This window comes from Rhopalosiphum maidis, chromosome 2 (genome assembly GCF_003676215.2).
Source record: "Rhopalosiphum maidis isolate BTI-1 chromosome 2, ASM367621v3, whole genome shotgun sequence".
Classification (NCBI taxonomy): domain Eukaryota; kingdom Metazoa; phylum Arthropoda; class Insecta; order Hemiptera; family Aphididae; genus Rhopalosiphum; species Rhopalosiphum maidis.
In genome coordinates, this window is record NC_040878.1 from 88,226,765 (window position 1) to 88,290,484 (window position 63,720).

The 63,720-nt window shown below is 27.6% G+C and overlaps 4 protein-coding genes and 1 long non-coding RNA gene across 5 annotated transcripts; 3 read left to right on the forward strand and 2 right to left on the reverse strand.

Annotated features, from left to right (window-relative positions):
* Positions 1 to 10,630: 10,630 nt before the first annotated feature.
* LOC113551474 (DNA (cytosine-5)-methyltransferase PliMCI-like) lies at positions 10,631 to 16,997 on the reverse strand. Its single transcript, XM_026953730.1, has 2 exons — positions 16,667 to 16,997; positions 10,631 to 14,437 (listed from the first exon to the last, which is right to left on the reverse strand). Exons 1-2 carry the CDS (start codon positions 16,695 to 16,697, stop codon positions 10,755 to 10,757), a joined length of 3,714 nt encoding a protein of 1,237 aa, XP_026809531.1. The 5' UTR covers positions 16,698 to 16,997; the 3' UTR covers positions 10,631 to 10,754.
* Positions 16,998 to 17,550: 553 nt separating this feature from the next.
* On the forward strand, positions 17,551 to 20,917 carry LOC113554417. Its single transcript, XR_003405260.2, has 5 exons — positions 17,551 to 17,883; positions 18,392 to 18,507; positions 20,064 to 20,151; positions 20,485 to 20,653; positions 20,729 to 20,917. It is a non-coding gene; the product is annotated as an uncharacterized LOC113554417 (long non-coding RNA).
* Positions 20,918 to 24,947: 4,030 nt separating this feature from the next.
* Positions 24,948 to 29,198, forward strand: LOC113553426 (DNA (cytosine-5)-methyltransferase 1-like). The gene is made up of 2 exons (XM_026956753.1): positions 24,948 to 25,109; positions 25,206 to 29,198. The coding sequence occupies exon 2, from the start codon at positions 25,234 to 25,236 to the stop codon at positions 28,933 to 28,935; it is 3,702 nt and encodes a 1,233-aa protein (XP_026812554.1). The 5' UTR covers positions 24,948 to 25,109; positions 25,206 to 25,233; the 3' UTR covers positions 28,936 to 29,198.
* Positions 29,199 to 31,199: 2,001 nt separating this feature from the next.
* LOC113554318 (ras GTPase-activating protein 1) lies at positions 31,200 to 35,762 on the reverse strand. Its single transcript, XM_026958105.1, has 2 exons — positions 34,870 to 35,762; positions 31,200 to 33,804 (listed from the first exon to the last, which is right to left on the reverse strand). The coding sequence occupies exons 1-2, from the start codon at positions 35,512 to 35,514 to the stop codon at positions 31,666 to 31,668; spliced, it is 2,784 nt and encodes a 927-aa protein (XP_026813906.1). The 5' UTR covers positions 35,515 to 35,762; the 3' UTR covers positions 31,200 to 31,665.
* A 225-nt stretch (positions 35,763 to 35,987) lies between these two features.
* LOC113551886 (protein suppressor of forked) lies at positions 35,988 to 42,903 on the forward strand. Its single transcript, XM_026954437.1, has 14 exons — positions 35,988 to 36,145; positions 36,204 to 36,395; positions 36,507 to 36,539; positions 36,616 to 36,713; positions 37,776 to 37,929; positions 38,000 to 38,233; positions 38,289 to 38,480; positions 38,552 to 38,746; positions 38,812 to 39,058; positions 39,122 to 39,191; positions 39,273 to 39,369; positions 39,431 to 39,716; positions 39,773 to 39,907; positions 42,589 to 42,903. Exons 1-14 carry the CDS (start codon positions 36,113 to 36,115, stop codon positions 42,810 to 42,812), a joined length of 2,190 nt encoding a protein of 729 aa, XP_026810238.1. The 5' UTR covers positions 35,988 to 36,112; the 3' UTR covers positions 42,813 to 42,903.
* The last annotated feature ends 20,817 nt before the right edge of the window (positions 42,904 to 63,720 follow it).

Consider the following 63,720-nt stretch of genomic DNA (forward strand, 5'->3'; position numbering starts at 1 on the left):
ACAAATAAAATATAATAATCACATAATATAAATATAGCCGATTCGATGTGTTGCAGCGATATATGCAGTCGGGATGTCACATCACGATGTATTTGATGTGATTTAAATACGTACAACGTAAATCCGTTATAACTTATTATGACTTACCTACGTGTTATGGAAATAAGGACGAAAACGTCGGTTTTTTCTTTACAAGTCAATTATTACTGTTCTGTTTTTTGTCATTATCGTTTCGTTGTTTCTCGCGCGAAATTTACAATATTATTACATAGTTTTGTCGTGGAAATTGCGAACAAAACTGCATACTGTTAATTACGTATATATATATATATTACTTATTTAATAAATACGCGTATTTGTTGGCTGTTGTACTCACCTAAAAGGTTTGGCGCGACAACGGACGAAGATGAGACTTCAACAACGGTTATCGACTACTACGCTATAAATATAATTATATTTTTGTAGGTATACGCCGTGTACGATCTTCCGCGGTCGTGTAGACTGGAGACAACGACGCGTTCGTCCTCGCGAACTTTATTAGTTTTCGCGGTGGCGGCGAAAGTTTACCGCAAAAGTGCGTTAGTTTTAATTAATATACCCACGAGTGAAGCGCGACAACAATATTCTATCGTACCGACGTTTTTCCCGTACAATATTGTATATTATATCGCACACACCGTCGATTTTTACGCGTATCGTGTATGTACAATAAAATTATGTCGTTAGGACGCGGGTGTTCGCCGCGGTGATGTTGAACCTGTACGAGTGTCGATGACTCGTGAACCTACACACACGCAATATGTATACATGTATGCATATAAACAAGTACACGCGATAACAGCTACTGATGTGCGCGGTATTTAAACGTCCGACGGTAACTCGGGCGGGCGTATATCGGTAGGTATTATTATTGTACGTGTGTTACGGCAGCGCACGTGATCCGTCGCCGTTGGTATCGCGGTCCCGCGGGATCGTAAAAAAAAAACCTCCGGATCCCGGTGGTGTCGTCTGCACTGACGACGGTGGCGGCGATCGTCCGGCGGTGGTGCTCAGCCCGCGGATGACGCTGTAGTTGGTGGCCGGTGGCCGGGCGGGGCGGCGACCGCGGCGGCCAATCGCAATCGCCCGACCGTAATCGCATCAGCCGGCACCGTTATAGTTGACGGTTGCCGGCGGATGCTGCGGCGGCGGCAGCGGCGGCGGCGGCTGCTGCTGCTGCTGCTGCTGCTGCGCGCGTCTCGCACCCGCCAGCCTGCCAGACACCGCGCCGCCGCCGCCACCGCTTTTTTCGCGACGCCCTCAAATGTCGATGTCACACACACAGTCGAATATTATGCTATAATATATATATATATATATATCGATACATAGTATTATACAATATATTATATGGGGGGGAAAAACTCCACATAATGATTATACTTAGCCGCGATGATTACATTTTATGAGGATTACGTTAATATCGGTTATAATTAAATAATAAACTGCAATAATCAAATGGTTGAATTTGGCATCACGCATACAAATATAATATAATGATTTAAAACGTATGAAAATAAAAATATAAACATAAGTAATTGCGGATAATATTATTATTAAATTTGTGTTTTATGTTTTGACTAATTTTACTAACTACATTTTTGCCTATAGACAAATTTTATTTGTCATGAAATCGGCTATAAAAAAACATCATTTCAAACCTAATAAGCGTTAAAAAATTTAAATTAATAAACATTTAACAAATCATATAATGCATTTTTAACTATAATACATGTAAAAAAAAAATATAATAATACTTTTACAAACTTTAATTATCTAGTTATTTTATCCAACGCTGATATATATACGTTTTGGACATGTGCAGAAGAATACCAAAAAAGAAAATTATCGATAACTTTATAATTATTAGACAACTATGTATTACATACCTTTATACTATTATGTATCGAGTATAAACAGGTGCAAATGTATCATAGAGGTTGTAATTTGATTATATTCTTGGACGCAATCATGCTCTATTGCAATAGAACCGTAAGTACATTTATTTATAAATACCCTATAAGCCATAAGGGAGTCGTTAACCCTTTAAATAATTTAATTATCTTAACGATTGTTTATTTATCTAAATATGACATTTTTTCAACGATTAGTTTACAAATACAGTTTAGAGCATTATACAAATGAAAAACAATTTAAATTTAAATTAAATTCATGTTAATTTTATTGAAGATAGCACCTAATTACAAATGATTATGCTTCCGTTGTTACCTGTGTAACATGTATTATAACTACCAATTAGTAATTACCATAGTTACAAGACGATGTGTGCTAATACATGCTTGTGATCCATTTAACATTTTGCTTAGAACCTACTATTAGCATGGTTATTATGATAATAATGACCAATAATAAGTCGTCACCAAAGTACGATAAAAATTTGATTAAGAATGTCGAAAAGACACGATTCACAATTGTAATATCCCACTAATCACGCTATCAAAATTATGATAAATATTAAATTTAATAATAATCTGTAGTTTATTTTTAGAAATATTCATTACAAAATTATAAATAAATATTAAATACCTATTACCTATGACTTTGGCTATATATCCATTTAATATTTATAATTATATTTTGATTTACATAATAATGTAAAAGTCTATACTCATAATATGGATTATTAAGATAGTATACGTCCGTCAGTTGATTGCAACTAGTAGATGGTATACTGAGAGTGTAGATACAAATATAAATTACTCTAAAATGTAAACCAATGAAATATAATCATCTTGCAAACGAGAGATATTTTGAAAAAATTATAAAAACATTAGTTTTTAACTTTTTAAAGTAACCAATAAACTATAACTGCAAATTCTACTGATTATAGACACATATTGATATATTATAAATACACAACTGACATTTGTATCATTAAAAACTATTTTATCGATGAGTACTAAGGTACAACAATATAAGTTGTTGACATTAAACTAAATAAACTAATAATTTCCAATTGGTTATTTAACTTTTCTAATTATTCATAAAATATATAGTGTAAAAAGTGTACGGTTTTAGTAAAAATTTTATAATAAAACATCCACTGTTGTCTGTTCCGTGTCCGTGTGCATGCTGCCTAGGATGGTTGTCAACATCCTTGACTCAATATGTCTTATGAGTTATATAATATACATATGATTCAGACACGTACACAGGGGGTGCTTTGGGTGTTCAAACATCATAGTGATTTGAAAATAAATAATTTACGTAAGGATGTAAGATAGTCAAAATAGTTTATACATATTATAATAACTAATAGTATATATAATTGTAATGATTTTCATTTGGGCAAATTTATAGAAAAAATACAACATTAAACTGTTAAAGTAAAGTATTAATCTGACTTATGTCTGTTTTGTCTCGAGGTGTCTTTTATTGCATAGTAGTTGTATTCCATTACGTCAGAACACTTGTAACTCTGACACTATATATTTATATATCTAATGTCTGTATGCTTTGGCAGTTCTGCGTCACCACAAATTCATACCTGTATACCTGGGTATTTAAGTATATATATTTTTCTGTATACACTAGACACCTATATCTATATTCTATTTATATATATCATTACCTATTATATATTTATTTATATATTATAATATATACACCAATAATATTCAGGTTAGCGTTCGAATATAATTAATAAGTTAGTGTGTAAATGGGCGTGTGTCATGTTTTCTTATTTAAATTGAAATTAAAAATTAAGATAAAACGCATGAATATAAATAAATATTTTCATGTGACATTTGTCATACAACACTCAGTATATAAGTACGAATATTATATCAATGCAGCTCCCGTATAATATTGTAAGTATATGTATGTCGTATACCTATTACTTACATTTAATATTAAAATTTTAGGTGATGGTTCAAATATTTAAAATAACAAAAATCGTTAGGTTAGGTAATATTTCATACAACCCTTATTATTATATATTTATATTTATACTCTATTGTCTATAGTATATTAGTATAAAAATAAAAACATATGTACATTAAACACATTAATACATGCATATAAATAATAGATACTTATTGTATAGGACATAGGTAAAAGAAAACTTGCGTATAATCCATTTCAATCTATTCACTTTTTTAATAATGGTATTTTTATAACATTATAAATTATCAATAATTAAATACAAAAATTGAACATTTTTATGCTATAAATTTATCAATAAGTATATAATATATAAATTAATTTCACTGTTATACAGCTTTATAACTTTAAATCTTATCAATGAAATTTCGATATTAAAATGTAATTTTTTATATACAGATTTATACTTTAAGTTCAAATTGTTCAAAACAACATTTTTAAGAAAATAATACGTTATTATATTTGTTTTTAAATACACACAATAAATTATTGATGTAAGTATATCTAAGTAATAATAAAAGACTAAAGGAAAAATTGGTTTGAACATAACATATTTGGTTTTGTAATATCAACATACCTTTCTCATTTTAAATGAATTCGATAACACAAAATACATTTTGAAAAAGATTTGTTTGTATCTAAAATAGTATTGTTTTTTAGCCATATAATATAATGGTTTTTTTCATACATAATTGTATAGTTCTTGAACACGAACCCTGCAGTTATAGAATATTCATATATTATTTATTTTCACAATACATATATGTATATTACTCGCAAATAATAAATGATTTGTGCAGCAGAGATCGTGCCATGTAAACGATTATGATATGCACTAACCAACATAAACATATTATACAGTCATATATATAATAGGTAGAACTTATAATATAATACGTAAAAGTATAATGGCAATATAATGGCTTGTGCAGTACGGTTATAAATATATATAGTTTCTAAAAATATATCATTTCCGAAATCAATTACCGCGCGTCAGCAGTTTTTGTTAAATCCGGGTGCAAATGTCAACATTGCCCGAATGGGGAGGTATATCCCGGTATCCATGACAACGGCACAAACTGTTTCCCTCTCACCACCCCGTTCCAAACCACGACCCTTATCCTGTCGCCAGAGTCCTTATGCCCGTGTATACGTATGTTAGGTATATAATATATGTATATATAGCGTGTCTGTTTGTTCGGCTATTTTCCAGCAATTAGACTTGTCGGGCAAAAAAATAAAAAACCTTTTTTTGAAAAAAATAAAAGCAGAAGTGCACTCGACTGTCAGTTCTCATTGTTCTAATGAACGGTTGATATTTACGCATAGGGTAAAAATAAAATAAAAATAAAAACGAATAACGACACGGCCAAAAACAAAACGACCAATTATATATTTTTTTTAAACGAATGTCAGGGTTGTATAATGGACTGCAAAAGTCAACATTTATATTATACAAATGATATCTCTAGAAGCTGATATATATATCAGCTTCTGCCATCATTTCACAGATCTATAATATAAATTAATACTACTATTTTTCAAGTTTGTATTTTTAATACGGTAATTTAATATGTTACAACTATCATATTACCTGAAAAACAAGCCATCGAGGCACGTCGACAAAACACGATACACTTACACAACACGATAATAAAAAAGCTAGATTACAAAATACTAAACGATAAGGTAGATAAAAGTGTTATAAATGACAATTTATATTTCAGAACAACCCATCATAGCATTATTCTATTGTGTGGTCACCACTCTACGGTCAAATGATCTAAATAAATTATATCAATACATTAAAACAATAACCATGCAGGTCCATATACCTATTCATTCTAGAACATTAATGGTATCATTATTGATCAAACAGCATACTAATAATTTTATGTATGTATCGGTTTAGTGGTTTAGTAAATGGTTTCAAATATTTAACATGACTTACTGTTTTATGTTAATTATCAGTAGCGTACGCAGGATTTTAGTTTGGTTAGGGTTTTCACTATAAATTGCAGAGACCCGTGGGGGGCTCCGCCCCACACATCCCGTTACCTTATACATAAACTAATAAATATCGCCAACATTTTATAACACAAAATAATTCTTTTAAATTCCTATTTTTGAATTATCTTCTCTTATTCTATTAAAATATAAAATATTTTTTAATAACATATTATATAATATTTAATCCTATTGTACCTATACTTTAAACAAAATAATAAAATAACTAAATAATATTCGTTTTTTTGAAAAAAATAAATAATATTGAGACATATTTTCTGTCAGCACTCATATTATTTGTAAATGGTAGCTGAATGCCAAACTTTAACTATAACTTGGTAGTTAAACTTTAGTCATAAGTTGTAAATTGTAAGTGTTAAGTCAATATTCAAGTGCTTGGTAAAAATTGAATTCATTCAAAGTTACTATAATTTATTATCAATAAAAATGTTATATCTAATCAAATATTTGAATAATGATTTGTCTTGTGATATGAATATGGCGCGGTATTGCTGTGATAGCAATCTATAAAAAAATTGTCGTCTATCGTGTAAGCTCTGGTTGTCTAATGCGGTCGCGCCAAATAAAAATTATTATACCAAATGCGCGAAATACGGAATCATGTACTATGAGTATCTACACCCTGCACGATTCTAAGTATATCTACAGCTACAAGCTTTTGGCGAAGGTGCAACATCGTTTGAAATTGATGTTCAATACCGAATCACGTGTTGCATGCCGTTTCGCGTTTTAATTATATACGAAGATACGTTTCATAACCGGCTTTGGACCAATTATTACTAAGTTTTTGTTTTGAGTCAGTATATCAATTACGCTCGTATTCAAATTTACCTATTTTCAGGCATGAAAATATTGTTGTTCGAATAATTTCATCAACATCAACAATTTACACACAAAAATAATTGAAAATTAAAATTATAATATATTTTTTAACAGTATCAAAAATCTTATTAAACGTTATTATTGTTACGCACATTTGATCACCTCAGTAAAGTATTAAGTAACTTGTTAAATGTGAAGAAAAAAATTATTTATTTATATTTTATTATGTATTAATATTTAATACTCACAAAAAAATCAGTTAGTGTATTCATTTATCATTTAATTATAAATTTATAACTAAGTCACTAACTAATAAGTTTTTTTTAGAAATTCTAATATTGTAAAATGTTTTGAGTTGATTTTCAAGTAAAAAAACAATAAAACTATAGGATTACAAAAACCATTTACAATACACAAATAGTACAACGTTCTTAATAATATTTGAGAGAATATATGCAAATGTTCCATCAGCGAATATGTGAGAAGATCGACTTTACATTTCAAGATTGTTATTAATACAAATAAACATTGCTGGTGTCGAAATCGTTTCTGTATGACAAAATAACTCTCCAGTATTACTAAAAATATTTTCACGCCTATCTAATATTTTAAAGTTTGCCTTTTTAAAAAATCATTTCCACATTTCCTTTAGATATGGTACCTATGTCAATAATTATTAATTTGACTACCAATAAAATTAACGCGTTCAAATTCATTTTATTACTAACAAGTCTTAAAATATAAGTTCACTAACCACTATATTCTAAACGTCTATGCGCTATATCATACATTTAGTGTATAGTGTATACTAAAAACTAATCATTAATATTCAACGTCGATATCGTTTATTAAGATAATATCATCATCTTTAATCTTTATTATTTACTATAAATTATCACCTTACAATCAGGTAAGATTATAAAAATAATTAAAATATTTAACTATTTTAAACAATTTAAAACCTATGCTTAGTGCTTATTCATTTACTTCTGAGTTGATAAACATCAAGTATATACATAATTATTCATTATATACATTATACATGATTATTATTATTTGTATTATAGTATATAATACAGAGCAGTGGCGTATTTGAGATAATTTTTCAGGGGGGAGGAGGGGACAAATACAAAAATCTCTCAGCTGTTAAAATATAAGGAAATTTGAATATAATAGTTTTTTTTTTTTATATTTGGTTAGAGTTTTAGACACTGATTCAAACTTTTTCAATTATAATCCAATGCAAAATAAATTCAACACAATAAAAAGCACCTTTTTAATTGCTCAGAAGTTTAAATTTTAATATAATACAGTCATAGTCATAGGTATCATAAAATAATTATATTATAACTTATAAGGTCTATATTTCTTTTTTTTTGTGGTAGCAAACATATCAATGACATCATCTATTTGAATGCCCCTGCGTGAATATTTAATAAAGCCACGCCCTAATCATAATACTCATAATAATGAGTACTTAAAACTTATAACGAAAAATCATTTTCAAGTAAACATCAAGACAAATTTAAATTCTATTTCAGAAATTTTATCGGATAACCACATGCAGTCAATACAATTTTCTTAACAATAAAATAAAACAACACGTCAACATTTTTTTTAAATTTACACTATGAAAGAAGTATTATAGCAATACAGTATAATAATTAATAGTACCAGTAATGCTATTATACCAGACAGTAGCACACACCAAGCCCGTATACAGAAGGGGGGGGGGAAGTAAGGGTTCAAACCCCCAGAAATTTTTAAGTAGAATCATTTTTTATCATTAAAATAATATTTTTATTAATTCATGTATAATAAATATTTTAACCCCCCCCCTTTCCCCCGAAAATTGATCCTTGATGCTCGATAACACTGAACGAATTTACTAGTTAGTAAAAGTTTTTCTCGAATTTACTCTTTGCAACTAAACTTGCTTCATGTAATAAGTATGCCTACTCTATTCGCCGTTTGTAGTACACTCGCTGCTCGCCTGCGAATTAACTGACAAAATCGTTTTGTGTTTTAGCTATAGCAGTATACTATAGAACACTAGTATTCTATGGCAGTCCTACAATACTCAATAGGTACTGGTAAACAAATTTAATGCATTAAACGTAATCGGACTTCTGATATCAAAGGTTAGATAAATACGTACTTATTACAGAATCATCGGTATAAATTATGAATGGGAAGGGTTCAAAATTTAAATTATTAGATACCTATTTTTCATATTCAAATACCCGGAGCGTAACACCGTCTCAGTGTCTATTGTTATATAGAAATTACTTTAGAGGTGTATAGTAGTTTAGGTTAAGGTAGGTCATCCGAAAACGTTAAAAAAATTTTTAGACAATTTTCTACGACTGGTGTTTACTTGTCTAGTATACCCATAATCAAACGACTAACAAGCAAGTTATTATTAATTTGTGTAATTATAGGAACGATCTCAGAAAAAAATCGTAGGGACTAGGGGGTATAGTTTCAAAATTAAAACTATAGAACTCATTATAATTAGTAGTTCATTTAAGGACTTCAAAATAATAAGCAATACCTACTCAATACTTGACATCTGTCTCATAATTATAAATATAGATAAAGTAAAAAAATTAAATTATCTACCTGTTTGAGTAAACAATATTCATATAGGCCACTTCTGATTCATTTTTATTAATATAAATTATAATCATATGATTAAATTAGGTTACCTATACTTATCTTCTAGCTATGTATTGTCTTAAAAATATTGCAAATGTTATCTAGCATAGAATACATTTTTTTTTAATTGAGCTCATCAACGAAGGAGTCAAACCCTCTAACCCTTCTCTTAGCAATTCCTCGAAGTTCATGTATCTACCTAAAAGTTTATGACACACATTTAGGAAATTGTTTAAATTAAATATCTTAAAAGAAGTTATTATCAAGTATCTGTCAATTCATTAGTTCTGTAGAAAAATTCTATTAAGTAAGCGATAGTACCTGAACAGATGTATAATTTCATTGCTTAATTTTCTGTTGACAAAATATAATTCTATGGATCAATGCCTAAACTGCAAAACAAAAACTACTTCAGTTCATTAATGCTTTTTACTGTGTGTGTGATGTGTCCTTAATATTTTTAAGTACCTATGATTTATGAGAAGGATGTAGCGGTTGCTATGTAAGAATATGTATAGTCTAAGAATAAAAATGCATTGGCTCATTGAAACATTACTCATGCATACTATCAAAGTATACTTAATGATTTTAAGTTGGAAATATTTCACTCAAATTATCCTAAATAAATTTTATAATTTCAACAATATTAAAACTTGAAACTGTTCTAATCTTTATATTTGTGACAAAGAAAGTTTAAGATAACAAGTCAAAAACTATATACAAAATTACCCCAAAAATTGTAAAACAGAGTTTAACCGTTTTAAGAGCACAATTATATCTAGGTTTTAAAAAACTAATATACAGTACTTTCATGATGATTAGATTATATAATTTATGAAAAATAAAATCAACTAAACACAATATTGAATAATACAAACAATAGTATAAAAAATTATATATAAAATTCTTTCAATTTAACAAAAAAAAAATATTTCCTTATTTTCATAATAATTCAAAAATAATTAAAAAGTCGTACATTTCAAAAAATAATAGTTCTGTTACTAAAATTAGTTATATAACTGGGCATATATACATTTAATATTGGTTAGGTTAGTTAAAAAAATGTAAAACAAATCATAACTTAAATAAATATGCTACTAATAACAAAAACTTTATGCAAATACTTTCAACAAACAACATAATTAAATAATTTAAAAAATGTATTACTCTAACTCATAAATAAAAATTACTCCTTGGACCTTTATTGAACTTAAATTTGGTTAACTAATTGTAAATTAAATTTAAAAAAAAAAATATGTAAATAATATTGTCATCTAAAACTGTAAATAAAACAATTTTAATAATCACAAACCATGGTTTTGATAAATAGCTTTGATTATTTCATGACCAATAGCTGTACCCATTGGCGGAGGAACTGCATTACCAATCTGCCTATGTTTGTTGATGATTGGTCCATTAAATATGAAAGAATCTTTAAAACCTTGTGAACGGGCGCACTCTCGTACACTGACCACACGGTGTTGCTCAGGATGAAGTACTCTACCTTGTTTTCCCATTGGCTCAGGATTAGTAATAGTTGTTGAACAAAAACCTGACCATGCTAGACGACCATATAAGCCAGCCCAGTTATTGTGTCTATTACCAGTATGTGGTAAACACCAAGGAATAATTGTATTGATTTGACGATCTTGCGGATCACATTTTCTACCACTAGCGCATTGGCAAACACCACGTAACTCACCATTTGGACCATAACCATTTTTTATATCATTGTGAGTATACAAAAGTTTATTAGTATAACTTCCATCAGGTAATTTCACTTTTGAATTGGGTAAATCTCTCCAGTCACTTCCTTCACCTACTGGTATCAATTCTATTCTAGCTTGAACCAAAGGTGACATGTCCTTGCATATATGATCACTTAATATAGATTCTTCATATCGGTTATTTGGATATCTTAGTAACTTTTGTAAATGAGTAATAGGTTTTGATTTGTATAGGATTTTTTCCTCATAAGCACCATTCAATATTTCGGGTAAATCAGACCAGGCATCATATACTGTGACAGTTCTCATAGGAGCTGATTCTTCATACTTGCAATTAGTTTTGAATTTTTTATCTCCAACCTGGACACTTAAACTTGAACTTTTTTTATTAAAGACGTGTATAGGCTCTGGGTAGAATGGTAATGTTTCGCCAGGAGCTGCTGCCATAATAATTAACCTCCTTCTAGTTTGAGGTACACCAAAATTACCAGCTTGTAAAACACCAAATGTACACTGGTAGCCCATACGTGTTATACATCGAAGTGTTAATTTAAGGATCATGCTGTTTTTAAACGACACAAAATTTCTAACATTTTCAACAACAAAATATTTTGGACGATAGAAATCAATATATGATAAAAATGAAACAATCAAAGAGTTCTTGAACAATGAATATTGACCAGAATTGAACCTATTCATTCCACTAAATCCTTGACAAGGGGGACCTCCACAAATGAAGTCAACTTCACCCTTTTGTGGTATGTTCTGATTTTTGCTATTTGTTTTTTCTCCAGACATTGCTAATTTCAATAAATTATTACAATCTTCAACAAACACAGTTGATCCTGGATTATTTAATTTAAATGCGTCAGCAGCTATTTCATCACACTCAATAGCCCAATTACTTATAACCAGACCACTATCTTCTAAACCTTTTGACAAACCACCGCAACCAGCAAATATATCAAGTCCTCTAAGTGGTTTGATTTTCTTATATGATGGTATATATTGTAATTTATCTTCATCTACATAATTATAGTTATAATTAACATATACTTCTTTTCCTATCAGTTTAGCTTCACATGGGAGTTTATACTCAGGAACAATGGAATCAGTTAAGGAATCGTATTGTTTTGTGAAATAAAATCGATCTGGACCAAGCGAAGACCATACAAGTGGATCTCGGATGTTGGTTCCGTAAGAAACATAACATTTACCACATATATATTCACATGTGATCCTAAACTCTTCTTCTGACCAAAATAACATGTTCATATCTGCATTTCTAGCAGAATCTTCTAGAAGAATCTGTTCAGCTCTATACATACGACGTACTATTAGCTTGACCTTTTTATTGTCATGAGCAATAAAATAAATAGCTAATATTTCTGCAATATCGAATGGATCCGGAGTGGTTTCATTTGAACCACGCATTGTATTTTCTAATGTTTTACGATAATACTCAGGATATACAGTTTCATCAATAATTTTTTGTTCTTGATTACATATATTTTTAATAGTCTCTGTATACTCAAATTGTTCTTCTTCAATCATATTTGATCTATCAGCCATTGAGAATATACCAGGTTGTAAGTAAATAAAATTACCAATTTTATACTCTTCATTTAATAATTTAAATTTATAAAAATATGAAATACCATTTTCTTCTTCAATGAACTCAAGTACTTCAGGTTCTTTTGATTTGTTTTCCAAATCAAAAACTTCACAGTTACTACAGTATTCATCTCTAATGTCAGTAATTAATTCTTCAGGCTTTGGATACTCAAATCGTCCAAATTCATCATCATATTGAAGTTGATAAAAAAATGAGTTTTTATTATTGCGGTTAACAGGTTCTAAGAGATCTTGTAATTTTGAATTACCAAGTTGAAACCAATTATTTCTAGGTATTTTTTGTACAACATCTATTATTTTGACTATATTTTTAATATCAATGTTTGTACATTTTTTGAGAGCAAATATTTCCTGAGGATCTGCTGTTTCACCTAATACAGTTTCATAACTATGCATAAAGAGCTGAATATGAGCCTTATTTTTAAACGTAGTCTGAAAAAAATATTCTATACGTCCTATTAATGGTATTTTTGAGACATTTTTTTTGATAACAACAAACATTTTTTCACAGAGTTTTTGATCATTCCATATCACTTGATCCTCAACATAATTTATGTCAGATAGATTACTAACATTTTCATCGCATACATTGTCAAATACAGTCTTTACAAGTTTATTCATTGTTTCTTCACTTTGGTTATCATCTATATCTAATTGAGCAGCAAACACATTTTCAAACACATCTTTCACCAGCTCTGTAGTCGTAGCTTTGCTGAACTTTCGTTGGCTAAAATCAGTTTTTATACATGTAATTCCTTGTCCCAATCTACCTAACCTTCTGGTTGGTGCATTAACAGATTTTGCAGCCCCTGACAGTTCAGTCAAAGTTTCAACAAACTGAGTCTCAGATAACGGAAAATCATACATGCCAGTTGAATCATAGTCTGTTACTTGATCGAGTACAAACTGTGCATGAGCGATAAGTTCTTCTTCTGAAAATTTATTGCCTGTTGCTGGATTTATAGATGTTACAACATAATTTAAAATATCCTCATAAGTCGAATCATCAGATTCATGATTGTCTAACATTTTTTCAATTACTATTTTGCTCAAATTTATCTTTTCAATCACTGATGTCATATATTTTTTATAATTGGGATGTGGTTCAATTAATAAGTAATCAGCATATTCAGTATTTATACCTATTAATGCCTGAGCACCTCCATCATATGATGATAACCACCATTCTAATATTGGCCCCGCCATACCTGCAATTCCATCTTCTATATTTAGACTGTGGTTATAAATTGGTTTCACATAGCCAGTTATATAAAGCTTTACATTTCTCTCCATCATTCCTGAATCTATTGAGCACATGTGTCCATTTTCATCATAAATACTATAATTTATAAGGTTGTGTTGAATAATATTAAAATTATCAGTGAAAATATTGGCCAAAGCTTCATTAGCTAATACAATGCACTCAGGTTTAGCATCTGAAGGTATGAACACATCTTCTGTTTTAGTTTTATGACAAAACTTACAGCATATCTTACTTTGCAAATGACTAGTTTTATTTAGAACATCATCAGCAGGTGTTGAGCATGGTTCCTTTGTATGTCTTAATGTATACTTGAAATGTTTAGGAGTTATTTGAAGATCTTGTTCATCTTCGGTTATCATCGCTATAATATGTATTTTCTAATATTATAATCTTTTATACATGGTTAATATTTACAAAACATTATTATCAATCTAAAGAATAGAAAAATGTAAAATAACCAAGTTAGGGTTGGGCAAGTTACTAAAAAAAAGTATCATATATATGATACGTGCATTTAATGTATTTAGATACAAGATACATGTATCTTTATGCTTTGATACATGATACTTTTATATTTCCAATTTAATTTTATTAACTATAACATAAAAGGTCTATATAATATACACAATACACTATACTCTATATTAGTTTAGCATTATAGCTTATAGCATATAGGTACAATAGTCATAAATATTAAATAATACAATAAGTCAATACACATTATAAAATTAATACTAATAAATCACTATATGTATTATGTATATAAATACACCAAAATGAATAAATTACATTTTCCATTCAATGATGGTGGAATTTATTTATATTTTATTTAGTAAAATAATCCATTATAAAAAATTAAAATATGGAAAAATTTGAACTAACGGTTTATTCAGTGAAAGTCACACAGTAGACAGAATGAATAAAATAGTACAATAAAAACAGTACACTTGCTTATCTGTACTTTTAATTTGATTTTCTATTTTATGTGGAAAAACATATACAGTTACACTTATATCTATTTAGTAGATTCATATTTTATAAGCACGAAAATATCAGTTTAGTGCTTATCTGTATGATTATAATCTGTAGATAGGGATACGGGCACCTAAATTTATCTTAAAAGTTAATATAACACTGTGTTATAAATTATTATCGTTAGTTTTGGTTGAATTGTATCTGGAGAATTATTATTTGTAAAAATATAATCCACAACAAAATTATTTACAATGCAATACACACAAAATAAAAATTATCATTATTGTTTCATTTATTTAAGTTTTGAAGGTTCTGCAAATCGAATTCAAATTTCTTGGTACTATTCAGTAAAAATATTTACAGTAATAGTATCTTGTATATTTTGACAAAAAAAGATACGAGATACTTCTAAAACATATATCATGGTACATGGTACTTGATACTTTAAAATTATGTATCAAGATACAAGATACAATTGTATCTTTGATATGCAGAGTTGAGCATATCATAGTTACATGTAACTAAATTATGTAACTCGGTCACAATTGTAACTTGTAACTAGTTACACATCTTCCTGTAACTTTATATTAAAATTAATGTTACAATTAAAAGTTACATTGTATATAATATTTATCACTGTATGATTATCATATTATTATAAAAAGATCTAAATTAAAAAAACATTTTGGTGCTGTAATCACAGATAAAAAAACATAATATTAGATCTGTTGATATATCTTTGGCCGTAATCGACTGTATTTAATATTTATAACACAGAACAAAATGTTTATAACGACAATTTTTTTAAGGTAAAAATAAATCATTATCAGTTTTAAATAATTATGCCACAATAAAAAAACTATTTGTAAAATTTAAAACAAGTCTCTATTCTTCTACTCCAGTTGAAAGGTTATTTTCATTTTCTGGATTCATTGTCCTACTACAAGAAATTGATCTGACCAAAATTTTGAAATAAGTAGTTTTTCTCAAAGAAAATCAATCATATTAATTTTAGTAAAAAACAATTAATACAATTCTTTTATTTAATTTTAAATTCAATTTCATGATTTTAAATTATATTACCTATCATAATATTATATAAATATTATTGACTTAGTTAATAATAAATATAAATTTTATTATTACTATACCTATGTTGGATGCATTTATTTTATAAGACTAAATACTAATTTTTGGACTGTTACATTAGACAATTGACAAATGTTTAAAAACTGATATATAAACATGTTTTTTTATTGTAATTTATTATGCGGGTAGATTGTCTTATGCTTAATACATTAAACTTCTAAAATGTGTGAATTGTATTATACTACAATATACATGAATAAATATAAACATATTTTAATTATCAATGCAACTTTTAACTTTAAATAAACTTTTAACCTAACTTAGTTACATAACTGTATGCAGTTACACTGTATTACTTGTATCCAGTTACACAACATAAAAGTGTCAAATATCTTGTAACTGGTTACAGTTTAGTTTTAGATCAACTTGTAACCAGTTACAATAATTTAAGTAACTTGCAAAACCCTGTTGATACGTATCTTTGATACTACCCAACCCTGAACCTAGTAAAAGTAGTAACACTTACCAGAATTTTCATTTGAAATCATCGATTCCATAGCTGAAGACAATTTATAAATAATTTAATTTAAAATATAATGTATTAGATAATTAAAAATGTTTAATAATAATTAAGTCACAACTCGCGAGTAACAAAATAATTTTAAAATATTGAGTAGTATTTAGGCAATACTTTGTGACATCCATTACGTTTTTCCATATTCTTTTTTAACTGACAATAATGTACCGTGTGACTGAAAATTAATTGTTAAATACTTGAATTTTTAGTATAAGAATAGAATATTTTAATTTCTATGAGATAATTTTTTTTTTTTTATTTGTGACACGTGCAAACGAATAACGACCAACGTCTATCAAGTACCAAACTACCAAAGTAGTACTTTAGTACTCTACAATAGTACCATGCCATAAATAATGCATATAGCATATTTGATATTTTGATCTTTGATCATACTTCACGTCAGTGTTGCCAGACTTTCAGTTGAAATCGAAATTATGTACATATTTTAATTCGTTTGAAAACAAAATTAGCTTTAATTCAGATTCCAGACTAAAATCAGTTTAATGTTTAATTAGTCTTTATTCGTTCATTGAATTGTTTAATTCAAATAGAAACAAAATGATTAACAAGCAAATAAACTGTATAAGTAATAACCCGATCGTTTTTTTATTTTGTGTCCACTGTCCACCTTACGCTAATATATTTTATCATAACGATGATGGAACTTATTTTTAGTTTTATCGTGTTACGCACGATTACATCCACTCATAGACATATAAAGATTTAAGATATAGATAAAGAGATCCTTATAATATGCCTATAATCTATACGATAATTAATATTTAATAATAATTATATAAGTTAATTTGATATTTTGACAATTTTGTATTTATTTTAATTTAATTTTACTTTTACATTTTCAAACCTTCTAAATACTTAGTTTTTGTATAATTCAATGATATTTTCACTACCCTGACACTGTACAGTATACAAATTGTAGATCTAAACATTCTAAACAGTTGTTCTCCTTAGATGTGGTTTTCATCAGTCGTTCATAGTCATTGGATACAACCTGTTTGCGTATTATGTAGATTTTATTTTATATAACAGTGTAATTAATTCTATGTACAATGTATCAAAAAAAAATTCAAACCATTGCAAAAACTTAGTTAAACTTATGCTATCTACAACATTCACATTCAAACCTGCATTACTAAAATCATGTAAGTTCTGTATAGTGTTAAAATTCCTATAATATATTACTCATTTAAGGTGTATTACCTACTTCACATCTGAAACAACTTAACAGATATACCGAAAAAATAATGATGTATCTTATAATGTAGTCAGGTGTGAATTGGTTACCTGTGATTTTGTAATTGTTGGCTATTCAATTTTATAGTAATGATAAAATGGCAATAGAATAATTATTTCAAAATATTAAAAAGCTTATATATTTATATTGTTGTTTTTTTTACTTTTGCTAAAATAATAATAAATAATATAAGTATATTATATAGGTACACAGATAGACATTATATTATGTCTATGGGTACAGAACTATAACACAAGGACGTTTGCTATAATAATATTGATTGATTACACAGATATGTTTTATATATCTGTGATTGGTTACTATTTTACATTGAATTTTAATATAATATTGAGCTATTGATACAATTTTTAAAATAATTTAATTAATATAATTGTTTTTTTTTCAATTCTTGTCAGCGAGATACAGTAACTGATATATGCATGTATCCAGGTCAATTAGGAGATTATTGTGTCTGGAATCTTCTGAAAAAATTTTTTGCTAACATTATTGTTTATCCAAGGTAATGTAGAAGGTAATGTAGAAGAGTTCATATTATCAAAATTACTATAATGTGTCTCTTTATTATTATAAAAGTTATTTTATCAATACTATCTATATTGTATAAGTCTTTATATTACAATCTTAGCCACATAGGGAATCAATGCAAAATGTAAATACATATTTGATACTACTATTAATTATGTTCATAATTTTTTAAGTTTTAATTTCACCCGAAACAATTTTTATAGTAATATTGTTACATATTCAAAATTAAAGATTTAAATAATATTTTATAATTTACAATATTCTTTTTATTATAAAAAATAGAAATAATAAAATTTTATGTTCAATATACATATACATTATCAACATCCATTTAATTTTATGTACTTACTCAAAAGCAGTATTGTATTCCCCGGCATCTGGTTAACTGTCTGTTATTTGTGTGTTACTGTTTACCTATGTTTCATTTTTATCACAATAGTTTAACCCATTAAACAAAAAAAGATTCTTATAGCGTTATCATAATTAATAAATAAATAATACTAAATTAATGATGATTATTTTACATTTATATTCATATGATATATTTTTTTTTATAGTCTGCAAAGGAGAGATTCCAGATAAATTATAATAACTGTGACTAACATGGACCACTCAATAAAGATGTGTTGTTCACGAACAAACTAATTCAATTGAATGATTCACCATAAAGTACAATATATTCAGACTGAATTAATATAAAATTGAATGCTGTTCAGCACTGATTCCTCAAACACGGCATATACACACACACAATATATAAAAAAATGTTTACTTAAAATATTATATTTTATTTTTAAACAAATAATAAGAACAGATTTATAGGAAAATAATTAATTAAAATACAAATTACATAAAAATTCCATAAATAAAGAATTATTAAAACATTTGAAGAAAACAAACCAATAAATTTAGTATTTTTTTGAAGTAAATATTTTTGACTTTAGTTAAACTCTATTTAGGTGATTTAAATTGTTTTTATTAATAAATAGGTACAATACAATGAAATATGAAATGCTTAAAATTTAATTTAAGAAATCAATAATTTACATTTTTAATATACTAAAATATTTAAATAAATACAATTTCCTTGGCTGTTAAAATATTTATATGATTTAAAGATTAAAATATATAACATCACTATCTAGCCAGTTGTCCATATCTTTGATTACCAAACAGTTTGTCGGCTTAAAATAAATAAAAATAAAATAATTACTTGATATGAAGATTATTTTAACTAATATTATTTCTTTTTACTTAACTCCTTAAAAGGTGTAGAAAGTTTTTATTTATTGTCTTTGATGTGTCAACAAACTAATTATTTTTACACTATTTAAATTCGTATTGCATTTATAAAAACAAAAACAAAAATATGGAAACTTCTTGTATAGTAAATATTTACATTCCCATAACTAACTGTTTTATATTCAAATCTTACAAACTTTACAATGGTTTATTAAGTACTTTTTTACTTACTAATTTTAATACATTGACACATTCCATGTACATTTATCATCTATTTAACCTTTCATATTATTATTTTAGTGTCAAATACAGAGGACAATAATGACAAATCCGGAATGGAACATATTTTAACCAAAACTCCAACAAACGCCGGTATCATAATAATATGGTATTTCTTAGTTCTACAGAATATATATTATTACAATAATTTTATAAATACATTTTAAAGTATAATTATTGCCCGGCATTAAACAATACACATTGCCCATTTCTTGCACTTAGTTATAATATGCGAATAACAGAATAAATCAACTTTACATGATTTCAATACTGGTATCTAAGAAAAGTTTAAAAATGTGTTTAATAATTTTCCACTTACATGCCTTTCTGATGTGGAAATGGAAAAAAAGTTAAAAGATTCAGCATCATATAATTTAATGATATCTAGTAAAATATATATAATAAATATATAATTTTTATTAATAACTTATTGATTATATAGAAAACCAGATTACGACAATGTGGGTGTTCTGTCAACTTAAATGATACAGTAATATCAATGCTTTGAACCCTTTTTACCGATGTGTGTGCAACAAATTACAATTTTGATCGAAAAAATAACTTGAAAAATGTTTTTAAACACTTAACTATTTATCATAATATGATTATTGGTAAGTCTTTTATTCAACATTTACTAATTGATTTATAAATTGTAAATAATTTTGTATGAGTGTGTGTTAAAATAGATGTTGATTTGAACTTTCATTAAGATGGAGCTGAACATGATGTTAAAAGCAGAATAAGAACCTGGTTAAGATTGGCATCCACAAGGATAAATAACAGAGAACTTACAAAAAATAAAAATGTTATTTGTAGACAATTGTTTTATATACCTACCTATATAATATTGTAATTGTTTGACTATTAAGAGGACGCCATACCCACATGTGTTGTCTCTGTCTTATTTACGTACATCATAAAATGTATTCTGCTGAACGGAAATTTGTTATGATGTACGTAAATAAGACAGAGGCAACACATGTGGGTATGGCGTCCTCTTAAGTACCTATACTGGCTATATTTTTAATACTTAATTTAATAATAATAACTTTTCATATACTTATTTACTGACTGACAGAACTGACTAATAATATTATATTATTGACTGATTAGAACTTCTATTATTATTTTTATATCTGATATTATCATGTATTTATAATTTTTAAAATGACTACAAAGTGATTATTATTTTTCATATAAGAATTAAATACTCAAAATTATTTAAATATTTCAAGTAAATTTGTTAATTAAATATCAATTTAAGAGCAACAAATAAAAATAACAGTTAATAATATCCAAGTTTGTAAGTAAGTTTTAAATTTTATTTTAAATTTTTAAACATAGTTATGACTTATTTCTCATCTTTTATAGTTATATTAAACGTTGGTATTAAAATATAATATAAATGAGGTGAATTGCGAGCGCACTTTGTAATGCATAGTTTGTTAAAGCTTCTCATATGTGAGGCAGACTCACAGTACTAAAATCCTGGGTTCGCCACTGCATAGGAAATTAAAAACCCAATATATAAATAATTATAATACTACAATAAAAATAATGTCAAATAAAAATAATTAATTATTAAATAATAATATTATATTAAAAGCTTATTCTGGATTTATCTAATAATAATTATCTATATTCTGGATTTATCTAATAATAATTATCTAACGAAAAATCAAAATTTGTTACTGTTTCCTCTGTAACTAAAATACTTAAACTTTCAACTATAAAGTGAAGTTACGAGGGTTCTAAATTTGTAATAACATCCATAAATAAAAATTAATTTATAGAAATGTATTCTACCCAATGGCATGAAACATGTCTACCCAAAAATATCAAATAATTTAATTTTAAAAATTAGTTGTTTATTTATTATTTATTAGCTGTATTATATACTAATATACTACTATACTACATAAGTATTTAAATTTTATTTATAAAATTATGTTTACACTGATTCGTTTCGTCTACAGTTTCTGTGTTAGTTACGAATGTAACTAATAATATATTATTATGTACAATTTTATTTATATCTTATCTATACCGTAATCGCTGTTCCGTCGAATCGGTCGAGACATAATTTGTCTCGCTATTGATGACGTGCGTATGATATATTAAACGAGGGACGTAGTGGGATATTATCAAAATTATACTATGTTTGGAACTTTGGAAGAGACATGCCTTAACGTAATATTTTAATAATTTAATTGCATTCCTACTGTGGTTTAAGAGCTTATATATATGTGTAATGTTTTTTATTTTAAAATAAATTTTAGGTATATAATACCCTATTAAATTGTTCACGCGCCGCCACTGACATTACCTTTTTAAATCGTGACTTTTTGGATATCAATCAATAATTAGTGAACTCATGATTTTTACACGGCATAAGTTTTAATGTGTATTATAGAAATTTTAATTATTTTATTAGCGTTATCTATTTACAATTAAATTTTCGATTTTTTTAATATGCCTGTAAAAAAAAATTTGTCTCACCAAAAAATCTTTAAAATTCAAGGTTTATTATAAGTTATACTTATCGTAGTAAAAAAAATCGCGTAAATTTGCAAGGAATTTTGAAGTTGAAAATTCATAAAAATTTTATGATTTATATCTAAGGTTAAAAACCCAATACAAGGTTCTTCATAAGTTTTTCTTCAAGTAACTGTAGAAAAAATTTCTAGCGTCAATATAGAAATAATTTTATGAGCGTATGAAATTTAATTTTATACGAAATCACGTAAAGTTACGATATATTACAATTTAAATAAGGGTAATAATATAATATATCCTACTAATTATCCCATACTGACAAATCATCTCCGTTCGGAATCATTTTTCGTATACCTATCATTGCATTCAAATTTAACGCATCCATTATAGCAACCTACAAGGAGTATCTCTACTAAACAGCAGAGAGGGTAAACGGACATTTTGTACGGTGATAATAAATTGGTAAAATTTGATCGCGGACGTTTTATAGTTTTATACTGTATAAATAAACCGGAAATACATTAAAACTTTAGATTGCGAATGATGATCACGATTAGTATGAGACATGTGTTTGGTATCACAGTATTAGATAACCTATACACTCTAAATTCTAAAGTAAAATAAAATTTACAAAAACTAAACAACTAAATTAAATCCAAAAGTATTTAAAAATGGGTATGAATATACCATTTTAAGAAAAAACAAATCCAATATTCGTTGGAAGTGAAATATGTAAAATAGTTGATATGTATTTAACTTTAACTCTAAAACTATTTCCATTAATATTTTATTTTGAATCAACATATATTAACGGAAAGAATGAGATACCCACTTGCCCACCTTTTTAAATTCTGAACGAAACGAGGAATGTATTGATTTTACAATGATGTATGTTTTTTTTTTTTATTTTAAATGTATTTTGTATTATTTTATATATTCTTTTTGCCCGAATGGCCGATAATCGATCAACTAAATAAATAATAAAAATATGATGTTATTGCTATTGTCAACCATATATTGTTGAAATATAAAATATTCGTCGTGTACTTAATATCTATTTAACTGCAGTTGATTTTCGGTATTGTTTCAAAGAGTACACATCGAATAATTCTTTAGAGAGCGAACTCGTATCTCTTTACGTTAATCTTTCTTTAATATTATACGCGTATTCCAAATAAATCATGCAAGATAATAATGATATCACGATCGATAGATTGATTGCAAAATCAAACCGGCCTCGATGGTTCTCATTGTGATTACAGTGGCGTCATTTGGGGGGGGGCAGGGTGTGCGGTTGCGGTATTTTTACATTTGAGTTAGGTTTCTGTAGACATTGTCCGGAACTTAGCGAAAAAATAGTGCCCTGTCGAATAGTAAATTTTTCTGACTTTCGAAATATGAAGGTTAAGTCCTTCGACTCTTTCCGGAACATGGCAAAAAAAATTAAAAACTACAGACGGATATCCGTTACGGGCGTTATGCGTCTAACGGAAAACAGTCCTCTGGGTTTACGGAAAACTGAAAAATCCTATGATGTGCATATAGTGCGTACCGAAGACAGAACAAGAAAATATTTTTGGAGCAATATCTTTGCGCTATCTTGTGGTTGGAAAATAGAAGTAGACATCACAAAATTTAATGGTAATGCTGGGCGCCTAGATTATACCGAAATGCAACCGGGTAGACAAGGTTTCTCATCACTAGCCGTCCGTGGTTAGGTAGGTAGAAGGGACAATAATATCTTTTGGGATTAATATTTGGAAGGATCCGTTATTTTCTAGTATAGATTTTCTCGGGTTACTTTTTTTACGGGACTAGGATGCATGGAAAATATTTTTACGGAATGGTACTAATCGGGAAAATACAATATTACGGTAACTCGTCTGTCTCGATTCGGTAACAGAGTGATAAGCAGTAAGCACTTGTCCGAAAAATAAAATAAAATAGATGAGTAAAATAACTCATAAGAGCACAGCACTATACATATACTATAGTATATCTTAGACCGTGGAGCACAGATATATAAAATCGAATTTTCTATATCTGTGCATAAGAGTGAGTATAACAGGTTATTGTTCTGTGGTTATACGCATGGTTATATGGTGGTTACCTAGTAACCAACTTGAGGCGGTGTTGCATAGCAAGTCTAAGGATATTTTCGTTTTTTTTTCACGTTGGTGTTTTAAATATGTTTCTTAAAAAATATCGTTCTCACATTAATTTTCCTGAAAACTAATTTCCCATTTTTTTACGGGCCAGTCGCGCTTCTAAAATATAGAGCTGTGGCCATAGATAATAAAGAATTCTTTATTATCTATACCAGCTGTGGCTCCGTCATAAATATAAAGTGATTATATCAAGTTTTATTGATAACACAAATGATATTTTCGCGCCATTTTTTTTGGAACAGTGGCCGGAAATCATAATAGTTTATCATTGCAGTACTGTAATTTAACACGTCCTGTGGAACCGTAGTGAAACGGTCTGGCGGAACTTGGAATTACCATTTGCTATTCATCCTATTAATTTGTTGGTGATGATTTTTAGTGTATAGGACAATAACTAGTACCGGTAAGCATACCAATAATATTAATCGTAATTTTACGACTACATTACCATAATAATATGACCATTATTCGTAATAAATATTTTTATTTATTTCATTAGATTTGATAATCACATAAAGGTCGAGCACATGGCAGGCGGTACAAGTGGGGACCCAGAACCAAAAGGCGTTAAACGCAAATTGGAAGAACCATCAATTACAGAAGAAGAGAACGATTTTCCTTCTGATTATGATGAAATTCAGACAGATATCCCAATAACCAATTCTAAGGTACGCTGCAAGTTTTGTAATAAAACAAAGACAGAAGATGTAAATATTCCTTCAGATGCTGAACCAGAGTGTATTGTGTTAACAAATGAGATTTTAGCTAATATTTATACTGATAATGATGATGTAGTACAACACAACTTAACAAATTACAGCATTTATGATGAAAATGGGCACATGTGCTCAATAGATTCAGGGGTGATGGAGAGAAATGTCACAATATTCATGACTGGCTATGTAAAACCGATTTACAACAATAGTCCTGGTGTTGAAGATGGAATACCTGCTATGGCGTTGGGACCAATATTGGAATGGTGGTTATCGTCATACGATGGTGGTACTCAGGCATTAATAGGTATAAACACTGAATATGCGGATTATTTGTTAATTGAACCACATCCTAAGTATAAAAAATACATGACATCAGTAACTGAAAAAATACATTTAAGTAGAGAAGTAATTAAAAATATTTTAAGTAGTGAATACGATGATCCAACTTATGAAGATATTTTAAATTGTGTGATAGACTCTGTAAACCCAGCAACAGGCAATAAATTTACTGAAGAAGATCTGATTTCTCATGCTCAATTTGTCCTCAATCAAGTATTAGAATATGATTTAAATGACACTTATCATTTACCTTTAGCAGAAACTCAATGTATTGAAACATTGACCCAACTTTCAGGAGCTGCAAAACCTGTCAAAGGACCGTCTAGAAGAGCAGGACAAAGAAATCAATATGTGAAAACTGATATTAATAAACGAGAGTTCAGCAAAGCGACTACTACAGAGTTAGTAAAAGATGTGTTTGAAAATATGTTTGCAGCTCAATTAGATATTGATGATAAAGAAAACGAAGGAAACGTGAATAAACTTGTTAAAACTATGTTTGATGATGTTTGCAACACTAAAGTAAAAAAAGAAATATCTGACATACATGTTAATGTTAATCAAGTGTTATGGAGAGACCAAATATTGTGTGAAAAAATGTTTATTGTTGTGAAAAACAATGTTTCAACAATACCTTTAATAGGACGCATAGAATATTTTTTCAAGACAAAGTTTAAAAATAAAGCACATGTTCAACTCTTTATGCATAGTTATGAAACTGTACTAGGTGAAACAGCAGATCCTCAAGAAATATTTGCTCTCAAAAATTGTACAAACATTGATATTAAAAATGTAATCAAAATTATAGATGTTGTACAAAAAATACCTAGAAATAATTGGTTTCAACTTGGTAATTCAAAATTACAAGATCTCTTAGAACCTGTTAACCGCAATAATAAAAACTCATTTTTTTATCAACTTCAATATGATGATGAATTTGGACGATTCGAGTATCTAAAACCTATAGAACCAAATACTGTTATTAAGGAAGGTTATTGTAGTAATTGTGAAGATTTTGCCTTAGAACAAAAATCAAAAGAACCTGAATTATATGAGTTTATTGAAGAAGACAAAAATATTTCATATTTTTATAAATTTAAATTAAATGATGAAGAGTATAAAGTTGGTAGTTTTGTATATCTACAACCTGAAATATTCAAAACAGCTTCAAGATCAAACATGATTGGCGAAGAACCATTTGAGCATATAGAGACAAATAAAAATGTAAATAATCAAGAACAAAAAATAATTGATGAAACTAAATATCCTGAGTATTATCGTAAGTCATTGGAAAATACAATGCGTGGTTCAAATGAAACCACTCCAGATCCATTTGAAATTGCAGAAATATTGGCGATATATTTTGTTAATTGGGATAGGAAAAATATCAAAATGATTGTAAGACGTATGTATAGAGCTGAACAAATTCCTATAGCAGATTATGCCAAAAATTCAGATATGAATATGTTATTTTGGTCAGAAGAAGAATTTAGAGTTACGTATCAAAACATACGTGGTAAATGTTATGTTTCTTTTATTTCCAATATTCAAAATCCACTTATGTGGTCTTCAAGTGGACCTGATCGATTTTATTTCACAAAAAAATATGATTTCATGTTTGGTTCTATTATTTCGGAACATGAACTTCCAAGTGAAGCTAAACTAACTGGCAAAGAAGTTTATGTTAACTATAAATATCAATATGTGGATGAAGATAAATTACAGTATATACCATCATATAAGAAAATCAAACCACTCAGAGGACTTGATATATTTGCTGGTTGCGGTGGTTTGTCAAGAGGCTTAGAAGATAGTGGTCTAGTTATAAGTAATTGGGCTATTGAGTGTGATGAACAAGCTGCAGGTGCGTTTAAATTAAATAACCCAGAGTCAACTGTGTTTGTTGAAGATTGTAATCATTTATTGAAATTAGCAATGTCCGGAGAAAAGACGAATAGCAAAAATCAGAACATACCACAAAAGGGTGAAGTTGACTTCATTTGTGGAGGTCCTCCTTGTCAAGGTTTTAGTGGAATGAATAGGTTCAATTCTGGTCAATATTCATTGTTCAAGAACTCTTTGATTGTTTCATTTTTATCATATATTGATTTCTATCGTCCAAAATATTTTGTCATGGAAAATGTTAGAAATTTTGTATCGTTTAAAAGAAGTATGGTTCTTAAATTAACACTTCGATGTATAACACGTATGGGCTACCAGTGTACATTTGGTATTTTACAAGCTGGTAACTTTGGTGTACCTCAAACTAGAAGGAGGTTAATTATCATGGCAGCAGCTCCTGGTGAAACATTGCCTCTGTATCCTGAGCCTATACATGTCTTCAATAGAAGAAGTTCAAGTTTAACTATTCAAATTGGTGATAAAAAATTCAAAACTAATTGCAAGTATGAAGAGTCAGCTCCTATGAGAACCGTCACAGTATATGATGCTTGGTCTGATTTACCCGAAATACCAAATGGGGCTAATGAGGAAGATATCATTTACAAATCTAAGCCCATTACTCATTTACAAAAATTACTAAGATATCCAGACAACCGATATGCAGAATCTATACTGAGTGATCATATATGCAAGGATATGTCACCTTTGGTTCAAGCTAGAATGGAATTGATACCAGTAGGTGAAGGAAGTGACTGGAGAGATTTACCCAATTCAAAAGTGAAATTATCTGATGGAAGTTATACCAATAAACTTTTGTATACTCACAATGATATAAAAAATGGTTATGGTCCAAATGGTGAGTTACGTGGTGTTTGCCAATGTGCAACTGGTGAAAAATGTGATCCGCAAGACCGTCAAAACAATACAATTATTCCTTGGTGTTTACCGCATACTGGTAATAGACATAATAACTGGGCTGGCTTATATGGTCGTCTAGCATGGTCAGGTTTTTGTTCAACAACTATTACTAATCCTGAGCCAATGGGAAAACAAGGTAGAGTACTTCATCCTGAGCAACACCGTGTGGTCAGTGTACGAGAGTGCGCCCGTTCACAAGGTTTTAAAGATTCTTTCATATTTAATGGACCAATCCTCAACAAACATAGACAGATTGGTAATGCAGTTCCTCCGCCAATGGGTACAGCCATTGGTCATGAAATAATTAAAGCCATTGACAAAACACCTAGATATATTTATAGACAGTTTTTATGAGCAACCACTAACAGACTTTATTCTGTGTTAATTTACAATGTTAAAAATATATTTGAATACACCCATCCTAGCACGAGTTAATACTCTGCTTTTGTTTTAATTTTTAGTGGTTCATCTAAAACGAGTACAATGTATTAGGCTATATAATCATCTGATATGATATTTAATTTTACTATTTTAATAATATTTTGTGTTACAGTTTCTATGTTAGTTTTAATTCATTTTTTTATTAGTATTATTGCATATAATCATTGATTTATTTTTTAATAATTATTGTGATCCTTTCATAGTGAAATATTTAAATATAATTTTTTTGTGGATTTTAAATTATGATATAAGCTTGTACTAGATTACGGTTTACACAGTTTTTATAATATTATAATCTTACATTTATTATTAATTTATAATTCTTACATTTATCATTTTATTTATCATTGTTTTATTTTTAATATGCATTATTGTTTATACTTGAATACATTCCAATACAATTAAAAAATAATATTTTGATACTGAAAAATATTTTTGTTATTTATATAAATGACCGGTAATTTTTGTATGTTTCTAAATATGATAAAAATCCTGTATAAGTGGTTACTTTCCAAGTATTTGACTCTTATTGTTAATCATTGTTTCAATAAAAATATAGGTACTGATTATAACTGATTAATATTAAGTGTGGGATAATGAAGGTTATGATTTTACAATACATTTTTATTTTTACTTTCAATCTACAGATAAGATTCAATTTTTTTTCTTGAAATTAATAAATGGATCATTTTTACTACTAGAAAATTTGTATTTATAAAGAAAAAAATTAATAATTTAAATATTTGTTTAAATATTTATAGTATTAAAATAATTTATTGGTTAGGTACCATGATTACTAAAAAAGTTAGACTGTTTTTACTTAAAATTGTTTTTCATCTCATACAACTAATAGTTGAAATCATATTTAATACATCCATTATAGTCTTCATTGAACATATATACGTACACCTACTATAAACCATATTTTTTAGCAAATTGATTTTGTGTTAGTCAAAATTTTGAAGTCATATTATTAAAACAGTCATTATAAATAAATATTTTTTTTAACCTCTGACAATTTTATAGTCTGTAGATAATTCAAGATTAAATTGGTATTACTATTAATTATTAAATATAAATATAAATTAATGAAGTTACATTAAAATTATATAATTTTATAAATTGTATGTTTTCTGATAATGGATGTAAAATCGTCAACATTATTGACAACAATAGTTTAAAAAATAATTCTTCATTATATTATAATTTATTATTTTAAAACAAAATGTCATCAATCAATTATGGACAAATTTTTCATGGGTGAATTTGTTTAATTTTAAAGTTATACTATAGATATACTTCAGATTTCAGAGTAATATCAGTATTATTTGTATTTTTAATTAACAAAATTTACTTAAATATGACTAATTTTAATCTATTAATAAAAATTGAATAAGAAATAATAATGAGACTAGTCACTAATGTTAACATTTAATATAATAGTGATGACTGATGAATCATGAATGTCTAAAAAGTTGAAATATTTGTGTCATTTGTATACTATATAATTAATGTCTAATGCTAAAGATGGACATAATAAGTGTAATAAAAAGTGCATGGAAACCATAAATATTGTTATCATTGAAACTCAATATAACAATTACTAATCAATTATTTTTTAAACATTATGTTGATATGTTTCTCTCAGATGACAATATTATGTTTAAGTTATTTATCAGATAATTAATATCACACTAAGGACAACTGAATACTAGAACATAATGTAGAATTAAATATAAATTTTTTAAACATATTTTGATTAATTTTTTCGATATGAACTACTATAAGTGCATTTTTTTTTATTTATTTATTTTATAATAAAGCAAACATAAAATCAAATTTTGTTATATTTAAAAAATAATTCTTCTCACATTATTAGGTATGTTATAATTGCTAAGATTTCAAATAACCAAATAATAGCTGCACTATTTTAACAATATAATATTAATATTTAATTTACATATTTTGATATTAGTCGTGTATCACAATATATACAATAATTTAACAAAACTGTGATAAAAAAAAAAAAAAAATGTTAGTGTACACATTGGAAATATTTTATTATCAATACACATAATATTTAATGATATTTTAATGTATGAATACAAAATGTAGAAAAATATTTAAAAGTTAATATGAATCAAATAAAAATTATTTTATCTAACATATTATTATAATATACGTTTTTATATCACTATAAATAATGTAAAAAGTTTTGGCACGTCCATGAAACTCTACATTGAAATCGACAGAATTTAAAGAAGAAAATAATTAATTTTAATAATTATAAACTCAGTCAAAGTTTACCAGTCGATTTTGGTGTATACCGTCATTGATACATTGAGAAAAGCATTAAGCAGTAAAATAACATTATAAATAACATAAAACAATCAAAATAAATATAAATTTATATATAGTTTTTGTTTTAATGAGACGATTTTTGTTATTAACAATATTATCTCTCATCATTTAGAACACAAGTTTTGTGGATATACAATTTTGAAAAACTATTAAGTATTAATATTAATAACTTAACTAAAACTTTGAGAAATGCCTCAGCAAATTAACTTTGTAAGTCATGGATGAATTTGCAATTAGAAATATCCATTTCATTCATCAATTGTATTTTTATAAATACACAGTTTAAGTAATCATTTCTAAATATTTTTGTTTATGTTTGTTTAACATCTCTGTGACTGTGACCAATTTTTTCAATGATGGTTGACTTTTACTAAGATTTTGTAGTTCAATTAAATGTGTCTTACAAATGTGATGTAAGGTGCCTAAATTACGAGCAGGATCACCCTTGATTTTCTCTCCCTCTGATTCTGGTTTTTCAATAACATTGGATAACTGGTCTAAAAAGACAATCATCCTTTCTTTGTTCTTCAGTATAAATGGATTCACAACTTCCATATAAGGCTCTTTGCCACCAAACTCTACCAAGTTGGCTAAGTTTTGCAAGCATTTTGCTACCATAATTAGAGATCTAGCTGCCATGGGTGGTGGAGGTTCTGGAATTAAATTGAACTGTCTAGGGTTTAAGATTGCTGGGCACAGGAGTCGTAAAAATATGAAACCAGAAACTACCCGGGTCCTAACTAGTCTTTCATATGGCCACTTATTCATTACCATTCTCTGTAGACATCCACATATATATCGTAAAGTACGAGGACAAGCATCGGCTGACATAAATATGGATTGAGTGATCTCATCTAATACTAACAAAAGAAACTCGGCATTGTCACAAGCATCGTCTGGGGATTCCATTTTACATGGGTTAAGTTCACATGATTGTTTACTCTCCAATAGTTTAAAAACAGTTTGTTGGATTGCGGATTTTAAAAAATCTGAACAAACCGATTTCATATAAAGGTCCATTAAAGTTGTAGTTAATGATGCAGCCCTAAATAATGTAGTAGTTTCATCTTCTTTCATTATCTCCACATCATTTAAACTTCTTAATAGATCAGCTTCTTTTTTCTCATGCCGGAAAATTCCCATTAAAGATGTAGCCAAAGGCATGCGATCTTGGTGGCATAGATCTGCTAATGCTCTTACAGATTCTAAATCTGGATCAAGAATTAGCTGTTGCATTGGTGAATATTCTTCGGTTGGCATGATGAGATCATGCAAGTATCTAGTACGCAACCGCAAAGAACCCCATTCCCCAATAGGTGTTATACCACTTAAAGGATACCAGTCTTCAACTTCAGCTCCATTGTTTAATGTATTCAAGTCTACAGTCAACTCAGCTACCTCAGTATCCTTAGATCGTTTTCCTTTATTGTAAATGCTTACAGTGAATGTCAATACATCAGGAGGTACATCATCTAAAGTAAATTCTTCATCAAATACAGGATCAGGCCCACTCTTAGCTCGAGTTCTGGCTACTTTTACTTGATTCAGAGATATTATACAAAATGGGTTTGGTACAAGTTTGAATGGTAAACGATGGGCATCCAGAATGTGCAGTTGTAAACAACGTAATTCACGTAATTTTTGTGCTTTTGGAACTCTTGACAATTGAGTCACACAATACATTCTTAAAGAGGAAAGCCATTCTTGAAATAAATCTTGTGATGACACAGATAAATAAGTTATGGTAGCCAAACATGGTAGAGCTCTTTCAACTAATTGGAAACAATTGGGCCTATCAAACACACTTTCATGAACTGGATATAAGTAGGCACAACTCAATTCTATCAAACCTTTAGGTTTAGTTCTTTTAGGATTATCATAAAAACATAAATGAGTATCAACTCCATCAATTAATAAGACAAAGTATAATGATTTCCATTTCTTATTCTTATCACTTTTCTTAAACATATATCCTTGCATTTTTATTCCTTTTACTTTTTTGATCCCCACCTGTTCTCGGCATTCCCTAAGTGTTGCATATATTTTTTCAGCTTGCTGTACTTCTTTTTGTTTGATTGGTAATTCCAATAATTCATTAGAGTTTCGACATACAGGCATTACAAGAGTGTGTCCCTCAACTATCTGTTCTTTACGATATCTATTTATAACAGCATCTAAACATTCAAATGTACGACCACCCATTAAATAACGAACACCTTTCTTCTCAATTCGAAACCTTTGGATTTGATTGTTGACATGAAAGAATAATGAATAATCACCCGGAGAATTATCACTTGGTCTGACTAAAAAACTTCCAGGACCAGATTTGACTAACATGTCTACAGCTTCATTTTTTGTTACGCCTGGATGAAACCAATCAAAAACTGTATTTGGATCTATGTTTTCGTCTAAATGATCAACCTGAAAATTTAATTTTTATATTTAATAGTTAGATACCACTTAAAACAAATAAGAAATATTTGTTGTAAATTAATATCAACTGTTTAATGTTCGTTTTGTACGTATACCGTAATATATATTTAAATAAATATTTATCTATAAGCTTTAACAAATAATAAGATCAGTCATACTATTTTTCATTCATCTAATTTTTCACATTTGAAATTTTATAAGTAACATAAGTTACAATTAAAGTTATAATTAATTAAATTTATCAATTAACTATTTTTGTAGGTACATATTAAAAAAAAGAAGTTTGTAATAAAATTAAAATGTCTATTGAATTAAATAAATTAATCCAGAGGTTCTCAAACTTTTCAGGCCAGGCCCCCCATTTTGGTCAACTCCATAAAAATAATTTTCATAGTCATGTTTAGAGTAACAAAAAGTTAAAAACAAACAACAAATACCTATAGGCTAATATTGATATTAACATTAAAAATTTATTGTGTACGTTTTGATTGTTGCTGCGTGTATGTGATATATAAATATACTGAATTTTATACAATACAGAATGCGTTTATTATTACGGAAATTTCACAAATCTTTTGCAGCCCCCCGGAGAGTTGTGTCTGAATTAATCATTCAAATAATCACTGTGGATTTACATGAAAAATTAGAATTTATAACCACTGCCGGATTGACGAGCTATCGGCCTACCGAGTTTTAGGAGTTTAATTACAGCTACAACTACTGTATGATTAAAATAATTAAAATAAATTATATTTTCTACCAATGTTTGTAATGATTTATCACAAAAATAAAAATAAATACGACCAAACGCTCAAATTCAGCCCATATTTTAAGCGGCTTAACGAGTTTTTCTTGGTAGCTCGCCAGACCAATCCGACCCTGCTTATAACCCATTTATATAGTTGTGAAATATTTTGAACTAGGTAGTTAAATTAGATTATACAAAAATTAGTAATTACTCACAAATATGTTACATGAATACTAAATTATCCATTCATTTTATATTATAAGCCCTAAGTAATAATATTAATGATAAATTAATATATAACTTACCAAGTCTCTAAAAATCATTCCTTGTTCACCTGTTCTATGAGCAGTTACCCATAGCCATCCATCTCCCATGTCATTGTGTACAAAGAATATGTCACCTTTTTGAAATGTTAGTTCATCTGTATCTGGCATTTTAGTGTAAGGTAAAATTGCTACAACACGTTTTTTATCATTGACCGGTTCAGGAGGCGCTACTGGATATGCAAGTCTTTCTCTTTTCAATAAGTCTGAACAATTTGTATAATAACCAATTAAATCAGACAAACTATCAAACTGTCGACCACCAATGTAGAAATCGCCACATACAGCTGTCACTCTAAAGTGATTGATACCAGTACGTCCCAGATAGGATAATACATATGAGCCTGGTTTACGATCACTTTCGCGCACCAGGTAACTACCCATTTCTGATGTCTGCCACAATCGTTCTTCTGCTGCATAACGACTCAACCGACCATGATACCAATGATTTTCAGGTGGTGCTTGTAATAACGATACATTATTCCTACCATCCAGTTCGTCTTGTTCTATGAATGGATCAAAGTCTTGATCGAGTATGTCCTGGCTGTCTTCACTGTTAAGACTTAGTGTAGCATGTACCTTATCGCGCAACACCACACCTGGACCTCCTCTAATGAACTCAGCCATAGTTTTCTTTATGAAGTCAATTGTGAACGGGCTCAATAGCTAAAATCTATCATTTCATTTCTCAACCCACCAACCGTTTAATAACGATCGTGTTGACAGATGAGCCAAAACACAAAAGTTTTAATGGTGTTCACGGAAAACCACCGTCCCAGCACTTAACGTTGACGATGTAAAAAAAACAGAAGAGTGAAGAATAATGAAATATGAAAACATTAATTTTTTAATAATTGATTAAATGAAAATATATTATTCTGGTGGTGCCTGATAACGGCGATTCATTAATAATGATAATATAATAATATTAATATATTATTATGTTATCAGACTTTATTCAAACACTGCGGTTGTTACCACTATCAAACCTATCTACAACACTGTGGTTATTACCACAAATCAAGACATGATCAATGATTTGCTCACCGCTGAAAAGCAAATGCCAATTTGCCGGCTATCATACTATGAATTTGTGATAATAACGTTTACAAATACAAAATCCAGTTTCCGAAGTTTCGAACGTTTAAAAGTTCGAAACTCGGCTCGTTAGGTGCAAACAATGTTCCTTTTGTGAGGCTAAGATTATACTGTATACTGCGTTAAAATGGAAACAGCCGTCGAAGAATATCCGCCAGTGGTAAGTGTGATTTTAGTGTGATATACATTAAACATGACGGTCGTATACGATGTTACAGAACTGGGGTAATGAAAAATTGGAAGAGGCACAGGATTCGGTCAATGAAAATCCATGGGACGTAGAGTCATGGGCTATACTGTTGCGTGAAGCGCAGACTCGATGGATCAACGATGTACGTTCGTTTTTTGAAAAACTTGTTACTACGTTTCCAACTTCTGGTCGATACTGGAAGTATTATATCGAAATGGAAGTATGTATAATAATATTTATTGTTTATAAAAAAAGGACTTAGATTGGAATACTGTTTTGTATAGTTTTTGATATTGCTGTTGTCAATACTTATTATATTTTTGTGTTTTAGATGCGTGGTCGGAACTTTGAAAAAGTCGAGAAGGTATAGTAATGTTATATCTGACACACATATTTTAACTACCTATTTGTTTTTATTAATCTCAACATATATTCATCAGCTCTTTCAGCGTTGTCTCGTCAAAGTACTTAACATTGAACTGTGGAAACTTTATCTAGCTTATGTTAAAGAAACCAAAGCGCTTTTACCAACTTACAAGTAAATAATTTTACTTTATATTTAAATTTATGATATTTTTCTGTATTTATACTTAAGGAAAATAAATAACTCAAATTTACTTATTGTACTGTACTTTATCATAAAAATAATTGTTATTAAAAAAAATATATTTTTAATTGGGTAGAATAATATCTTTAAATAAAACATATTTGTCAATTTGTTATGTAACTTTATAAAAGCTATAATATAATGCATTTCCAATCTGGTAAAAAAATTTTTAATAAGATTAAGTATACTTATTTTTAACTCAAATAATCAATGATGAAATCTTTTAAAAAACATAATCTCTCATAAAATAACTATTCATAATTATTTTAATTTAATAAATATAATAATATGCCATATAACAATAAATTTATTATATTAATAAGTATAATTTTTATATTACCAGTTAATTATTGTTTTAAAATATATTTGTATCTACTATTTTATATAAATAATTATTTTAAAATGTAAAATATTTTTTTTTAATTTTATACATTTGTATATAACAAATAACAAGTAATTAACACAATTGAACATGACAAAAATTAACATCAGGTTATTTGTTTATTTTTTTGTAATATGGTAACTAGGACTCAGATTTAAATTCCCTAAACACTCTAAAAATATCTTTTCAGAAAAAAAATTTATGACTTAAAAGCGCTAAAAATTTCCCACTCAAAAAATGAATTTAAACAAACATTTACATTAAATCATTTTATATTTTCCAAAGAAAACAAATTATGTATTAATGAAATAAATAAATAATAACATTTAGTAAAAAGAAAATATGCGTATTTAATATGTAATATAAAAACTTAAATTTGACAAATTACATTTGTATTTCACTATGTATTATACATTCATACTATAGTCTATATATACTATATTTATATTTCAATTTAGTCAAACTTTTTAGTCATTATACAAGAAAAAGGTCAAAATTAAAAAATGTCAAAAATGCCCCCCAAAAAAAAAAAATAAAATAAAATCTGAGTCCTCACAATAAAAGAAAATACTAAATTTGCATTAAATAACTTCTTTTAAAATATATTATAGAGAAAAAATGGCTCAAGCATACGATTTTGCATTAGAAAAAATTGGCATGGATATACATTCACATAACATTTGGCAAGATTATATAACGTTTTTAAGTAGTGTTGAAGCAGTTGGCTCATATGCTGAAAATCAAAAAATAACAGCAATCAGAAAAGTAGTTTAATTTGATTATTATTTCTTTTATCGCATAGTATTAAAAATCAAATTCAAATCTTTTATTATAGGTGTATCAACGTGGTGTTGTAAATCCTATGATTAACATTGAATTGTTATGGAAAGAATATCTGGCTTTTGAACAAAGTATTAATATTATGATTGCTGATAAGATGATGATTGAACGAAGTAGAGATTATATGAATGCCAGAAGAGTCACCAAAGAGTATGAAGTAGTTATAAGAGGACTGAATAAGAATTATCCTAGTGTACCTCCAACTGGTAGCCTAGACGAAATGAAACAAGTAAGTGTCCAATTTTGTTATATATATACTTAAAAACTATTGTTTATTTCAATAGGTGGAATTGTGGAAAAAATACATTATTTGGGAAAAAGCAAACCCTTTGAATACTGAAGACACTGCACTGATTACAAGACGAGTTATGTTTGCTTTTGATCAAGCGCTATTGTGCATGACTCATCATCCTGACTTTTGGTATGAAGCTGCTCAGTTTTTAGATGGAAGTTCTAAAATTCTCTCAGAAAAAGGAGTAAGCATTAATAAACAATTATCTGAAAATTATTTAAATTTATAATATTAAAATTACATTTATGTGTTTAGGATATATCAGCAGCTAAACAGTATAGCGATGAAGCAGCTAATGTTTATGAAAGAGCAATTGGTACTGTATTGAATACAAGTATGTTATTACGATTTGCTTATGCTGATTTTGAAGAAGGTCGTATGAATTATGAAAAAGTCCATAGTATTTATAAAAGTTATTTAGATAATGAAATTACCACTGATCCAACACTGGTATGAATTTTAAAATTTGTGTTGTATCATCTAAATAATTAATTTAATATTTTTATGGTTTGTAGACATATGTACAATATATGAAATTTGCTCGCCGTGCTGAAGGAATTAAATCCGCACGAGCCGTTTTTAAAAAAGCAAGAGAAGACCCTAGATCTAAGTACCATGTCTATGTCTCTGCTGCTTTAATGGAATATTACTGTAGTAAAGATAAAAACATTGCTTTTCGTATTTTTGAGCTTGGATTAAAAAAGTATTGCGACAACCCACAGTATATTATTAGTTACATAGATTATCTTTCTCATCTCAATGGTAATTAATTCATATATAGTTATGATAATATTTTATTAATTTGTTATACTAATATTTTTATAGAGGATAATAATACAAGGGTATTATTTGAGAGAGTTCTATCAAACACAAGTCTTGAACCAGAAAAATCTGTGTAATTATTGCTATTTTTATATAATAAATTTTAATTTACAATAATGTAAACACATATTAATTTAATTTGTATTAATTTCAGAGATATTTGGAATCGATTCCTTGAATTTGAATCAAATATAGGAGATTTATCAAGTATACTGAAAGTAGAAAAACGGCGATCAGCTGTTTTTGGCAAGGTAATTTAAAATAATTAAATAAAAACATTAAATATAAATACATACATTTTTTTGAATTTAGCTAGTAGAATTTGAAGGAAAAGAAACAGCACAACTTGTGGACAGGTATAGGTTTTTAAACCTATTTCCATGTACAAGTCCTGAATTAAGATCTATTGGATATAATGAAGTTACTAATACAGTATCTAAAACAATGCATAATTCTACACAAAGATCTGCTGTTATTGATGGATTAGATGACTTAGATAATCGACCTAATGAAAAGCGATTGCCGCTGCCCGATATTTCTCAAATGGTACCTTATAAACCTAAATTGAATGCTTTTCCAGGCGAACATATTGTACCAGGTAATTTAAGTTAATTATTTGTTTATTTTCTAATTATTATAAATAACTATTTAAAGGAGGAACCTTTCCGCCGCCACCACCTGCTTGCCAGCTAATGCAAGTATTACCACCACCTGGTTGTTTCCATGGTCCATTTGTATCTGTAGACATGCTTATGGATATATTCCTTAGACTTATACTTCCTGACAAAGGTAAGTCCTTTTACTAATATATTTTTTTTTCAATATTAAAATACTATATAGTATATTTGATTTGAGATTATCCACCTGACACTATTATGTAATGAAATTAAATTATTCCATTGCTACTTGTTAACCACAAGATTTTTCAGATACTTTTATGTTTTACACAGTAGTGTCATTTGGACCATGCGATGTACACATTTTTGTTTTTTAAATTTATTATTATTATGATTAGCCCAGTGTTTCCCAACCTATGAGTTGTGACTGGCTAAACTTCCCTATAAATAAATATATAATTATACTATACAATCACATTTTTTTTTTTAATGAGGGTGAGTCGCATAACCAACAAGGGGTAAATTTGTAGGTCACTATTACAAAAAGGTTGGGAAATACTGATTTAGCCCACTTCTTAAATTGGTTGGCCTGAAAAATGGATTAATTCTATACAGGGTTTGTAACCTATATAAAAAATGTTTAATAATAAAAAAAAAATTAGTTATGCAAAAGTTGTATATCTTTAATGCAAGCCATTTTTTTAAATTTTTATTTTATGTTTTGATACATACATTATGAGCAGTTGCCCAAGTTATACTTCTTAAAAATAAAATATAACCACATAATATATTACAATATAATGTTACAAATAATTTTTAAAAAGAGATACATTTAAAATTATACATATGAAGTCATGAAGAATATATTTGGATAGGTTCACATTTACTAGATAAATTTGTTGATGAGATTTGTTCAGTTATAACTGTTATAAGTTACAACCATAATTTATTAGTCTGATATTGAGGAACATAAAAGGTTAATCTGGATGATCTATCATAGAAGTTTAGGTGCATCAATACTAAAAATTTTGCTAAACAAGTTGCCAAACACTCTTTGATAGGATAAACTACTAAGCTTTATATGGTGTAGAATAGGGAAATATTCATGTTGTAGATACTTATTGTTAAGATATGGAAATAAAACTAAAGAACTTACGCTGAACATGTTTGGGTTAGTAAGAGTAGATATAGTTTAGGGATTCCATATTATACCTACATCATAAGGGTTGTGGTTTCCAGATTTGTATAACTATCATTAGAACAATCCCTTAATAGTGATATAGTTAAAAAATTAAATCTCTCTAAAAGACTAAATGTTTCTAATATGATTATCAATATTTTTAGTTAATTTAAGCACATAATAGTTTGCTAGCAAAAACCTTGAACATTTTTTAAGAATAATATTTTAATTAAGAAATTATAATTTGTAACCATCTAGTTATTCTTTAATATATTATTATTTTAAAAGTATTTTATTTAACTTTGAAATAATTAATTAGTCTAAAAGTTTGGCAGCTTTTTACACACACGACCCAAGTTTTTCATTCTTTCATCGAAGGTCACATTAAATTATTAAAATAAACAATATTAAAAAGTGGGCAAGTGAGTAACTGCTCTTTTGTACGTTTGAGGCCAAGCATACCTTATCTCTTTAATGGATATGTTTAAATTCAATAATATGTTATGTATAAGAAATTATTCTGAAAGGAGATAACCTAAATTTGTAATTCATTTTATTATTAGTAATATACTATAAATTATAAGTAGGCAATAGCTAAAAAATTAATTTAAATTTTTGAAAACTTTATTAAGTATTGCACATAATAATTTAAGTAGCATTTAAAAATTTTATGGTTAATACTTTTTTTGTTCCCAAATCTAAAAACCGTTTTTATAAAATATAAATAAAAGTGCATTTAATGAAAAGGGGATGTTTAGTATTGGTAAATTATAAATCTGCAACAGTAAAATTTAATAATAACAATAATTACGATATGTTGTTCGCATGAAACAAATTATTTTAATTTAAAATAAAGTTAAAAAATAAATTGAGTTAATATTATTTTTATTATACTTTAATATTTGATAATGAACAATGTACTTATACAAATATGAGCATACAAGTATGTTGAAAAAATAATACATTTGTATTTTGTTTAATTATATTACAACAATATAATATGCATTTGTTTAAAACGTATATTTTATTCTATAACTTTATTTCATTAAATATTATTGTTTGTAATATACCTAAAAAAATACATTAAGAAATATGGGTGATGTTTTGATGCACTTTCTATTAGAATAAATTCACTTATTTAATATTTTGAAACTTAAAGGTTAAACTATTATTTAGTGTATCTAGTAGGAAGTTTTTGTTTTAAAGTTAGTTATAAATATGTAAAATATTACGATTTTGAAATCCTCAAACGTCATTTAAAAATTAAATGTCAATAAAAACCTTCAAAACTCCTTAAATAATATTCAGAACTTTAAATTTGATTATATTAAGAAAATTCACTCTACTACATAATTAAATTTTAATAAACTTAACTACTCAAAATTCATTCTATAAAATGCAGATTTTCTATGTAGTGTGTTTTTAGCATATTTTGCAAGTGTGATATCCTCTTGAGATTATCTAATTATAACATCAAACTAGTAGCTATTAATTTGTAATAAATACCATGTTTAACACGTGCATTATGTATTGTAGGTATTTGTTATCGTAACATTTACTTATTACACTAATTTATACTCAAATATTTATAATTTCTTGACTTGGTATGATTATAAAAATGTTTGATGTATTAACTACAATACTAAATAATAAATTTATATTGTCTTTTATAGCACCAATGCCTAAAGCTGAGAATGGCTGTGATGTGAAATTATTTGACACTGCTATGTCAGTGCAATGGGCAAATGAAGATACAGCACATGGTGGCTCCAATAAGAAAAAACGTAGAATAGGAGGACTGTCTGGTAAAGGTGATGACAGCGATGAAGACATTAACTTAGTACCACCACCATTTGATATATATCGTTCAAGACAACAAAAGCGTGTATCCAAATAAATCATTTAAATTATATAATTAGACTACAAAGTATAAATACTATTTTTGATCCTTGTCTACTGGAATTATCATTTTCATTTATTCATTTTAATATGGTTTTTTTTTTTTAATTTGTAAATAGTTATTTGAGTTGAATAATTATTTTAGCATATTTGTTTATAAGCCAAACCAAGACATATAGTATACATTTATAAAAAAAAAAAAAATTATTGATTTCATAATTACATGAAGCTATCATTAATGTTAATAGAAATTCTTGAATCAATATAATAGGCTCTTCCAAAGTCACTACTTGTACATAATAAATAATTTACATCACTAAGAAACATAAAGTGGCTCTCTTACCACTAATAAAAGGAGCAACACATCAATAATTTATACTTCCTATAATATGCTATAATCATGTTTTTGATATGCAAAGAATTGTGAATAGTTTGTTTGCTATTTATCTTTAAAGTGTTTACATTATCTCTAGATTATAAAGTCTCGAATGATATGTTTCATATTTGCATATCATATTATTAATAACTGTATTATTTATTCAATGAAATGAGGTAGGGCCGTGTCCCTAACTAAAAATGTCCTGGCAATTGGCATACCACTGGCTCAACCCTTTTTCAACCAAAACAAATTTGTTCATAAGTATTTCATAATTTGAAAAAATTTTAATAGTTGACTGTAACCTGCAGTTACACAAGAATATTATGTAACTAACAATGTATTATTGTTAGTTACATAATATTAATTGTCAATAATATACTACTAAATTTTAAATTATAATAATATTAGTTAGTAGCTACAACAAATTTATACCTATTTAGTATTTGCAATTGATGGTATTACCTATGAATTATAATAATTTTTTAACACATATGTACAGTATACTGACTAAACTGTGTATATTTTTTTATTTTGTCAAAAATATAAACATATATTTCAAAGAAAAACAACTTTAGTGATGTTTTTGTTAAACCTAAAAAATAATTTTAATTAGGTTATATTAATTTTTTTTCTCAGTATAGGGCTGAAACCTAAAATCTCATTTTACATAGTCAAATCATATAATTGTTGACCTCCCTACTTAGATAAAAATTCTTAGCACTACAAATTTTTTTATTGACTGCAGTTTGTACCTTGCACAATATGTCGAAATCAATACATTTTAATACATTTTTATCACTATATAATAGAGATAGCCATCTCTGAAACCAAAACACTTTACCTTTAAACAGCTATAAATATGGAAAACTGCCTAAAATAAATGCTATTATGAAAATTTTGTTTTTTATAAACCATATTCAATTTATTGTTTACGCCATGAAATGATCAACGTTACTATTTTTTGAAAACATGATTTTTAATGTTGATAAATTATTGACTTAGAAAACAAACTGCACTAACTGCAGTATTATAATTTAATTGTTTAAGTACTCTTAAAAAATAGTGATCACTAAGCCATGTAGGTACCAAGACTATAAACTATTAGATATCAAGACTTAAACTATTATGTCTTATTTTCCCTGATTGTGACAAAATAGATCTCATAATATTTTCATATCCACTATAATAGATATATTATAGAAAAATAAAATAATATGTGTTATTTTAATATTTGCATTAATCACATTAATAATTATACTGATGATAAATAGTGAAATATTATTATATTATTATTATTTATATATTTGTATATTATTTTCATTTTTCAGTGAACTGTCAAAAAGGTTGTCAATTTTTGACAATGAGATTTTAATTAATAATGATCTAAAAAATTTGAACTTTTTTCCGATTCTATTACAATAATTTATTGAAGAAAGAACAATTGTTGTTTAACTTAAAATTTATTAAACCGTCAAAATCTCTTTTTAATAGCACACCAAAAACATATGAATGGAAAACCTCCAAAAATTAAGAAATATTTGTAGTGTTAAAATAAATACTCTGGCCTCAGGACAGGTATATCTTCTACAGTTCTACATTTTAAAAGTTTATAGTTTATAGCTTTCTATAGTCATACGGTCATACGGACCTGAAACCAGTGAAACCAACAGGATTGTACATAATGATGATAGATCCTCACAGACGCGTAGTCAATAAAAAAATAATTTTACTTGCCTAAAGGTTATATGTCCCCATCAAATCCTGTTTCTTGTGCATAATCATCGGCTGGGAGCAACGGGAAATCCGCATTGGATAGTCCAGAGGAAAATCACGAATAACATTAATTTTGTCGACGTTTTATCGTTTTCATATTCAGAAAAATTAACAGTATTATTGTAATCCTGTAATCGCAATTTATACCATTCGCCGCTACGTGGTATGGTTAAAGGGCTGGATTGGATCGGCGAGTTATCGAGTAAAACTCGTACAATAGTCATGAGGGGTTGCTGACTGTAAATATGTTAAAAGTTAAAACTTTAAAAGTTGAAGAAATGGAGACTAAACGGTCTAAACGTTGGACTTGCACAGACCATTGTACATGATAGTTGTATGGTATGGTATTTAGTAACATAGTAGTTATGGTATAAATACAGAAAACTCATATTCGTTTCGAATTTGTTTAATCTGGCCCGTGGAGCTGAAATAACTGAACCATCAAAAATCATTTTTGATACTTATATCTGTCGCACATAATAGATATTTCAACATTTGATCTATTTTATGATCGGTGGCGCAAATATGGGTGGGGCTTAGCCTTTATACCAAAAAATAAATCACTTAAAAACTCTTCAAAAAAAAATAGTATAATATATTATGTAAATATTATTTTAATAAGGCTGAGTTCTAAACACGTTTCCTATTTGCGCCACTATCGGAGATTATACGATTGCGTTCATCGTTTGTCGCTGTTTACAATAATAATCACGATAACACAACAATTATTTATTATTAACTAATAATTAAATTTTTTCTGACCAACGAAATTTTTTTTAAAAATCTTTTGGACCACCATAGGTATAATTTATTACGGCAATAACAAGAATTTGGATTTGTTTCTCGCGCACCCCCGAAATCAGCTCTCTGTATAGTACAGAGTATTATAAATTATAGAGCACGAGTAGGCTTCAGCTAGGATGAGGAGTTATGCGTTTCGCAATCTGAGGCTTTTACTTTTTATTTTCTCTATTAATAATTATTATACAGAGACCAAGAAATGTATGTAGGTACCTATATGTATCACACTATCACCGTATTACAGATTAGATCGTTCTCGGTTTTCGTTATGTCGGTGCCTCGTTTAGTAAAAATTTAATTGTTTATTACCTAGTACCTACTATTGTGATGACATTGCGTTATAAAAATTATATTAAACCTACCTCTACGTAGTTTTTGTAAAATTGCGTGCGCACGCAATACCAAATATGGCCTTGGTCGTTTCGTTCTCATGGCGCTAAGCCGCTAACGATATAAATATAAACAGTAATAAACACGCGGAAAAAGTTAAAAAAAAGTCAAACGCTCATAATATTATTATTATTGTTTTAAAATGAGGTTCGTGCGCACTAGATATATACATGCAGAGGCCGGTACTTCAATAGATATTGCGTCGAACTGTAACCCGCCAAAAAAAAATTTGTAACGACTAACAATCATATTATAGATATAATATTATGTACCTGTATACAGTAGCACAACCAGGATTTTTTCAAGGGGTGTGTCCGCCAGTAGCGTGTACAGTAGTTCCCCAATACATTTCTAAATTTGTTAGTTTACTATGAACAAAAGTTACGGTTCAAGGGGGTGTCCAGACACCCCAAAACACCCCCCTTGGTTGCACCACTGTCTGTATAGTTGCAGTATATATAATATATAATACACTCAGTGGCGTGGTGAGCGATGTTTGTCTAATGTAATTAATTAGCACTAGAAATTTATGTTGAGTTTAAAAATTAAAATTTGTGTGAATGAATGTATAGTTAATTAGATAGCATTTTTTTATTTTAAATTGTTGGTGGCCAATGTTCTGTAATGAAAATTCTAGATTACTATAAACAGTTTTAGATTATATATTATATTGTAGGAGGTATAGTGGGTGGGTCATTGTTTAAATACTTTTCTTAGGGCTTGAAATATGCTCGCCACACCATAGGTAAAACCGTATAGATATCCACGTTAGTCGGTTAACGTGTAGCCGTGTAGGTATAATCGGGTTTCTACTTGTGTACCTACCTATCGTATGGGTCACCAAATGGCGGCAAATTGAGGAGAATTCTCTCGGAATCTCTTAAATTACTAAAAAGTGTTATTAAAAACCATTGTCCAATATTGTAAAGTTCTATCACTGGATGGATTCTTCGCTCAAGACTACAGCCATTACTGTCCCTTTATATCACTTTACAGTTTACACTTATACTTATTATAAAAAAAAAATATACATTACAGATTTTATAACAAACATAAAAAAAAATAAAGTGTACTTAGCTGTATAATAATAAACAACAGAAAGTATTTATATATTGCCATATTATTTGACCCTTTAAGCTCTCAACCATTTTAATTAAGATCCGGAGTCGCTATTTTAATTTACTATTAAACCTATTTTGCTTATTTTTCAAGTATATAATAAATATGTACATATTATTTTAAAACTACCAATTCGGCCGTGACTGGCAGTTGCTGTGATCGATTCTATGTTGTAGATATCGTGGACTGTGGTCTATGTACGATGGACGATGGACTAGATCAGTGTTTCCCAACTGGTGTTCCACGGAACCTAAGGGTTCCATCAGCCGGTGCCATGGGTTCCGAGAGAAATTTGGGAAAATATAAATTAATTAATAATTTTTTTGATTTGAACTATAATTCCAACATTGAATAGCTCCAAAATTTGTATGGGGGTTCCACAAAAGGTTCAAGCTCCTACAAAGGTTCTACGAGTAAAAGGAGTTGGGAAACACTGGACTAGATTACTAGAATAAGCTCTTGGATTTCGGTATGACGATTACGGTGCCTATGTCACATTATAATATGATGTATCATGTATGATATAATCTTTTGGCCGATACCGCGTATTATTCATAATAATTAATAACACATATTGACATATTGTGATATTGTTGTACCAGAAAAGTAATAATATCGATAATAAACAAGTAGTACGACAGCACGTGTTTACAACACGATTTCCATAATCGTTTATTATTTACGTTTGTTGTTTACCTATCGAAAACGTGCAAGACCGAGTTCGTGGGGACTACCCATAATGATATGATAATATTATAATAAGCATAATATTGTAGGTATGCTGAATATGTGATTAGCAGCTTGCCTGCTATAATTTATAATTTTGTTTGTTTGGATTTTCAACGTAACAACTACGTTTACAGTAAACACTATCAGACAGTACTATGAAAATAATAATAACAACAATAATTTAACGGTTTTTTTGCTGGACAAATAAAACACACGTAAAATGAAAAAATAACATTTTTATCAGCCACAGTAATGTTATTATGTAATACCTATACCTATACGATTTACCTATAACATTAAAGTTTCAGCACTTGTCAATAAATGCATGGTTCGTGTACCGCCGATAGTGCTGTTTTCATCGATATAAACACCGATGTTTACCACATTTTTCGGTTGTATTTGTTTGAAATAGGTATACTTATACCTACATAATATATTATTATTCAAACACGCAGTTTATGATTGTACATTAGTATATATATATATATATTACTATATATATAGTCAATATCAATTAGAATATTGTATCTATTTAATAAGCAATAATCAATACAAGCTGAATTCCTATAACGAATTACTCGGACTAGTCTGCACGTGCAGAGTGCTTGCTCTGCTTGTCCTATTTGGTAAACACCATTTTACACAACATGTTTTTATTATTATTATTATTATTATTATTGATTATTCAGTTGGTATAAGAATAAATGGGTCTAGGTAAACCATGTAATATGGTCATTGGTCAACATAATATTATACTAACACCAGTCAGTGACTTACATCTTTTTATATACTAAATACAAATAGGTATGGCAATATATATATATAAGTATTAACTGTTAAGTATGTTGAAATTATTAAAGAATACTGAAAAGTGACTAGTGAGTACTTATAGGTTTAACCTATATCGTATACCTACCCGTGTATGGTAATTATTTATGTATACTTATGTGTACGCCACGATTGTAAACTCGAAAAAAGTGTATTATCTGATGATGGAACTAGCAGCAGTCAACAAGCCTAGTGCCTACCACTGGACGCACAGATCGCATATCGTCGAGAGTTGGGACAAGTCACAACAGCCGATCACAACCCATGGCCCCACATCAGCTATACAATAAAAGTGCAATGACCGCAATACAATGCTGCGGAAATCTATAACTATAGAACAATAATTAATAAATAATTAGGTATTACAGCCTTACAGGTATGTTTACCTGTAAATTATACCTAATAATTTAATAACGTAGGTATTTTAAACTTGTCGGGAAATAACAGATATATGTTTCTAGTAGAATACTTCAAAAAAAGTACTTTTATCGACTATATCTACCGCTAGTATTCTGAATCTATATAATAATAATATATATTGTATTTTTCTATGGATGATGAATTTTGTTTTCACCTACGAGGCTACGAATAATATTATTGAAACTGTTTACCTATATTTATAATAACGTAGATAATAAATCAATTATATTACAACATACACGTGTAGATACCTAATTCCTACATTAAACTTTTGACTCAAAACAACAACAAAATCGGTACATATTTATATTAACACTACATCTTGTGTGTTGTTGATGTTATTGTTGTTGTTTTATTCGAAATCATTTAATCCAAAACTTAGAAATTTACATAATAATTATAAAGTTAGAACCAAGTGTTTATTTCGTTGCTGTTGTATTAGTATTATTTAGTTGTGCATAGTTATATACTGTACAATAAATATTATAATTATTATTATTCTGTTTTCGCAAAAACATATAATTCAAATAACTAGACACTCTAGTCAAAAACAATCATTAAAAATACCATCAAAATATTTATGGAACATTAATTTAATTGCAATAAACATAATCATACACAATAAACACAAAACACATACATACATAACAATATAATTCTATAGAATATACATTCACATTATAAGCAACAAAATTGTTGTGGACTATGTATTTGGATGCCTGCAGCAGTGAAATGATGAAGAGGGTAGCCAAAAAACAGCCAGTCTAGCCACCCTCGAGTTTTTGAAGTGGCGTTGTTTGGCAAATGATTATAATTTAGTGTTAACTAATAAGTTATTAATAAGTTAACTAATATTTTAGCATTTACTAAAATATTTAATCTAGTAGGCAACCAAATCTAAGAATTTAACTCAACATAATCTACAATATATAGTTAACAATAAGTCAGTAGTTGTTTTTATTAGGCTTGGTTGAAGTAGTACTTAATAGTTAATACAATGATAAGTGAAGATTTTTTAAATAAGAAATAAGAAAAAAGCGGTAAATTTCAAGTATAAGTAGAATAGAAGAAGTCAAGTATTATTTTACTATTCCAATAAACAACAAACTATAACTTTGAAAATCAAGTAAACATAATTTTGATATAAGACAGTTTATTAATTTTAAAAATCGGGAAAGATTATCACAGCCAAACGTAAAAATAATTGATGAGTGATAATGAATAAGGATAATATTATAAATTCTAATAAATGTAAAATTAAAAAATATTTATTTAAATATTACTCGTATTTTAACTCAAAATATAAAACATATAAACTTAAACTATTAGTTTGTAATAAAACACGATGTTTTTATCGATTAATATCAAATAATACTAAAGTATTAAATATGAAACAATTAAAATATATTTTTGAATTGCTTTAACCCATTACTATAATATACTTAATGAGTTGTTTTATTATTTTTAATCACGACATTCCTAATTATAAGTTCTCATTTAAATTTGTGGTTAGAATTTTGCATTTTGTCCTCGACACTGCATACATTTGAAATTAGTTATACAATATATTATAAAAAAAACAAAGTCGTAAAAATTCGTAAAAAACAACAACGCATTTTGTATATAACAGACATACATGAAATATTAAGTATACAGAAAAAAAGAGTGAACAAAATAATTATTAAATATATTTAATGCAAAAATAATTAATTTAAGACACCGAATATAATATTGTGCTAAATAAAGTATATTTTGTATACAAATCGCAATGAATAATAATAATTTTTTTTTTACTACGAATAACTTCGTCAGATTTATCTTAACATCGGCTGGTATAATATTAATATAATAATATTATGAATTGTTTCGGTTGCACATTTTTCAAATACAAAATAAAATAAATATTCGTTATGCATATAGCATATAGGACAGTGACGTATATAGAAATGAATTATAGGGGGGAGAAGGTGGTTAAAAAAAATGTCCATTCTTAAATTCCAATTAATTATATAATCAAAATCAATGCTCGTACTAACCATACATTTCGTGGGGGAGGGGGGTTGAACTCCTACCCCCTATATACGCCACTGATATAGGATATAGCTATATTGCTCATATTGGTGGTATCTAAAAATGAATAAGCATAAGCGGATATTTACTACACATGCCACGTTCATCAGCTAACATTGCACTATTGTCAGGTTGCATGAACAATCACTAAACATTTAATGAATTAATAGTGAACGGATAAAATAAGTTATAAATTAATAGTAAAAAAGAATACGGACCCCTAAACATGATTTAGTGTCCCGTAATTAGTGCAGGTCCATCATAAGATCATAAAAAATCAATAAAATTAATTAATTAAGTTAATAATAATTTGTGCATGCAACATAGCATACATATTTAGTGAAGACTCTAATTTATCTCTGCAACAATAATATTAAAGAAAGGGAAATATCAAGGTTTAAAAATTGACAATTTTAATGTAGAAAAAAATATTATCGTTAAATAATAATTGTAATTAATCAATTTATTAATTAATCATAATTATTGTTTTAAAAATTATTTTAACATATTTTCTTACGTACATGACTAGGTATAATAATATAGAATCTAATATATAAACCAAAAACCTTGGCCTGTATATATTTAAGAGTAAAAATATATTAAATTTTAATTAGGAACTAGGGAGTGAATATATGTCTATCTATAAGAGATTGAGGTGGGTATTAAGTTAATTAATCTCTATGCATATACATAAATGATAAAATAATTGACTATATTTTAATGATACCATTTTATTTAAAATAAATTAATAAATTTTTACCTATAGGTCAATCAAGGTTTAAAATATAAAGAAGGAGACAACATAATTATATATTATTAAGCTATTAACCAGTGGCATTGAATGTCCAATTTTGAAGTAATATTATGGCTACAAAAGCTTATATTATTTCAATGAATAAATAGGTCTCCATTTTTTAAAGTTCATCCTGCCACTCAAAAGCCCATATATTACAAAAGAATATATTTTAAGAATTTAAAACCAATAAATGTGCGAATTGTTTTAGTTATTTCTAATTACAAACAATATTTTTCTATCTACCTATTGTGTTTATTAATAGTTGTCAATAACTATCTCTTTTATTCCAAAATATACATTATAAGTAGGGATCGGGACTTCTAGGAGTTTGCATGTTTTTAAATAATCATTAAAAACATAGCTAAGTAATATAGACATTTGTTTCATAGCATTTCGAGTTTTTATTTAAAATATATAGTTGCATATTTTGCATATTTGACAATTATTTATGTGAACGGGTAAGTTTTTAATTCCCAATTTAAGAAAATATCTAATAGTCCAATATAATGCTCAAGATAATTAGTACTATATTAAAAATATACAAATGTATTCAATTTAAGTTGTTTTTTACAAATATTTTAAAAATTTAGTTTTAGATTAAAACTCAATGTAAGATGAAAACAAATCTAAAAAAAGGAAAATAATTATCTCAGATAATTAATCAAATTTATCTATTTATGTATCATATCTACAAATATTATTATTATTTATTACAAATATACTTTTTTTTAAATGTTTATTTTAATAGCATATGTATTTAGTGATTCCTTAGGGCATGAAGTCCCTAACCCTAATTATAAGTTATTAATATAATATTGGTGTTACCTACATATTATGTGTGTTAGTTTGAACGATTGTTATCGGAAATGTGATAAATTATTCTGGCGATTGCCTGATATGGTACCTATCAATGAAAATTTCAAAGTATAGAAATATATTGGTAAGTATATTGGTACTGGTAAATGATATATATTATACCCTAAGCATTTTACATATTTCCTATTTGATTTAAATAATAAAATAACTTATAAACTACAATTAATTAACTATTAATCCAATATTTGAGATCATACTATGAGAAATAACAGGAATTTAGAAAAAATATTTTTAAGAACTAAAATTATGATTTTCTATTTATATCACTCTGTATACATCTTTTATTACAAGTAAAAATATCAAAAATAAAATATAGGTAGTCGATATAGGAAATTATTATTCTGTACCCAAAATGCCAAATAAATATACAAAAATAACTATACTAAATATAGTACAAGTTGGGTCGTCACCATTTAAAATGAAACATTACATAATATTATTATTTCTTTTTCTCAATAATTATTTTATTCATTTTTTGACTGTTTTCTTTCATATAAAAATAAACTTTATTAATAAAGTGACAGCTTTATTACATATTTCATCAGCGAAAAAGAATGTCATTAACTCAAATTTGGTAACTGAGTTAATCACTTAAACTTATAATAATTACTATTACTGCGGTTAATACTTATAGTACACCCGCATCAGCACGCTTATCGCCACAATCTTACGATAAACTTAAGCCATCATCCACTATGATAAATAGATAATAACATCCTAAAACTTTTCCTCCACCTCCTGTTAATAATAACAAAAAACTCGTATACAGAGTGTGCCCAAGCATATTCCAATTCCGCTTCCTCAATAAATTGATACACAATTTTATGTTCATTGATCATGATTCCTATAGATCTAAAAGACTCATTTATCGTTGCCTCTTCGCTGAACGGTTACTACTTACTAGTGAAAAAAACTTATCAAAATACTAAAAATAAAATTTATAACCACTCTTAAAAATGTATTCGTCGGGATGAAACCCACTTGTACAGTAGATTTCAAAAATATTTAAGCCAGGTGGACATTTAGTTACCAGGGATTCTGTACTCTACAGTCTACAATAAAAAAAAAATCAACTTTCATTAAAAACTTAGTTTACCAATTTTTTAATGCTTATCAAAATATTGTTAACAATCACTTAAGTATTGGGAAATTTTATCTTTTGATTTCCTCGAGGTAAAACTAAATCCAATTTGCTACCTACCAGAAACTAAATACAGAATGTTTGTCAAAAGATCCTTTAGCTATAAAAATGTATATATACTATAAAAAATTGATTTTAAAACTTTAAATATAAATAAACAAACAATCATTAAGATTTAATCTTAAAAATTTTACGACGTATCTTAATTTACATTATATTAAAGTTATAATATTTTTGTTGCTGACTCAAGATTTGAATTAAAATATTTTATTCGTCCGTGTCCAAACGATATTAATTTACATATTATATTATTATGACTATATATTATTGTATATTTCTAATTTTTTGCTTTTGTGTCATCGAACGTCGAATTAAAGGATTGAATGTAGGTGTAAAACGGTTGTTATATGCAATGGTACATCTCAGTGTTTTTAAATATGATTGGTTTTTCGTCATGACCTGTCGTATAGAACATCAGAAGTTGCAACAGATTTTTTAATAGCAATTCGAATTGATTACAAACTCTATGCAAAAAGTTAAGAGTTTATATAAACTAATTTTGTTTCAGATGTGTGGTATATGCAACCACAACGACTATACTTTATCTGTTTTCCATGAAAATCTGTAGAGGTAAAAAATACTCGATGATGGATACACATTCACACATTGAATAAAGAAGAACATCAAACCTATAGTATGAAATTATAACACATATATTATTTACTAGAATTTCGGTTCATTGGCCACAACAAAAAACATAAAGTACGCAAGACAAAGGTTAATCGACGCTGCATCGTCGTTAAAGGAAATCATGGATCCGTTTAATCAGCTAGTCTAGACCTTTCGTTAAAAACCAACGAATGTCAGCAATACAATGTCTATTTACAGTAAATGCAAAAGCCCGCAGCAAGAATATTGGGCACGCGAACGCGCTAACAATGTCCTACTCTCCCATGATTGATTCCGATTCTGAAGTGGCGGCAGCGGAGGTTATAATGGCCGCGAGCTTTCACAGTTTTGGTACACACAATAGTACAGTGTATACTGTAATACAAGTACATATATAATATATATGCATTGACGAAAATAATGCGATTCACAAAAAATTTGAAGGACCATTCTTCTGATGCTGTATTTTCTATACATATAGTGTATCTAAAAAATAATCTCGTTATTGAGTAGGCCACCCTCAGTGGATGTAAATGTAATAAATTTGAATTCATTGATAGTGCTTACACAAAAATAATGATTCCTGACAAAGGAAACGCAAAAATAGCATCTAGTAATACAGACACCTAGTTATTTCTAAGGATACTTTATGTTATAATATGTATAATAATGATTAGGATTAGGTATGAAATTATTAATTTTTTTTATCAGACATCATTGTTAATGATTGGTACTCCAAAATGTAATGATAGATAATATAAAATATTCTCGTAGACTTGGAAACTTGAGACTTCAGTATTACACTTTTCTTTTTTTTCAATCCCTAGAGGTTGCTATAAGGGAGCTTCACGAAAATTGAATAACGTTTTTGTTTATATAATAATATAAAAGGTTGTTATTGAGTATAGAAATAACATTAAAAAAAGAAAAAGAAAAATGGTATAGACTAGTTAATATGTGCATTGCTATGGGTTTTTTTGTGTAATAAAAAATAATAATAATAGTAATAATAATATATTTTAGTTACCTAATTGTTTATTATTAAAATTTACAACAAAAGACAATGTCCGTTTATAGATTATAGACTCAAAATCTATTTGATTAATTTTGATGAAAGTTACAGAGATATTAGAACAATTTAGAGAATAGTTTAAAGTTTAAACTACGTTCATATAATTGTTATATACCAAGTGCTATATCGAATTCGTCACAAATGAATTATCCATCACGGTCGAATTAGTTCAAAAAGCAAGGTACACACTGATGCCAATTTGCTTGTTATTGAGGTACACTAAAGCTGAGATACACCAATATTGCGCAGTATTTTATGTTTGGTAATTTTTTCCTCAGGCAAAGTTGGATTATACAGCTGGTATATTCATAAAAAAAATAAAAATCATATATAATTATAAGACCAATACATTCCTCCTGTGTCACTCCACTTAGAATCTCGAATATAAAAAAGAAGAAAATTTAGGATTTTGCTTGCAGAGCTCCTGCAATTGTTAAGAATTAAGTACCCAATTAATTGCTGTATAGTGTATACACCAGGATACGTAATATATTGAAAAAATCGCAGTGTATATTTTAAACGGTTAATTGCAGCTGCATGAAAATAAATAACATAATTAATTATGCGAGTTTAGCATAGTATGTAGTAAAATAATACTATATATATCTAATATATAATCTATGGTGATAACGGAAATTCTACAGAGTAGATATACTATAGGTAACTGACATTAATATAAAGAATGTTATTGGTTAAGTATTGATTAAAGTTTCAAATTACTATATGTTAATATTATGTTATTTAAGTTGCACTAAAAATACGTAAACTATTTCCAGCATAAAGACAAAAATCCTGGCTTTATAAGACATAAATTGCACTTTTGGTACTGCTACAGTGACACCTATACTTATTGCATTATACCTGTTGTAGTATATTAATTAAAATCGATGCATAATTTATATATGTAGAATACAAATAATTGAAATGTTGAAATGAAACGTAATAATATAATAATGTTAACATAACAAGAAAGTTATAAAATTGTACCTACATATAAATCAAATATCTTATAATTTACCTCCCTACCTACACTTAACAGAAGTTATATGGTCATCAGTGTCATAAAATAATAATTCCTATGATTTTTATTTAGTGATTATGGCGTATATAGCTGGTTTATTCTTCTAATAATATATTAATATATTATTTTATTATATCATTAGGTATTTGTTTTATGACCTATTTAACCCGATTGAAATAATAATATATCATGTAAAATATACCTTTATGGCCTGAATAACGTGTTAACAATATGCTATAGAAATCCTAATTTGCATTCAAATTTCAAACTCACATTCTCGATGGGTGGTTCATAGTTTACTTAGGAATTTAGATTTTATGACTTTTAATAGGTACAATATAACATTATAGTGATAGCGGTATTAGCTTACGAAAAATTATCAGAAATTACTTATATTTACAAATGCGCCATAATGCCAAACAAACTCGACACATAAAAAAATACACACAATAAGCTAACAATAAAATATAAAGTGTATAAAATATTTTACACAGGGTTATAAATAAAAATTGTCGAATTCATATTACAATAAATAATAATTTGACATTGGTAATATAGATTATATACATTAAATATATAATATACCATTTACATTTATACTATTAATAAAGATAACATGAATAGTTAACTAAAATAATAATTATAATTATATTTTTGAAGTTCTCTAATGTAGTAATATATTCATTTTTCGTATACTAGAATAGGTACATTAAACATATTATTTTTGAGTAGATAATCTAGTTTTGGCATTTACTAATATCTAATTAATATAATAAAGTGCAAGAAAAGCTTTTAACAAATTGTATTTTATAAAGACAAACTATAAGGTAAAATGTACCCATGGTGTTTTCAAATAAATGAACATTTTGAATCTATATAACATTAAAACGAGTATTATTAATGTACCAATAAAAGGAAAAATTATAAAATATAAAAGGCATGTTTATACACCCAAACCCTTGGGTATAATACATTTATTTTTCTTTCCTAATATATCGAACAACTTTATAATATGAATAAATAGGTACCTGGTATTTACTTAGTTAAACAGTTATTTGTAATATATGAATGCATCAGAATATGAATAACAGTTTAGTATGTAGATTTTTTTACTTTCTATTAAGAGTTAATTCCTTAGGTAATTTTTCTTACTAGTATTTTTCCTCTAGTAATTTTTACCTTGGGTTTTTTCCTCTGATATTTTTTCCCTGATTTGTATAATAAATAGCATATTTCATAATATGTATGTATATATTATGAGAATATGATTTTCTGTCTAAAAGTTTATAATTAGTTATATCATTATACTATATTTTTAATTTACCTAATTATGTACTCTATATGTACAATTTATGCCTATGATTATTGGTTTACATTTTTATACAGACTTTTTCTGTGAAAATTTGCAAATTATACAATCTATAAAGCTTATCTAGAATAAGTATGTAAGACGTAGATACATAATATTTGATATGTAGGAAATAATTTTAAGATGTATAAGATATCCAGCAGTATTACGCCATTGATTATAAATATACTAGCTAGTATTTATAATTAATTGTTAATACTTAGAACATAATATATTGATAAATATATTAATTTATTAAACAAACACGTAAGTTCAACGACTATAACGAACAGAATCGCACTGGCGATGTCGTATCTTGATTAAATTTTTAAATTTTGTAATCTAGCTTCCATATCATTACCATCACTTTTACAAATCTAAAAATATGTAGAAAGCATTTTAAATACCTTGGTATAATTTATAATTATTAGTCTTAATGTTTTGAAAATTGTTTTCAGTAGAAAATAATAATTTAAGTAACAAATAATATTTCAAGTTTCTAAGATTATTATTTTTGAATAATAATAAAATTACAAAAAACAAAAGATTATTGTGACTTTATATTGACTTATACATAACCTTATGATGAATATTGTATCAAATTTTATGAATTTTATACTAGATATATTTTGCAAATGTTTGTGATTTTGAATAAATTAATAATTTGAATTTTAAATGATTATATTAAAATTGTGATTGTTTTTTTTTTGAATTTTTATTTGCTAAGTATAACAAAAACTTATGAGAAACTTAATGTTCAATTTTCAAGATTTTTTTTTACAACAAATACAAATTTGGTCATATATAAAATACATTTTTTATTTTAAGTTCGAAAAGTTAAGCTATCTTAACTTAAATAGCACAAAAAGAGATATAACATTTTTAAAACTATATCACGTCTAATAATATATACTGATATCGATTTATGGTGAAAACTAAAGTCTCTAAAATTATTGATATTTTTTTTTATATAACTAAATAGATTTGAAAAGTACTGAGTATTTTTACTTTTGATCTTTCCCAAAAATGAATAAGATAACTTAATTAGCTTAACGAGTTTGAATACATGCATTTCAGTTAAAACTAGAATTGACTGACTGTTTAAAATTTGGGATTAATTCTAGTTTTAATTAGTCAAAACTAAAATTGATTAAAGGGATTTGAGGAAACTAGTTTTGGTGGATTTGGGGTGTTAACTGTAACAGATAGAAAAAATTAATATTAATACTAAAATGATGGAAGACCATATTGTTCTTCTATCTAACCTATGCACACGGGGGGCTGCTGGTGCACTTAAATATACATTATACATTTTATTGTTTTCCACACTATGTTGAATGAAATACATATTTTTTTAATGAAGTTTCTAAAATGGATATAATAGTATTCAAAATTTATTTTTCTGATGTTATAACTGTTCTGTAGTTTATTATTATTAATTTTACTACACACCTATATTGTAATAATTAATTAATTGTCTCAAATGTAAAAGAGTAAATCCTTTATATATAAAAAAAAATAAAAACTATAAATTATTTAGAATTGTACCATGTGTGCGCTGTTATTATTACTATTATTTTTTATGAGAATTGAGAATACTGTTAAAGTGTTAATAATCAATATTTTCGTATAGCTTCCTATCGGAACAATATAATATGATTATTTGATTATTACGATATATTATATGGTAAATTATTATATAATCCTCGTGTATAAGTAAGTAGGTAGGTATATATATTATTTAAATATTATCACACATTATAACGATAGCATTGTGCATTTGTGCATAAATTGATAAATTGAATAATAATTGATAACTACCTATATTTAAAATGGTTCAGCTGACTACAGTACATGCATGTATTACACTTTTATAAAAACATATTTACAAGGACTTTTAAACATTGCACTCTTTTTCCCCGCGATTATATTTATAACAATTGCGACCAACTCGATCGTCGCCGCCGTGTTGCCATTCAAACGCATGGCTCCGTGGGTTGCAAACACACAGAAAGCGTAAATGTACATTGTACAACAACGAAGTCAAAAATCATATCTGCTTTTATTATAGTTGTTATACTCATAATTGTACTTGCATAATTATACTCAACTACTTATAATAACAAAGACTAAAGAGTTTAATTTTCAACTCAAGTATTCACCAAATAATCCTTTTTTAGAACATTAATAGGTAATCTGTACCTACATCCTATCCCAAATAAAATGTAACAGACATTCATACACATAACACATTCGATTTCAGCATATTAGAATGTTTTTAACTAAACAGATATTAAAATTGAATTGAATTAATATTTTAATAGGCGTCCTTAAAAGTGTACATAATACTCACTTGGCTAGCTATATTATACATGAACGTAATAAATACACACACAAAAGTAAAAAAATACAATTTAATTGAAATTTTAATTTTAAGTATTTAAAAATATATCGTGTATTAATTATACTATATAATTTACATAGAAATAAATTGTTTAGTTAGTCATAGGTTAGGTCACATTTGACTTCAAACACTACTTACATCACCCCGAAGACATTATAGAACCATTGTTTGTCCTATAGGATAGTCCATCGGGCTTCTGTTCGCGGCAATACACACAGACAGGACAGTATATAAACCATAGCAGCAGCTCAGAATGATAGAAATGCATTTTAGTCTTTCTACCAAATGGTGGTGACTGGTGAATTGCCTACTCTGTCGTAAAGAGCAAAATGAGAGGGAACATTGTACAAACATATCTTTCCTACTACATTTCATAACCTAACCTAACGTAGGTCACAAACACGATGAGGGTGGTGGATGACGTGACACTACCCGAGAATAGGTTGAAGCGACCGGGACCTTTAAACCAGTGATATCTACCAATCTCAAGATAAAGATAAACGTAGAAATGTAAAAGTCATTAGAACTAGGTACCAAGGCAAGCTGATACTGGGTGCCAAAATTCGAAGCGGAAAATTAACTATATATAATCATGACGATATAGGTAATCGGATTTATTAAGTATAGATCATTTATAACGTATAACTTGGAAGTTGTAGTATACATGCAGAAATGCATTGAGACTTAAATAGACTGATATATGCATCATTGAAAGTTTTCAGTGCTTTGACCATTCAATAGCAATGATGATGGGTAATGTAGAGTATATAGTGATCCTATATTCCTCTACGATACACATCACGACTACAAGAGGAATCAAGAAAGTTCAATCGACTGTGGAACGTGGAACTATATGGATTAACAAATCAATAGAACATATGTAAAAATGTATTATGTTCTCATTAAATTTTTGATAATATAAATCGAATATTTATATGAGTTATTTTACTTACAATCAATGAAATAAAAATATTTTGATATAATCACTAATAATAACTTTACTACTAAAAACAATTTTATAAGCATTACAATAAGAAAATATACAATAATAGTTCCTAAACGCAAATATGTTTTTTTAGTTACACAGGGAAAAAGATTTGCCAATTATATTATCGTGTATTACTAAAATCCACCATTTTGGCACTCCTTACAACTTGTTATAGTTTTCAATGACGTCATTCAAATTTACAAATTAAAACCGTTCCTGTTTGACTTGATCAGAAAAATTATGTTAAATGGTTCATCATAGCCTCGCGGGAAAAAAAATAAAATATAAAATTGAAACAAGCGCAAACAAATTACAATTGAGTAAACATTTAAATATTTAATAGTATGATAAAAATTAATTTAAACTATCAATTTTGTTTTTGTTTTTGATATCCATTGACCAATGCAATGGTCGTTGCTATGTACGTATATAAAGCAATATATATAGGTATATTTATACAAAATATTGGTGGTAGGAAATTTTTTATTTTCCGGGATTATTTTAAACAGTGTGGAAAAAGAACTCTAAAAATAGCTTAGCTTAATTATGTAGGAAAATGTTGATATCCATTTCAAGATGTTTGGACGAAATGTTAGTACGAGATTATTATACGTCAAAATAGCACTATGCTAATTGTTAGTGCATGTTTGTTTCCAGCGAATAGAAAAAAGGTATAGCAAGTTGTAAATTCAGATGATAGTAGAAAAACATGTTGCAATCTTTTTAACAAAATGTTGATCTAAAGTACCTACCACCAACTTGATGGACACTATGCAATTTAATAATTATCACGTCAATACTACGGCTTATACTAGATTTAATATAAATTGTTTTACCGTCTGTAAAAGCGGCTTTAGAGTCTAGAGATGGATTAAAAAGTTAAAGATTTTGTTGCTTGCCCGAGAACTACCTGTTTGAAATTAACTATAATATCATTACATAAATAAAACTTTCGTATAAAATATTATCACTCGTCCTTACTTAGAAATGTCAACAAAAATAATACCTGAACTCTGAAGTAAGATAAGGTAGAGCTTTTCAATTTAATTAAGTACTAATATATAGATATTATATTCTATTACACCAAAACGTAGTAGTAAATTTTATTTAAATATTTTAATTTTAAAATAAAACCCCTGGGCTTTTAAATAGATAAACACGATAAAATCGCATGTGTATAACTTCTTCAAATATTTTTGATAAGAAAGTTAGTTGACTTTTCAATCTATTGCTATCAGGATTAGTCTTGTCCTTTAAAAAGTTTTTTTTTTATAAGTATTAATCATTATAGGTTGCAGTTGTTGCTTTTTTCAGTCAAGTGGACTACCGTAAAAGATACCTAATGGACTATGTATTATAGTACCTACAGATTATAAATTGTTATAAATTATAAAATATAATATGATAGTAAAATATTATGTTTTATCGACAGTGCAAAAGAATTTTTGAGTGGCTCATGATGATCCAATTTTATTTTCAATAATAATAATATATATTATATAATAGAAAATATTATTTTATTAAGCCTTACGTCTAATATAAGTTCAATCAATTGGATTATAATTATAGTTTAACGCATATTTATAATTTATGAATGTTTATTAAATCGAATACATAGATTAACTGATTATATACCTACTAATGAAAGTGTAGACAAATTCATGATTGATTTCGGTATATGTTGTAATATAACTACGACGTTGCGTAATGTAATCAGTTTTAAATGGACATTAGAATTTATGAACATATTTATATAATTTACATATTTTCAATATGGTTTAATTCTCCGGTCATTTAATGTCATGGTATATAAGTAGCATAATAGTAACGACAACGAACGGCGACGGTTTAAATATAAGATAAGAACCCCCTGTTTTATTTACAATGAATTTTATTATTTTAATATTTATATAAGTATAGTAACTAGTAAGTCGTAATTACTGATACAGCTAACCAAATCAATGGTAATCATATAATTGTTATATTATAAAAAGACAATGTAAGGCAAAGAACAAATTCAAGATAAAATTATTATTGTATATTAGTAAGTGATAAACTGATTAGTCTATATAATGTCAGCTA

Coding starts and splice junctions, on each gene's coding strand:
- LOC113554318 (XM_026958105.1), bottom strand. CDS start 35,514: ATGGCTGAGTTCATTAGAGGAGGTCCAGGTGTGGTGTTGCGCGATAAG. Junction 33,805..34,869: donor GAATGATTTTTAGAGACTTG/GTAAGTTATATA, acceptor TTAAATTTTCAG/GTTGATCATTTAGACGAAAA.
- LOC113553426 (XM_026956753.1), top strand. CDS start 25,234: ATGGCAGGCGGTACAAGTGGGGACCCAGAACCAAAAGGCGTTAAACGC.
- LOC113551886 (XM_026954437.1), top strand. CDS start 36,113: ATGGAAACAGCCGTCGAAGAATATCCGCCAGTG. Junction 36,714..37,775: donor GCGCTTTTACCAACTTACAA/GTAAATAATTTT, acceptor AATATATTATAG/AGAAAAAATGGCTCAAGCAT. Junction 38,747..38,811: donor TTACCACTGATCCAACACTG/GTATGAATTTTA, acceptor TATGGTTTGTAG/ACATATGTACAATATATGAA.
- LOC113551474 (XM_026953730.1), bottom strand. CDS start 16,697: ATGGAATCGATGATTTCAAATGAAAATTCTG. Junction 14,438..16,666: donor GATTTCAAATGAAAATTCTG/GTAAGTGTTACT, acceptor TACATATTATAG/CGATGATAACCGAAGATGAA.